The following is a 55101-nucleotide window of genomic DNA, read 5'->3' as shown; positions in this document are numbered from 1 at the left end:
AAACAGTAACTCAAAGAGGATCAGTCACATCAAAGGAGGGGAGGAGAGGGAGGGTGGAGAGAGGAGATCCATACTGCATCCCGATGACGCTGCAGTACAGAGCACAGGGGGGGGGGGGGGACAGGGGGGGGTCACAGGAGAAGAAGTAGAGTTGGACGCCCTGCGTTTGACGAGCGCTGAGCAACACCTGACACTGACAGACTGCTAATTACATCTAGTACTGATATAGAGGGAGGCTTTTAGGAACGGGAGAGGAAATGAAAAGAGAGAGGGAGGGAGGGAGTGGGAGAGAAGGAGAGAAAGGGAGGGAGGGAGAGAGAGAGAGAGAGAGAACGGGACATGCTTTTTATCTTTCAATGTGACACTAGCCTGTTTGCCAAGATTGGAGGCTGGGGGGGGAAGCTGAAGATGCTTTGGTCAGCTAAGTGGAGTAAAATGTGATGGTGTGTGTGTGTGTGTGTGTGTGTGTGTGTGTGTGTGTGTGTGTGTGTGTGTGTGTGTGTGTGTGTGTGTGTGTGTGTGTGTGTGTGTGTGTGTGTGTGTGTGTGTGTGTGTGTGTGTGTGTGTGTATCCGTGCCTGTGAGGTAAATCTAATTCAACCCCATCAGACTCAGGTGAAGCTGAGACAGCCTGTAGATAGAAGGAACTCTACTGCCCATAAGCCCTTTCATTGTTCTTCAAAATAGTTTTTAGGACATAATGTAATGTAAATGTAACTCAGAGTATTGTAGGGCAGAGCAGCCACAGCCTGGCTGGTCAACTAGTCTTCAAGCTCCATCACTAGAAAACAGCCCACCATTAACATGGGTACTTGTTTCCAGAACCAGGTTGTTCTGGTTGGCATCAGCTGTTCGTGTTTTATTGGGCTCATTAACATTCACCTACTGAACTGTGTCTCTCCTCTCTACACAAACAGAAAACAGGAAAGGACTTTTTTCCCCTCCCAAACTTCTAAAGTTGACATTTAGCAATTAGCTGCTTGGAATTAAGTGGAATGCACCTTTATGTAAAAAGCCATATTCATTTGGTCTTCATCGTGAGTCGTAGAAAAAGTCATCATAGCAATAAAAGAAAGGCCATCCTCTCTCAAACAGTGAGTTGCATGGAGAGGAAATAAGACTCACAGAAATGTTATTGTGCTGCCAGGGTCCCACTGCTTAACATGTGATGTGTTTACTCAATCTGATCTGTAGAGGAGGTTACACAACACTACTCAATCTGATCTGTAGAGGAGGTTACACAACACTACTCAATCTGATCTGTAGAGGAGGTAACACAACACTACTCAATCTGATCTGTAGAGGAGGTTACACAACACTACTCAATCTGATCTGTAGAGGAGGTTACACAACACTACTCAATCTGATCTGTAGAGGAGGTAACACAACACTACTCAATCTGATCTGTAGAGGAGGTAACACAACACTACTCAATCTGATCTGTAGAGGAGGTAACACAACACTACTCAATCTGATCTGTAGAGGAGGTAACACAACACTACTCAATCTGATCTGTAGAGGAGGTTACACAACACTACTCAATCTGATCTGTAGAGGAGGTAACACAGCACTACTCAATCTGATCTGTAGAGGAGGTTACACAACACTACTCAATCTGATCTGTAGAGGAGGTAACACAACACTACTCAATCTGATCTGTAGAGGAGGTTACACAACACTACTCAATCTGATCTGTAGAGGAGGTAACACAACACTACTCAATCTGATCTGTAGAGGAGGTAACACAACACTACTCAATCTGATCTGTAGAGGAGGTAACACAACACTACTCAATCTGATCTGTAGAGGAGGTAACACAACACTACTCAATCTGGTCTGTAGAGGAGGTAACACAACACTACTCAATCTGATCTGTAGAGGAGGTAACACAACACTACTCAATCTGATCTGTAGAGGAGGTAACACAACACTACTCAATCTGATCTGTAGAGGAGGTAACACAACACTACTCAATCTGATCTGTAGAGGAGGTTACACAACACTACTCAATCTGATCTGTAGAGGAGGTAACACAACACTACTCAATCTGATCTGTAGAGGAGGTTACACAACACTACTCAATCTGATCTGTAGAGACACTGAAACTAATTAAAGCAACAGAGCAGCTGTGTCCTCTAGACCAACTGGCAGCGATAGCAGGCGTCTGTCTGTGAGAGTGAGGAGCAAGACAAAGAGGGAGAAAGTGTGTGATTTAAACTTGGCCATGACATAGTTATCAATGTCAGTAATGCAGGAGAACAGACATCTGTGTTTAGAACACAGTATTACAGTATACTCAGGGGACAGTGTGTGTTTCCATCTGTGTGTCTTAACAACAGCGGTGCCACACTGAAAAGGGGATTCAGAGGTGGGTGTGGTTTCTTGTGTTTGTCAGTTGTAGTTTAGTTGTGGACACAGCCAATCACAATCTTCCTCTAATTTGCATGTTCTGAATAATAAACATCACTCTCTTTTCTTTGTCTGTCCCCTGAAGAGCCAAACACAACTACATGCATTCTGATGACTTCTCTGCTGTTTTCTTTGTCTGTCCGCAGATGACTGTGGTTTCCTGAGCACCCAGACAGTCAGAGAACCAATCAGAGAGCCATTTCGAGAGCCAGTCAGAGACGGCTATGAGAGGCTGTCGTTCTCGGGGCAGAAGCTTCCTCCAGGGTTCCCCGGACCCTTTATCTTCCCCGAGGGGCTGTCGTCAATAGAGACACTGCTCACTAACATCCAGGTGGGCCTCTCCTCACTGTTCTCTCCTGAATAATCCCAGAAGGTATAATGGTGACAATGTTTTGCTGAACCATGTGTTGATATTGGATGTGCGAAGGCTGCATCTTCTCTCTCTGCTCACAGTTATCACACATCTGGATGAGTAACTCCACCTCATCTCTCTATCTGTGTCTCTGGGCTCCACCTCATCTCTCTATCTGTGTCTCTGGGCTCCACCTCATCTCTCTATCTGTGTCTCTGGGCTCCACCTCATCTCTCTATCTGTGTCTCTGGGCTCCACCTCATCTCTCTATCTGTGTTTCTGGGCTCCACCTCATCTCATCTCTCTATCTGTGTCTCTGGGCTCCACCTCATCTCTCTATCTGTGTCTCTGGGCTCCACCTCATCTCATCTCTCTATCTGTGTCTCTGGGCTCCATCTCATCTCTCTATCTGTGTCTCTGGACTCCACCTCATCTCTCTATCTGTGTCTCTGGGCTCCATCTCATCTCTCTATCTGTGTCTCTGGGCTCCACCTCATCTCTCTATCTGTGTCTCTGGGCTCCATCTCATCTCTCTATCTGTGTGTCTGGACTCCACCTCATCTCTCTATCTGTGTCTCTGGGCTCCATCTCATCTCTCTATCTGTGTCTCTGGACTCCACCTCATCTCATCTCTCTATCTGTGTCTCTGGGCTCCACCTCATCTCTCTATCTGTGTCTCTGGGCTCCATCTCATCTCTCTATCTGTGTCTCTGGGCTCCACCTCATCTCTCTATCTGTGTCTCTGGGCTCCATCTCATCTCTCTATCTGTGTCTCTGGGCTCCACCTCATCTCTCTATCTGTGTCTTTGGGCTCCACCTCATCTCATCTCTCTATCTGTGTCTCTGGGCTCCATCTCATCTCTCTATCTGTGTCTCTGGGCTCCACCTCATCTCTCTATCTGTGTCTCTGGGCTCCACCTCATCTCTCTATCTGTGTCTCTGGGCTCCACCTCATCTCTCTATCTGTGTCTCTGGGCTCCATCTCATCTCTCTATCTGTGTCTCTGGACTCCACCTCATCTCTGTATCTGTGTCTCTGGGCTCCACCTCATCTCATCTCTCTATCTGTGTCTCTGGGCTCCACCTCATCTCATCTCTCTATCTGTGTCTCTGGGCTCCACCTCATCTCATCTCTCTATCTGTGTATCTGGACTCCACCTCATCTCATCTCTCTATCTGTGTCTCTGGGCTCCACCTCATCTCATCTCTCTATCTGTGTCTCTGGGCTCCATCTCATCTCTCTAACTGTGTCTCTTGTGGATCACCAGTCATTATTTAAACCGAAAAACACCCAACTCTACCTCCAGCATATTTGTTTTGATTTTTTTTTTTTTTTTCGAATCTGTTAACATTTTGACTGGAGATTAGAGATGTAGAGATTACACGCTACAGTGATGTATGGATTTAGATTAGAGATGTAGAGACTACACGCTACAGTGATGTATGGATTTAGATTAGAGATGTGGAGACTACACACTACAGTGATGTATGGATTTAGATTAGAGATGTAGAGATTACACACTACAGTGATGTATGGATTTAGAAGAGATGTAGAGACTACACGCTACAGTGATGTATGGATTTAGATTAGAGATGTAGAGACTACACGCTACAGTGATGTATGGATTTAGATTAGAAATGTAGAGACTACACGCTACAGTGATGTATGGATTTAGATTACAGATGTAGAGACTACACGCTACAGTGATGTATGGATTTAGATTAGAGATGTAGAGACTACACGCTACAGTGATGTATGGATTTAGATTAGAGATGTAGAGACTACACACTACAGTGATGTATGGATTTAGATTAGAGATGTAGAGACTACACGCTACAGTGATGTATGGATTTAGAAGAGATGTAGAGACTACACACTACAGTGATGTATGGATTTAGATTACAGATGTAGAGACTACACACTACAGTGATGTATGGATTTAGATTAGAGATGTAGAGACTACACACTACAGTGATGTATGGATTTAGATTAGAGATGTAGAGACTACACACTACAGTGATGTATGGATTTAGAAGAGATGTAGAGACTACACACTACAGTGATGTATGGATTTAGATTACAGATGTAGAGACTACACGCTACAGTGATGTATGGATTTAGATTAGAGATGTAGAGACTACATGCTACAGTGATGTATGGATTTAGATTAGAGATGTAGAGACTACACACTACAGTGATGTATGGATTTAGATTAGAGATGTAGAGACTACACACTACAGTGATGTATGGATTTAGAAGAGATGTAGAGACTACACACTACAGTGATGTATGGATTTAGTTTACAGATGTAGACTACACACTACAGTGATGTATGGATTTAGATTAGAGATGTAGACTACACACTACAGTGATGTATGGATTTAGAAGAGATGTAGAGACTACACACTACAGTGATGTATGGATTTAGAAGAGATGTAGAGACTACACACTACAGTGATGTATGGATTTAGAAGAGATGTAGAGACTACACACTACAGTGATGTATGGATTTAGAAGAGATGTAGAGACTACACACTACAGTGATGTATGGATTTAGATTAGAGATGTAGAGACTACACACTACAGTGATGTATGGATTTAGATTAGAGATGTAGAGACTACACACTACAGTGATGTATGGATTTAGATTACAGATGTAGACTACACACTACAGTGATGTATGGATTTAGATTACAGATGTAGACTACACACTACAGTGATGTATGGATTTAGATTACAGATGTAGACTACACACTACAGTGATGTATGGATTTAGATTAGAGATGTAGAGACTACACACTACAGTGATGTATGGATTTAGAAGAGATGTAGAGACTACACACTACAGTGATGTATGGATTTAGAAGAGATGTAGAGACTACACACTACAGTGATGTATGGATTTAGTTTACAGATGTAGACTACACACTACAGTGATGTATGGATTTAGATTAGAGATGTAGACTACACACTACAGTGATGTATGGATTTAGAAGAGATGTAGAGACTACACACTACAGTGATGTATGGATTTAGATTAGAGATGTAGACTACACACTACAGTGATGTATGGATTTAGATTAGAGATGTAGACTACACACTACAGTGATGTATGGATTTAGATTAGAGATGTAGACTACACACTACAGTGATGTATGGATTTAGATTAGAGATGTAGAGACTACACACTACAGTGATGTATGGATTTAGATTAGAGATGTAGAGACTACACACTACAGTGATGTATGGATTTAGATTAGAGATGTAGAGACTACACACTACAGTGATGTATGGATTTAGATTAGAGATGTAGAGACTACACACTACAGTGATGTATGGATTTAGATTAGAGATGTAGACTACACACTACAGTGATGTATGGATTTAGATTAGAGATGTAGAGACTACACACTACAGTTATGTATGGATTTAGATTACAGATGTAGAGACTACACACTACAGTGATGTATGGATTTAGATTAGAGATGTAGACTACACACTACAGTGATGTATGGATTTAGATTACAGATGTAGAGACTACACACTACAGTGATGTATGGATTTAGATTACAGATGTAGAGACTACACACTACAGTGATGTATGGATTTAGATTACAGATGTAGAGACTACACACTACAGTGATGTATGGATTTAGATTACAGATGTAGACTACACACTACAGTGATGTATGGATTTAGATTACAGATGTAGACTACACACTACAGTGATGTATGGATTTAGATTAGAGATGTAGAGACTACACACTACAGTGATGTATGGATTTAGATTACAGATGTAGAGACTACACACTACAGTGATGTATGGATTTAGATTAGAGATGTAGAGACTACACACTACAGTGATGTATGGATTTAGATTAGAGATGTAGAGACTACACACTACAGTGATGTATGGATTTAGATTAGAGATGTAGACTACACACTACAGTGATGTATGGATTTAGATTAGAGATGTAGAGACTACACACTACACTGATGTATGGATTTAGATTACAGATGTAGACTACACACTACAGTGATGTATGGATTTAGATTAGAGATGTAGACTACACACTACAGTGATGTATGGATTTAGATTAGAGATGTAGACTACACACTACAGTGATGTATGGATTTAGATTAGAGATGTAGACTACACACTACAGTGATGTATGGATTTAGATTAGAGATGTAGAGACTACACACTACAGTGATGTATGGATTTAGATTACAGATGTAGACTACACACTACAGTGATGTATGGATTTAGATTAGAGATGTAGAGACTACACGCTACAGTGATGTATGGATTTAGTGTAACAACCTCTTGATGTGTGTCGTACTCTGTGTCCTCCAAGCAGGGCTTGCTGAAGGTTGCCATCGACAACACGCGCGCTCAGGACAAGCAGGTGCAGACGGAGAAGTCAGAGCTGAAGATGGAACTGTTCAGAGAGAGGGAGCTGAGAGAGACACTGGAGAGACAGCTCACCATGGAGCAGAAAAACAGAGGTAGGTTAACACTACATTACCCACAACCCACTGCACACAATACTACACTACATTACCCACAGTGTACTGTTCAGAGAGAGGGAGCTGAGAGAGACACTGGAGAGACAGCTCACCATGGAGCAGAAAAACAGAGGTAGGTTAACACTACATTACCCACAACCCACTGCACACAATACTACACTACATTACCCACAGTGTACTGTTCAGAGAGAGGGAGCTGAGAGAGACACTGGAGAGACAGCTCACCATGGAGCAGAAAAACAGAGGTAGGTTAACACTACATTACCCACAACCCACTGCACACAATACTACACTACATTACCCACAGTGTAACTGTTCAGAGAGAGGGAGCTGAGAGAGACACTGGAGAGACAGCTCACCATGGAGCAGAAAAACAGAGGTAGGTTAACACTACATTACCCACAACCCACTGCACACAATACTACACTACATTACCCACAGTGTACTGTTCAGAGAGAGGGAGCTGAGAGAGACACTGGAGAGACAGCTCACCATGGAGCAGAAAAACAGAGGTAGGTTAACACTACATTACCCACAACCCACTGCACACAATACTACACTACATTACCCACAGTGTACTGTTCAGAGAGAGGGAGCTGAGAGAGACACTGGAGAGACAGCTCACCATGGAGCAGAAAAACAGAGGTAGGTTAACACTACATTACCCACAACCCACTGCACACCATACTCATCTCTGTTTCTAGTGAGCCCTGAAAACAAGCACTGCAATTCCTCACAATCCTCAAATGTTCTGTGTATTTCAGTGCCTCAACTGTTCTGTGTATTTCATTGCCTCAAATGTTCTGTGTATTTCAGTGCCTCAACTGTTCTGTGTATTTCAGTGCCTCAACTGTTCTGTGTATTTCAGTGCCTCAAATGTTCTGTGTATTTCAGTGCCTTAACTCTTCTGTGTATTTCATTGCCTCAACTGTTCTGTGTATTTCAGTGCCTCAAATGTTCTGTGTATTTCAGTGCCTCAACTGTTCTGTGTATTTCAGTGCCTCAAATGTTCTGTGTATTTCAGTGCCTCAACTGTTCTGTGTATTTCAGTGCTGATCCAGAAGCGTCTGAAGAAAGAGAAGAAGACGAAGAGGAAACTTCAGGAGGCTCTGCAGTTTGAGTGTAAACTGAGAGACCACGCTGAGCAGACACTGCAGCAGACTGGAGCGTCAGACAGAGCCCTCTGTGGTAAGTCTTCAGGCTACATTACCTTTTACATTTGGATTTCATTTACATTCACTTTTCTTTTACATTTACTTTACATTTGACTCTTTATTCACTCTTCATTTTGACTTAATGGTGCAGTTTTACGTTGTCATTTATGTTCCTTTATGAAAATGAATGTATTACCCTTTTACTTCTCATTTACTAGTAATTAGGTGTGATAATTAATGACTAAACTCCTGCCTCTCCGTCATCATTAACCTCCAATCAGACTCACTGACCCAGGAAGTAGACAACGGTAACCAAGGTAACGGCAGGACTGACGCAGAGGCAGCGATACAAGGTACGTCAGCTTCTGAATGGCTCATCCATCCTTATCCTAGTAGCCTAAATGTCCGGGTGTTTACGTTGAGTTAAACTAACGCCGTTGGTCTTTGAGGCAGCAGTCAAATTGATAAACAGTTTTTAATAGTTAAGTGAGTGTTGAGCGTATAATTCTATTCTTATCTGTTATGAAGGTGTTTGAGAGCATTTCAGATGCTCTCATTGCTCTGTGTATCAGAACGACAGTACACCCCATCTACCCCCTCTCTCTCCTGCTGCAGAGTCCCCCCACACACCCCATCTACACCCCCTCTCTCCTGCTGCAGAGTCCCCCCACAGACCCCATCTACCCCCTCTCTCTCCTGCTGCAGAGTCCCCCCACAGACCCCATCTACACCCCCTCTCTCCTGCTGCAGAGTCCCCCCACACACCCCATCTACACCCCCTCTCTCCTGCTGCAGAGTCCCCCCACACACCCCATCTACACCCCCTCTCTCCTGCTGCAGAGTCCCCCCACACACCCCATCTACCCCCTCTCTCTCCTGCTGCAGTCCCCCCACAGACCCATCTACCCCCCCTCTCTCTCCTGCTGCAGTCCCCCCACAGACCCCATCTACCCCCTCTCTCTCCTGCTGCAGTCCCACCACAGACCCCATCTACCCCCTCTCTCTCCTGCTGCAGAGTCCCCCCACAGACCCCATCTACCCCCTCTCTTTCCTGCTGCAGAGTCCCCCCACAGACCCCATCTACCCCCTCTCTCTCCTGCTGCAGAGTCCCCACACAGACCCCATCTACACCCTCTCTCACCTGCTGCAGAGTCCCCCCACAGACCCCATCTACCCCCTCTCTCTCCTGCTGCAGAGTCCCCACAGACCCCATCTACCCCCTCCCTCTCCTGCTGCAGAGTCCCCCCACAGACCCCATCTACCCCCTCTCTCTCCTGCTGCAGAGTCCCCCCACAGACCCCATCTACCCCCTCTCTCTCCTGCTGCAGAGTCCCCCCACAGACCCCATCTACCCCCTCTCTCTCCTGCTGCAGAGTCCCCACACAGACGACATCTACACCCTCTCTCTCCTGCTGCAGAGTCCCCCCACAGACCCCATCTACCCCCTCTCTCTCCTGCTGCAGAGTCCCCCCACAGACCCCATCTACCCCCTCTCTCAACTGCTGTAGTCCCCCCACAGACCCCATCTACACCCTCTCTCTCCTGCTGCAGAGTCCCCCCACAGACCCCATCTACCCCCTCTCTCTCCTGCTGCAGAGTCCCCACAGACCCTATCTACCCCCTCTCTCTCCTGCTGCAGTCCCCCCACAGACCCCATCTACCCCCTCTCTCTCCTGCTGCAGAGTCCCCACAGACCCCATCTACCCCCTCTCTCTCCTGCTGTAGTCCCCCCACAGACCCCATCTACCCCTCTCTCTCCTGCTGCAGTCCCCCCACAGACCCCATCTACCCCCTCTCTCTCCTGCTGCAGAGTCCCCACACAGACCCCATCTACCCCCTCTCTCTCCTGCTGCAGAGTCCCCACACAGACCCCATCTACACCCTCTCTCTCCTGCTGCAGAGTCCCAACACAGACCCCATCTACACCCTCTCTCTCCTGCTGCAGAGTCCCAACACAGACCCCATCTACCCCCTCTCTCTCCTGCTGCAGAGTCCCCCCACAGACCCCATCTACTCCCTCTCTCTCCTGCTGCAGAGTCCCCACACAGACCCCATCTAACCCTCTCTCTCCTGCTGCAGATTTCCCACACGCACCCCATCTAACCCTCTCTCTCCTGCTGCAGAGTCCCCACACACACCCCATCTACCCCCTCTCTCTCCTGCTGCAGAGTCCCCACACAGACCCCATCTAACCCTCTCTCTCCTGCTGCAGAGTCCCCACACAGACCCCATCTACACCCTCTCTCTCCTGCTGCAGAGTCCCCCCACAGACCCCATCTACCCCCTCTCTCTCCTGCTGCAGAGTCCCCACACAGACCCCATCTACACCCTCTCTCTCCTGCTGCAGTCCCCCCACAGACCCCATCTACACCCTCTCTCTCCTGCTGCAGAGTCCCCCCACAGACCCCATCTACCCCCTCTCTCTCCTGCTGCAGAGTCCCCCCACAGACCCCATCTACCCCCTCTCTCTCCTGCTGCAGAGTCCCCACACAGACCCCATCTACCCCTCTCTCTCTGCTGCTGCAGTCCCCCCACAGACCCCATCTACCCCCTCTCTCTCCTGCTGCAGAGTCCCCACACACACCCCATCTACCCCCTCTCTCTCCTGCTGCAGAGTCCCCACACAGACCCCATCTAACCCTCTCTCTCCTGCTGCAGAGTCCCCACACAGACCCCATCTACCCCCTCTCTCTCCTGCTGCAAAGTCCCCCCACAGACCCCATCTACCCCCTCTCTCTCCTGCTGCAGAGTCCCCACACAGACCCCATCTACCCCCTCTCTCTCCTGCTGCAGTCCCCCCACAGACCCCATCTACCCCTCTCTCTCCTGCTGCAGAGTCCCCACACACACCCCATCTACCCCTCTCTCTCCTGCTGCAGTCCCCCCACACACCCCATCTACCCCTCTCTCTCCTGCTGCAGAGTCCCCACACAGACCCCATCTACCCCCTCTCTCTCCTGCTGCAAAGTCCCCCCACAGACCCCATCTACCCCCTCTCTCTCCTGCTGCAGAGTCCCCACACAGACCCCATCTACCCCCTCTCTCTCCTGCTGCAAAGTCCCCACACAGACCCCATCTACCCCCTCTCTCTCCTGCTGCAGAGTCCCCCGACAGGGACTGGCTCCTCTTTGTTAGCAGATCAAACATCTAAACCGTTAAAAGGGAAATTTAATTTAATGTCAGTGAAGCAAAAAAAGAGCAAGGCCCCGTAATTAATGGCTGTCTTAATTGTCCTCCTGATGTATTTGCATAGGCATCATTTGCATAACTTACATGCAGTAATAAATCTTTCCAAAGAGCGTTTTTAACAGACAACAGGCCCTAGAAGACAAAACATACTTGTTGGATTTATATATACAGAACAATACTCTTATGTATCTTAGTTTACTATCTTTGTTGATCATCTTAGTTTACTACCTGTGCTTATCATCTTAGTTTGCTATCTGTGCTAATCATCTTAGTTTGCTACCTGTGCTTATCATCTTAGTTTACTATCTGTGCTAATCATCTTAGTTTGCTACCTGTGCTTATCATCTTAGTTTGCTACCTGTGCTTATCATCTTAGTTTGCTATCTGTGCTAATCATCTTAGTTTGCTACCTGTGCTTATCATCTTAGTTTACTATCTGTGCTAATCATCTTAGTTTGCTACCTGTGCTTATCATCTTAGTTTGCTACCTGTGCTTATCATCTTAGTTTGCTACCTGTGCTTATCATCTTAGTTTACTCTCTGTGCTTATCGTCTTAGTTTACTACCTGTGCTTATCATCTTAGTTTACTACCTGTGCTTATCATCTTAGTTTACTATCTTTGTTTATCATCTTAGTTTACTACCTGTGCTTATCATCTTAGTTTACTACCTGTGCTTATCATCTTAGTTTACTATCTTTGTTTATCATCTTAGTTTACCATCTTTGTTTATCATCTTAGTTTACTATTTGTGCTTATCATCTTAGTTTACTATCTGTGCTTATCATCTTAGTTTACTCTGTGCTTATCATCTTAGTTTACTATCTGTGCTTATCATCTTAGTTTACTATCTTTGTTTATCATCTTAGTTTACTACCTGTGCTTATCATCTTAGTTTACTATCTTTGTTTATCATCTTAGTTTACTACCTGTGCTTATCATCTTAGTTTACTATCTGTGCTTATCATCTTAGTTTACTCTCTGTGCTTATCATCTTAGTTTACTATCTGTGCTTATCATCTTAGTTTACTATCTGTGCTTATCATCTTAGTTTACGTTTACTATCTGTGCTTATCATCTTAGTTTACGTTTACTATCTGTGCTTATCATCTTAGTTTACTCTCTGTGCTTATCATCTTAGTTTACTACCTGTGCTTATCATCTTAGTTTACTATCTGTGCTTATCATCTTAGTTTATTATCTGTGCTTATCATCTTAGTTTACTATCTGTGCTTATCATCTTAGTTTACGTTTACTACCTGTGCTTATCATCTTAGTTTACGTTTACTATCTGTGCTTATCATCTTAGTTTACTACCTGTGCTTATCATCTTTGTTTTTCACCTGTTGTTTGTCAGATGGAAGACTCTTCCTGAAAACCACAGTGATGTATTGAAGTCGACATGAAGAGAAGATGGATTCGAGCACCATTGGAGAGATTCCAGGGACTTGCAGCAGCAACATCATGGACGTTTCAGTACTCCACACTGTCATTAAAGACGGACAATACACAACAAAGAACAAATAATCAAAGAATTGTCATAACGGTGTTACGTGCAAAACCACTGTATTTCACAGCAACACATTCACAGAAAAGTGGAACTGAAGGAGAGATTTTTCTACTTTATTTAAACCAGCCCGAATGCTCAGAGACAAATCCACTTCCGATTTTTGACTTGTATTCCTGTCTCAAGTTTTATAAGATTTCAATGTTTTAAAGCATAATGTCACGAAGGTAATCTAGAGGGTAATTTATTACGTTATTTCTGTACATAAATTCATACAATGTTTCATTACAATATTTGTTTTTGTTGTTTATTCTAGTAATGAAAAATGACAGTTAGTCCTTTGCCATTGTTGTCAGACGAAATCAGATCAGATGAAAGGTAAAGGATTCCTGACCCATGGTATGCTGTGTACATAAAGTAAAGAGATTGTATTGTAATGCAGTAGATCAGCTCGATGAAAAAATAATACAAACATTCTCATCTGTCTCAGTCTTCTGTCTTCTATTGGTCAATCCATCAGTCCTTCAATACCCATCAGTTCTTCAATACCCATCAGTCCTTCAATACCCATCAGTCCTTCAATACCCATCAGTCCTTCAATACCCATCAGTCCCTCAATACCCATCAATACCCATCAGTCCCTCAATACCCATCAGTCCCTCAATACCCATCAGTCCCTCAATACCCATCAGTCCCTCAATACCCATCAGTCCCTCAATACCCATCAGTCCCTCAATACCCATCAGTCCCTCAATACCCATCAGTCCCTCAATACCCATCAGTCTCCCAATACCCATCAGTCCTTCAATACCCATCAGTCCCCCAATACCCATCAGTCCTTCAATACCCATCAGTCCCTCAATACCCATCAGTCCCCCAATACCCATCAGTCCCTCAATACCCATCAGTCCCTCAATACCCATCAGTCCCTCAATACCCATCAGTCTCCCAATACCCATCAGTCCTTCAATACCCATCAGTCCCCCAATACCCATCAGTCCTTCAATACCCATCAGTCCCTCAATACCCATCAGTCCCTCAATACCCATCAGTCCTTCAATACCCATCAGTCCTTAAATACCCATCAGTCCTTCAATACCCATCAGTCCTTCAATACCCATCAGTCCTTCAATACCCATCAGTCCCTCAATACCCATCAGTCCTTCAATACATTTGAATGACAACAACCACATGTGTTAGTTTATTGCTCCTGAGAATGACAAGTCAAGGACAGGTTACCTATCACTGGCAGCATGAATGACAAGTCAAGGACAGGTTACCTATCACTGGCAGCGTGAATGACAAGTCAAGGACAGGTTACCTATCACTGGCAGCGTGAATGACAAGTCAAGGACAGGCTACCTATCACTGGCAGCATGAATGACAAGTCAAGGACAGGTTACCTATCACTGGCAGCGTGAATGACAAGTCAAGGACAGGTTACCTATCACTGGCAGCATGAATGACAAGTCAAGGACAGGTTGCCTATCACTGGCAGTGTGAATGACAAGTCAAGGACAGGCTACCTATCACTGGCAGCATGAATGACAAGTCAAGGACAGGTTACCTATCACTGGCAGCGTGAATGACAAGTCAAGGACAGGTTACCTATCACTGGCAGCGTGAATGACAAGTCAAGGACAGGCTACCTATCACTGGCAGCATGAATGACAAGTCAAGGACAGGTTACCTATCACTGGCAGCGTGAATGACAAGTCAAGGACAGGTTACCTATCACTGGCAGCATGAATGACAAGTCAAGGACAGGTTGCCTATCACTGGCAGTGTGAATGACAAGTCAAGGACAGGCTACCTATCACTGGCAGCGTGAATGACAAGTCAAGGACAGGTTACCTATCACTGGCAGCATGAATGACAAGTCAAGGACAGGCTACCTATCACTGGCAGCATGAATGACAAGTCAAGGACAGGTTACCTATCACTGGCAGCATGAATGACAAGTCAAGGACAGGCTACCTATCACTGGCAGCGTGAATGACAAGTCAAGGACAGGTTACCTATCACTGGCAGCGTGAATGACAAGTCAAGGACAGGTTACCTATCACTGGCAGCGTGAATGACAAGTCAAGGACAGGTTACCTATCACTGGCAGCATGAATGACAAGTCAAGGACAGGCTACCTATCACTGGCAGCGTGAATGACAAGTCAAGGACAGGCTACCTATCACTGGCAGCATGAATGACAAGTCAAGGACAGGTTACCTATCACTGGCAGCATGAATGACAAGTCAAGGACAGGCTACCTATCACTGGCAGCATGAATGACAAGTCAAGGACAGGCTACCTATCACTGGCAGCGTGAATAACAAGTCAAGGACAGGTTACCTATCACTGGCAGCATGAATGACAAGTCAAGGACAGGCTACCTATCACTGGCAGCATGAATGACAAGTCAAGGACAGGCTACCTATCACTGGCAGCGTGAATGCAACACTCAGATGAAAGCAGTATCATTGTTGTTCTTTTTAATGCCATTCTAACATCCCTCTGAAAGCACAGAGCTTTATTCTGCATGACGGGGGATTGGTGTGGAGATCATGCCATTGATTTGTGCCCAGTTTCTAAAAACACATAGACGATATCAACAGAGTGAGAGAGAAAGAAAGAGAGAACAAGAGAGAGCGATGTCACTGCTAAGCAATTAGTGAAACGTGTTGACACAGCATTATCACACCCTAGTAGTGAAACATGTTGACGCAGCATTATCACACCCTAGCAGTGAAACATGTTGACACAGCATTATCATACCCTAGTAGTGAAACATGTTGACGCAGCATTATCACACCCTAGTAGTGAAACATGTGACACAGCATTATCACACCCTTGTAGTGAAACATGGTGACACAGCATTATCATACCCTAGTAGTGAAACATGTTGCCGCAGCATTATCACACCCTAGTAGTGAAACATGGTGACACAGCATTATCACACCCTTGTAGTGAAACGTGTTGCCACCGCATTATCACACCCTAGTAGTGGAATATGTTGACACAACATTATCACACCCTAGCAGTGAAACATGTTGACACAGCATTATCGCACCCTGGTAGTGAAACATGTTGACACTGCATTATCAAACCCTAGTAGTGAAACATGTTGACGCAACATTATCACACCCTAGTAGTGAAACATGTTGATGCAGCATTATCGCACCGTAGTGGTGAAACATGTTGACACTGCATTATCAAACCCTAGTAGTGCAACATGTTGACAACATTATCACACCCTAGTAGTGAAACACGTTGACACCGCATTATCACACCCTAGTAGTGAAACATGTTGACACAGCATTATCATACCCAAGTAGTGCAACATGTTGACACCATTATCACACCCTAGTAGTGAACCATGGTAACACCGCATTATCCCACCCTAGTAGTGAAACATGTTGAAACAGCATTATCACACCCTAGTAATGAAACATGTTGACACAACATTATCACACCCAAGTAGTGAAACATGTTGACACAGCATTATCACACCCTAGCAGTGAAACATGTTGACACAGCATTATCGCACCCTGGTAGTGAAACATGTTGACACTGCATTATCAAACCCTAGTAGTGAAACATGTTGACGCAACATTATCACACCCTAGTAGTGAAACATGTTGATGCAGCATTATCGCACCGTAGTGGTGAAACATGTTGACACTGCATTATCAAACCCTAGTAGTGCAACATGTTGACAACATTATCACACCCTAGTAGTGAAACACGTTGACACCGCATTATCACACCCTAGTAGTGAAACATGTTGACACAGCATTATCATACCCAAGTAGTGCAACATGTTGACACCATTATCACACCCTAGTAGTGAACCATGGTAACACCGCATTATCCCACCCTAGTAGTGAAACATGTTGAAACAGCATTATCACACCCTAGTAATGAAACATGTTGACACAACATTATCACACCCAAGTAGTGAAACATGTTGACACAGCATTATCACACCCTAGTAGTGAAACATGTTGACACAGCATTATCGCACCCTGGTAGTGAAACATGTTGACACCGCATTATCAAACCCTAGTAGTGAAACATGTTGATGCAGCATTATCGCACCGTAGTGGTGAAACATGTTGACAAAACATTATCACACCCAAGTAGTGAAACATGTTGACACAGCATTATCACACCCTAGTAGTGAAACTTGTTGACACCGCATTATCGCACCCTGGTAGTGAAACATGTTGACACAGCATTATTATACCCTAGTAATGAAACATGTTGACACAGCATTATCACACCCTGATAGTGAAACATGTTGACACAGCATTATTACACCCAAGTAGTGAAACATGTTGACACATCATTATTATACCCTAGTAATGAAACATGTTGACACAGCATTATCACACCCTAGTAGTGAAACATGTTGACACAGCATTATCACACCCTAGTAGTGAAACATGTTGACACAGCATTATCACACCCAAGTAGCGAATCATGTTGACTCCGCATTATCACACCCTAGTAGTGAAACATGTTGACACCGCATTATCACACCCTAGTAGTGAAACATTTTGACACAGGATTATCACACCCTAGTAGTGAAACATGTTGACACAGCATTATCACACCCTAGTAGTGAAACATGTTGACACAGCATTATCACACCCTAGTAGTGAAACATGTTGACACAGCATTATCACACCCTAGTAGTGAAACATGTTGACACCATTATCACATCCAAGTAGTGAAACATGTTGACACAGCATTATCACACCCTTGTAGTGAAACGTGTTGACACCTTTATCACACCCTAGCAGTGAAACATGTTGACACAGCATTATCACACCCTAGCAGTGAAACATGTTGACACAGCATTATCACACCCTAGTAGTGAAACATGTTGACACAGCATTATCACACCCTAGCAGTGAAACATGTTGACACAGCATTATCATACCCTAGCAGTGAAACATGTTGACACAGCATTATCACACCCTAGCAGTGAAACATGTTGACACAGCATTATCACACCCTAGTTGTGAAACATGGTGACACAGCATTATCACACCCTAGTTGTGAAACATGGTGACACAGCATTATCATACCCTAGCAGTGAAACATGTTGACACAGCATTATCACACCCTAGCAGTGAAACATGTTGACACAGCATTATCACACCCTAGTAGTGAAACATGTTGACACCATTATCACACCCTAGCAGTGAAACATGTTGACACAGCATTATCGCACCCTGGTAGTGAAACATGTTGACACTGCATTATCAAACCCTAGTAGTGAAACATGTTGACACCGCATTATCACACCCTAGCAGTGAAACATGGTGACACAGCATTATCACACCCCTCATCATTTCCTTCTGGCAGGTGTCCTTTCTGGAGTAGAAATACTGGCCAATGTAACAGACCACGTCTATTGTGGGAAAAAAGTATCTAAGCTATAGCATTTTCCACGTTCAGAATGAGGTTAAAGTGTCAATCAAGCCAGGAGAAAGAGAATGTTGAATAGGAGAAAGAGAAATGTTGAATGGGAGAGAGAGAAATGTTGAATAGGAGAGAGAGAATGTTGAATAGGAGAGAGAGAATGAGAGGAGTGTTATTATGTTGGACTTGGGCTCAGTGAAATCCAACCCTTTCATAAAGGATTTCTATTGAAATATATCATTGTACTGTACTGCAGCTCATCCTATTCACTCAATGACACAGACGTCTTGGTAATAGACTGTCCACTTTCATACTGCCGTTTCTCAATTCAAGTTTCTCAGTGCAAAGCTCAGAATATATCTATTAAATCTAATTTATCCACACAGACAGCTCTCATTAAATTAAATTAATTTAAATTCAATATATCTTTATTGTCCCCGAAGGAGCATAGAAACAGCAAAACAACCCCAGGAACAAACACAAGTGTCAGACTTCAGTCAGACTTCCTGCTCCTGTTCAGCCAATCACCAATCAGCACCAGTACTTTATAGTTGTTTACCCTGTAGCTACCGTCATTACCTCGTTAACAAGGCCCAGGTGCAGGGGCCGCAGTGTGTGTGTGTGTGTATTTCGGGGAAAGGGGCTGACGTCTCTGTCCAGGCAGGCCCTCCTAACAGCTGGATACACACACACACACACACACACACACACACACACACACACACACACACACACACACACACACACACACACACACACACACACACACACACACACACACACACACACACACGCACAAGCACACACGCACAAGCACACACAGCCTGCCCGGTCACATTGTGCTGTAGAAGTGTAATGGAGGGAGAGAGAGAGATGGGGGATAGAGAGAGGGAGAGACAGGAATGAGAGAGAGGGAGGGAGAGACAGGAATGAGAGAGAGACAGGCAGACCGAGACATTAGCCACATTTATACCTGGTTCTAACATGCGCCCTTTGTCCTGATCTTGTCCTCATTCTGATTGTGCCCACTTTTTAGACAGGTGTAGATGATTAAAAGACACATTGTGAACTGATTTTGATCAGATTTTACAAGTGTAAACTGGCAAGATCAGGATAAGATCAGGATAAGATCAGGACAAATGACACATGTAAGCGGCAGTCATAAACGGGACTAGAGAGAGGCAGGAAAGAGGAGAAAGGAGAGGAGACAGACAGGGTAGAGAGAGGAGACAGACAGACAGGGTAGAGAGAGGAGACAGACAGACAGGGTAGAGAGAGGAGACAGACAGGGTAGAGAGAGGAGACAGACAAAGTAGAGAGAGGAGACAGACAGACAGACAGGGTAGAGAGAGGAGACAGACAGATGGGGTAGAGAGAGGAGACAGACAGACGGGGTAGAGAGAGGAGACAGACAGACAGGGTAGAGAGAGGAGACAGACAGGGTAGAGAGAGGAGACAGACAGAGTAGAGAGAGGAGACAGACAGGGTAGAGAGAGGAGACAGACAGAGTAGAGAGAGGAGACAGACAGGGTAGAGAGAGGAGACAGACAGGGTAGAGAGAGGAGACAGACAGGGTAGAGAGAGGAGACAGACAGGGTAGAGAGAGGAGACAGACAAGGTAGAGAGAGGAGACAGACAGGGTAGAGAGAGGAGACAGACAGGGTAGAGAGAGGAGACAGACAGGGTAGAGAGAGGGGACAGACAGGGTAGAGAGAGGAGACAGACAGGGTAGAGAGAGGAGGCAGACAGGGTAGAGAGAGGAGACAGACAGGGTAGAGAGAGGAGACAGACAGGGTAGAGAGAGGAGACAGACAGGGTAGAGAGAGGAGACAGACAGGGTAGAGAGAGGAGACAGACATGGTAGAGAGAGGAGACAGACAGGGTAGAGAGAGGAGACAGACAGGGTAGAGAGAGGAGACAGACAGGGTAGAGAGAGGAGACAGACAGGGTAGAGAGATGAGACAGACAGAGTAGAGAGAGGAGACAGACATGGTAGAGAGAGGAGACAGACAGGGTAGAGAGATGAGACAGACAGAGTAGAGAGAGGAGGCAGACAGGGTAGAGAGAGGAGACAGACAGGGTAGAGAGAGGAGACAGACAGAGTAGAGAGAGGAGACAGACAGGGTAGAGAGAGGAGACAGACAGGGTAGAGAGAGGAGACAGACAGGGTTGAGAGAGGAGACAGACAGAGTAGAGAGAGGAGACAGACAGGGTAGAGAGAGGAGACAGACAGGGTAGAGAGAGGAGACAGACAGAGTAGAGAGAGGAGACAGACAGGGTAGAGAGAGGAGACAGACAGGGTAGAGAGAGGAGACAGACAGGGTAGAGAGAGGAGACAGACAGAGTAGAGAGAGGAGACAGACAGGGTAGAGAGAGGAGACAGACAGGGTAGAGAGAGGAGACAGACAGGGTAGAGAGAGGAGACAGACAGAGTAGAGAGAGGAGACAGACATGGTAGAGAGAGGAGACAGACAGGGTAGAGAGAGGAGAGGCAGAGCGACCGTCAGACCAGCAGCCATCTGCTCATCTCCTGTTAATGAACAAAGCAAACAGCAGGAGTCGAGGCCAGCTCAGCTCCGCTCCAAATACGGGTTCTTTTTATTGACAGAAACACACACACACTTTAATTGTATTAGGCTTGATTAAAAACAGGGGCAAGGACACCTTTCAGACCTTACTGCTCTCTCCGCTTCAGTCAACTAATGGTAATGGAGTTGCTAGGCTGTGTTCCTGAGGAAGAGTCACTCATTGTTGATCTGACTATAGGCCCAGGATTGAAGTAACTGCTGTAACATTCACTATGCCTATGGAAGAAGGCTTCTAGGAAGTACACTGTATATTGAGTAACCTATACTAAGGTCACAATGTTTAAAGGGGCAATCAGCGGTTGCTACATCCATTTTTAGACTTAATTTGTATAAATGAATGATATGTACCCATTGATTCTTGAAGAATATAATGTATAAATGCCTCATGAACTCAGTTCAACTGTCGTACCCCATCAGAACCTAAAATATAAGCTTGTTTTACTCCAGTGTTTATAAACAAAGTAAATGTAAACAAACACGATATGGCCCCAAAACATGGTTAAATTGAACACTTTGATATCATGGATGGTCAGTCCTTGCATCAATAGCTCTAACTATAAACTGTAGATCGTGGAATTTCTCCAGCCTCATCCCTCAGCCTTTTACCCGAAACAGGGGCGGGGATGAGGCTTTGTTATTGTTTCTACTGCTGATTGCCGCTTTAAGCGCTACAAGCAGACGATTGCGCTATTTGGAAATGTGATGATAACAAAGACGGGCCTGATTTCCATCATTAACTGTAGGCCTACGATATATTTGTAATGTAATCATCATTGATTGTAATATGGTTAGTCTCAGCAGCCACAGCTGGCTGTATCCAAACATCCCCATTGGTCATCAACTATTATTGTAGCCTACAACATGATGATGATAAACTCTCATATTTACAGCCTCAACATGATGATGACGCTGTTCATCTCGCGCCGTATTCAATACGGTGGGTCCCGTGCGCAGCACATATCAAATACCAAGCAGATGGCTGGTAGACAAACAAGCTAATTTATCTCCGAGCCAGCGGCGGGGAACAAATGAAAATCTTTTCTCACCTACCGAAGCTAAATGTTGATTTTTCTTCTCTTCTTCATTCCTCCACATTTAGCAGCTGGCTGCCTGCGCGTTTCACATCAACTCAAATGAAAGACAATCTTGTTTTCATTAATTTCCAACACAGTGAGTCTCTTGTTATGGAGATTAAAACGAGTCTGTGATGCCCATCATTTGTCTTGATGATAGACTGGGGGCCCCAACCCAGAGATGCCAGTACACTACATACGGTTTGCCTGGGTAGATATATCTATTAAATGCCTGTCTGTATTTGATAGACCACATGTGTCTTACTGCTCCCACAACACACATTTGGGGGAAGCAAATGTTCAGCCACAGTGCAGGGCACCTTGCAGGGGCCATGCTGAAGGGAACAACTACCTGCAACCAGTAGCCTTGTTAACAGTTCATCTTGCACCCTTAAAAACAAGCAACACCCACCCAAGATTAAGGTAGTAGGGGTTAACTAGCCCCCTGGTGTAACTGCCCCCTCCCAACACATTCCCTGCTCTGTCACTGCTCTGTCACTGCTCTCGCTCAACAAAAAATGTCCTCATCACAACTTTTGGAGATATTTCAACAAAACCATTTTGTGATATGTTGATCAAATTTTTTGAAATTTTGAAAAAGTTGTAGATATATAGTTAGATCTATAATTGTTGTTTAAATATACAAGTACAAGCCTTAAGATAAATAATCAAGAGAGAAATATGTAGATTATTTGTGTGTGTTGGATGAGTGCAGCTTTCCCCCCCAAGGGGTAGTTATCCCTTTATGGTTGTGAATGTGTTTCTCATATTTTAGAAAATGACTAGCCCACTTAGCGCTAGTTTAAACGAACTTGCTTGCTAGCAACTTCACTAGCAGTAAATGCTAGTCAGCTAGCTAGTTAGCATAAGCTGCAAAGAGTGCTAGCTAGCAACCTCCTTACTACCAGATCGTCTGAGGTAAAATACATTAAAAAGATAACGTAGCTTAATCGCAGTTGTAAATGTTTCCACTAGTGACTGATAGCTTTACAGTTAATGTTACTTTATAGCCTTTTAGCTATTTTACACAGCATTTTATGTCATATATCTAGATAGCTAAGTGTTTGAGAGAGCTTTTAAATTGGCATCTCTCCCCCTGTTTTCAGTCACAGGTGGGGACTGGATTAGGTGTGAGCCGTGTAGGAGTTGAACTCATGAGTTGTGCTCCAATTTGACTGGGGATAGCTTTATTTGTGACCTACAGTACCAGTCAAAAGTTTGGACACACCTACTCATTCAAGGGTTTTTCTTTATTTTTTACTATTTTCTACATTGTTGAATAATAGTGAAGACATAAAAACTATGAAATAACACATATGGAATTATGTAGTAACCAAAAAAGTGTTAAACAAATCAAAATATATTTTATATTTGAGATTCTTCAAAGTAGCCACCCTTTGCCTTGTTATTCTACAATGCAGAAAATAGTAAAAATAAAGAAAAAACCCTTGAATGAGTAGACGTGTCCAAACTTTTGACAGGTACTGTATGTACAAATGCAATAGCAGAACATAAGAACGTTGCCACATCAATGTCACACTGAATTAATTAGTTAAGTTGTTATTAAATGTTATACCCTAATGTAATTTAATATTATTAGTTATATTCCATTCCAATATTACATTCCAATTAAAAACATTTTTAATTAATTAAAAACAACTATTGAAAACCTTTTGATCCTGAATGTAATTTTAAAGACTGTTGGGATTTAAAACCTTGCATTATTCAAATCATATTTAGTGCGATTGTACATCATGGATTGTATTGAAAAGGAACAACAACGCACAAAGGAAATGAATGTGCAGGTGAGTTAAAAAGAGGGACTTTACATCAAATCTCCTCATAGTGTGGATATAAATGGTGACACCATTTCCCCCCCACACATATTTTATTTAAATAATTAAAATAAAAACAACTAGACTTAGCTTTTAAATATTACTTACTAAAGAATTTCTAAATAAAACTGATTAAATTGATTTTAACACACTTGTGTGAAACCCTATGGCTCAATCTTCTACCGGGGTAACTGGCACCGCAGGCACTTTAAAACACCCGTTTCCTAAAAACATTTCATGAAATAACAGAGTGAACTATAGCCATTTATTTCCCTGTAAAGTTTATTCGCCAAAGCATGACCTTCATCCACATACAATTATTTTTCTCCAAATGTAGCTTTTTTGTGTCAGCAATTAGACATTGTTCTTAGTGGGGGCTAGTTACCCTCTAGTTACCTACCTCCTTCGTTCTTATTACTTGTGTTGAGACATTTTCCTGAGATTTCCAATTGAAAGATATTTCTTTTTTATTTAACTAGGCAAGTCAGTTAAGAACAAATTGTTATTTACAATGACAGCCTACCCCGGCCAAACCCTAACGACGCTGGGCCAATTGTGGATGCCGCCCTATGGGACTCCCAATAACAGCCGGCTGTGATACAGCCTGGAATCGAACCAGGGTCTGTAGTGACGCCTCTTGCACTGAGATGCAGTTCCTTAGACCGCTGGACCACTCAGGAGCCCAGGTGTCCTTTTCAGAGAATTCCTCAACAGAAGAACATTGCAGATTTTGTATCTACACTTATTTATGACTCGTTTTAATTTAACTAGGTAAACTTTTCTACTAGTAAACTGGATAGTACTTCTGAATCATCATGATCTAATGAGTAAGTAAAGAAACACTGCCACCTTGTGGATATAAAATGCAACTGGTTTTAATATTGAGTTCCATCCATCATTGACAATCCTGGACACTTCGAGAGAAAAACAATGCTAGACGTTGAAGAAAAAAAACGGACATTAAATTCATATAAAACTACACACAATTCGCAATAAATTAGACTTTTTTACACATCCAAAAAGCCATAAAGGAATTGAAAACAACCCATCATTGTAGCACTGTGTGATGATGGGAGTGTCAATCATTAGGTTTCCTTCAGTCAGAAGAAAGACGACTGAACTGACAACCTATATGATTGAGGGAGGGAGGGGTACTGAAACATTGGATATCAGGGCATTGCAGTCATTCATATCGCCAGACTGCACACCAAGCTGATGACAGGAACACAAAAGTCAAGGAGAATTGGCCACTGATGTTGCCAGACCAAATGTTACACACACACACCATTTTCCTTCAAATGAAGCCAGGGGTCAAATCCAGAGGCACGAGGAATAGGTCAGGGTAATAGACGCTCACTATTTGGCAATTTTGTGAAACTTGACAGCGTGAAAAGTCTTCCGCTCAGCAGAATTGTTCTGTTGGGATCGGTCTCGGATCTTCAGTTGTCAGAGGCCTGGAACAGAAGGCAGACAAATATTGGCATCTTTTTTACACATTAAGTTTGTGACTACAGGTGCAACATGCAACAGTGGTGAGGCAGAGATGGAGGTATCTAGATCCAGTCAGAAAGAATCTAGCCTATCAGATTGAAGCATAATGGACTCATTAAAACAATGGCAGTTATGTGAAGGATAACCACAGCAATTGACCTTGTCCTGTACAGAGCAGAGTCTAATACAGGGCTCTCCAACCCTGTTCCTAGAGAGCTACAGTCCTGTACAGAGCAGAGTCTAATACAGGGCTCTCCAACCCTGTTCCTAGAGAGCTACAGTCCTGTACAGAGCAGAGTCTAATACAGGGCTCTCCAACCCTGTTCCTAGAGAGCTACAGTCCTGTACAGAGCAGAGTCTAATACAGGGCTCTCCAACCCTGTTCCTAGAGAGCTACCGTCCTGTACAGAGCAGAGTCTAATACAGGGCTCTCCAACCCTGTTCCTAGAGAGCTACCGTCCTGTACAGAGCAGAGTCTAATACTGGGCTCTCCAACCCTGTTCCTAGAGAGCTACAGTCCTGTACAGAGCAGAGTCTAATGCAGGGCTCTCCAACCCTGTTCCTAGAGAGCTACAGTCCTATACAGAGCAGAGTCTAATACAGGGCTCTCCAACCCTGTTCCTGGAGAGCTACAGTCCTGTACAGAGCAGAGTCTAATGCAGGGCTCTCCAACCCTGTTCCTAGAGAGCTACAGTCCTGTACAGAGCAGAGTCTAATGCAGGGCTCTCCAACCCTGTTCCTAGAGAGCTACAGTCCTGTACAGAGCAGAGTCTAATGCAGGGCTCTCCAACCCTGTTCCTAGAGAGCTACAGTCCTGTACAGAGCAGAGTCTAATACAGGGCTCTCCAACCCTGTTCCTAGAGAGCTACAGTCCTGTACAGAGCAGAGTCTAATACAGGGCTCTCCAACCCTGTTCCTAGAGAGCTACCGTCCTGTACAGAGCAGAGTCTAATACAGGGCTCTCCAACCCTGTTCCTAGAGAGCTACCGTCCTGTACAGAGCAGAGTCTAATACTGGGCTCTCCAACCCTGTTCCTAGAGAGCTACAGTCCTGTACAGAGCAGAGTCTAATGCAGGGCTCTCCAACCCTGTTCCTAGAGAGCTACAGTCCTATACAGAGCAGAGTCTAATACAGGGCTCTCCAACCCTGTTCCTGGAGAGCTACAGTCCTGTACAGAGCAGAGTCTAATGCAGGGCTCTCCAACCCTGTTCCTAGAGAGCTACAGTCCTGTACAGAGCAGAGTCTAATACTGGGCTCTCCAACCCTGTTCCTAGAGAGCTACGGTCCTGTACAGAGCAGAGTCTAATACTGGGCTCTCCAACCCTGTTCCTAGAGAGCTACGGTCCTGTACAGAGCAGAGTCTAATACAGGGCTCTCCAACCCTGTTCCTAGAGAGCTACCGTCCTGTACAGAGCAGAGTCTAATACAGGGCTCTCCAACCCTGTTCCTAGAGAGCTACCGTCCTGTACAGAGCAGAGTCTAATACAGGGCTCTCCAACCCTGTTCCTGGAGAGCTACAGTCCTGTACAGAGCAGAGTCTAATACAGGGCTCTCCAACCCTGTTCCTAGAGAGCTACCGTCCTGTACAGAGCAGAGTCTAATACTGGGCTCTCCAACCCTGTTCCTAGAGAGCTACCGTCCTGTACAGAGCAGAGTCTAATGCAGGGCTCTCCAACCCTGTTCCTGGAGAGCTACAGTCCTGTACAGAGCAGAGTCTAATACAGGGCTCTCCAACCCTGTTCCTGGAGAGCTACAGTCCTGTACAGAGCAGAGTCTAATACTGGGCTCTCCAACCCTGTTCCTAGAGAGCTACAGTCCTGTACAGAGCAGTCTAATACTAGGCTCTCCAACCCTGTTCCTGGAGAGCTACAGTCCTGTACAGAGCAGTCTAATACAGGGCTCTCCAACCCTGTTCCTAGAGAGCTACGGTCCTGTACAGAGCAGAGTCTAATACAGGGCTCTCCAACCCTGTTCCTAGAGAGCTACAGTCCTGTACAGAGCAGAGTCTAATACTGGGCTCTCCAACCCTGTTCCTGGAGAGCTACAGTCCTGTACAGAGCAGAGTCTAATACAGGGCTCGCCAACCCTGTTCCTGGAGAGCTACAGTCCTGTACAGAGCAGAGTCTAATACTGGGCTCTCCAACCCTGTTCCTAGAGAGCTACCGTCCTGTACAGAGCAGAGTCCATTTAGTCCTATTGAGTCTCTATAGCAGGGGCCATGGGACAAACTTGGTCCAGACAACATTTGGTTCTCAAAAGTGTGGGCAACCTTGTTCTATTGTGTCTGTATAGACTCCGTTCTGTAAGTACCTATCCCTGTCCCCTGAACATGGCCTTACTTTTAGTGAATCGGAGGCTTTACGTAGCTCCTTGATGACAGAGGACAGGGCCTCTGGGTTGATGCCCTGCTCACACAGCCTGACACAGATAGACAGAGACTCCATGTCCAGTCCTGTGTTCAATAGCCTAGAGATCTCCAGCAGCACTTGTGGGGAAAAGTAGGAGAGAAAATAATAACATGAAATTGGCCCCCTAGCTACCCATTGTCTGGCATACAACGAGCTGTATCGTTTAAACCATGTCACCTTTCAAGATAAGTGTTCTTACTAATACTGCTGTGTGGTGGATTGTTGCCATGGGTACAGAACGAAATGTGATAAATAGCTAGCTAGCTAAAGTTACCTAGCTAACTACCTTACTGTCAAGCCAATCTTTAGGCATTGCAATCAATAGTGTGTCACATTTGTAAAACACATATCTAGGTTCTACAACAGACATTATCATAACCTAGCAAGCTGACGTTAGCTAACTCACCATCCATTGTTTCTCGGACAGCATTCATGTTGTTAGCATTAGCACTGCTAGCCATGATCAGTTCGTGTGGGACCTCCGAGATTAACTCAACAGCAACTTCAACAGTTCAAGCTGATTTACAAAAATACTTTTACTATCACAACCCCGTCATTTGGATAAATTAGAAATAGTATACTTGTTGATAAAGTCTAACATGAGTATATACTTTGCTAGTTAGCTTACTAACCACCACACAACCGAAAGGAAGTGACGTCAATGTAAATTTGGAGCGTTCTGAAATCTTCAATCTGATTGGTTATCAGGCACTTCCTATTAATTTCTATTGGTCAATGGGCGCTGTGGGAAAATTGAAATAAACGTTTGAAACAACTGACTCTGGAACCTTATTTTGGTTGTGTTGAAAACTTCTGCAGCTGCTGTAAGTATCAGGGCTCCAATATCAAATAACATATCGAATAAATCTATCAAATGAACCTCTCAGAATAGTTGCTAAAGCCTTAGCTAGCCAGGCATTTAACGAAACGTTTGGGATAGCTAGTATGTACTAGATTGTGGGACCAATAGCCAGCTAGTTTAGCTAACGTTAGCCACCTTGCTACTCTTTCACGTAAGTAAGGTTTGTTCTCTTGATAGTATTACAGTAATTGTTTGGCTTTCTCTAGTACTTAGTGATCTTTGATTAGCATACTATTTATACTGGATCAAAGCTGATTAATGTTCCTGCATCAATAGGTTCAGTTTTGTGGTCAGACTATGGGAGATATTCCAGATGTCCAGATCACTCCTGAGACTCCAGGGAGGGCAGCTATCCGTAACCCCTTCGAGAGCCCCAACGACTACCATCGCCTGCAAGAATCCGTGGTCCCCAGCCCCTCTGTCTTCAAGTCCTCCAAGACCTCCGGAGCTGTAAGTGTAAACCTACACTGAGTGTACAAAACATTGAGTTGCATTGCCTTTTGCCCTCAGAACAGCCTCTGTTCGTCGGGGGCATGGACTACAAGGTGTAGAAAGCGTTCCACGGGGAAGCTGGCCCATATTGACTACAATACTTCCCAAGGGTGTGTCAAGTTGGCTGGATGTCCTTTGGTTGGTGGACCATTCTTGATACACACGGGAAACTGTTGAGTGTGAAAAACCCAGCAGCGGTGCAGTTTTTGACACACTCAACCTGTGCCCCTTGCACCTAATAGCATACCCCGTTCAAAGGCACTTAAATCTTTTGTCTTGCCCATTCACCCTCTGAATTGCATATGTACACAATCCATGTCTCAATTGTCTCAAGGCTTACAATTCCTTATTTAACCCATCTCCTCCCCTTCATCTACACTGATTGAAGTGGATTTGAAAAGAGACGTCAATAAAAGATCATAGCTTTCACCTGGTCAGTCTGTCATCCTAATATTTTGTACACATTTATGGTCTGGTCTCATATCTTGTGTAGTTCACCCACTTCAATAGCCTGAAGGACAACTGACCTCCATGATCAGCAAGTCAGTTAACATGTTTGTCTCCTTCAGAAGTCCTGTCATTGTCCTCTTGTGAACGTAATCACCCGTTTTACAGAGCCACCTGGTGACGTTCCTTCAGTCACTACCTGAATCGTTATTCTCAATGTCTTCTTGATCATTGTTTTCAGACACCAGCCAAGTTTACATGGGACATAGATGAGATGTCTAGCCTGCTCCCTGTGGACATAGACGCTGAGGATATCCACCGCCAGTCCTTGTACCTCAGTCAGACCAGGTGAGGAACTAGTAACCAGTCCTTGTACCTCAGTCAGACCAGGTGAGGAACTAGTAACCAGTCCTTGTACCTCAGTCAGACCAGGTGAGGAACTAGTAACCAGTCATTGTACCTCAGTCAGACCAGGTGAGGAACTAGTAACCAGTCCATGTACCTCAGTCAGACCAGGTGAGGAACTAGTAACCAGTCCTTGTACCTCAGTCAGACCAGGTGAGGAACTAGTAACCAGTCATTGTACCTCAGTCAGACCAGGTGAGGAACTAGTAACCAGTCCTTGTATCTCAGTCAGACCAGGTGAGGAACTAGTAACCAGTCATTGTACCTCAGTCAGACCAGGTGAGGAACTAGTAACCAGTCCTTGTACCGCAGTCAGACCAGGTGAGGAACTCTGACCAGGTTAAGGTTTACAATGCACGCAAGACAAATGGAGAGCACTTTGAAATACAACCGCTGCTGAGAGGTTGGGGGTATTGGTTTATTGGTCTGGTAACAGCTTTGTTTTTTTGAAAACATCCAGGATGGATTCTGACATCGAGGAGAAACGTCAGAATGCTATCGAGCAGTTTTTCACGAAAGGCGCCATTGTGCCTTCACCATGGACCGAACCAACAAGCAAACAGAGATCAGCACAGATGCAGTTTGGGAAGAGTAAGTGAATCCAATGAGTTGGAGTTGAGTCGCTTTTCACTCACCAACACACACACATTATAGTGTTTTATTTTCTGTCATTTTCTATTTCCTGAATAACTGTTATGTTCAGCCATTTGTATGGATGTTAAATGAGTAAACGTTTCTATCTTCAGGTTCCATGTCCCCACTGATACTAGAAGAGCCACTACCAACTAAAACAACCACAGTAGGCTGCCAGACAGTCCTGTCCTTACCTGTGGACTTCCACCTGGACAAAATATTAGGTACACCTTTACATGTCAGTGAACCCTCCGTACACGTCATATTTCTCTCTGTGCAGATATTACCCGACTGGCAGGAAACCTTATCCGGTCTCACATAACCTGTCTGTCTGTCTGTCTGTCTGTGTCTGTCTGTGTGTCTCTCTCTCGGCTGTCCCTCCCCCACCCCAGGAGAATACTACAGATTGAAGGAGGTGTCTCAGCAGGATCAGGTTCAGGAGACCCTGAGCTCCTCGTCTCTGAGACGGAAGTTGTTTCTGGACGGCCAAGGGAGTGGCTCAGAGTCCTCCAGCCCCCCCAGCCCAGAAGGAGGAGGGGAGGGAGAGCCCCCTGGGGGAGGGGATAGAGATTTCCTCTCCCCCATGAGCGCCTCTCCTCTGCCCTGCCCGTTGTCTGGCATGTCTGCCCTGACCCCCTCCACTGTAAGTGTGCCACTATTCAATGTCCAGGTGTCTGACCAGTGTGTTCAGTTACAGGGAAACATAGTAGCAAGTGTGGTTTGTTGCTCTTATTATCACAGGGCTGCCCAATCCTTTTCCTGGAGAGCTGCCTTCTAAAAGGCTTTCACTGGGTCGGGTTAGTTACAACTGGGGTTGGAGTTAAAACCTACAGGAGGGTAGCTCTCTCCAGGAACAGGGTTGGAGTTAAAACCTACAGGAGGGTAGCTCTCTCCAGGAACAGGGTTGGAGTTAAAACCTACAGGAGGGTAGCTCTCCAGGAACAGGACAGCTCTGCTATAGCAGATGCTATATTGCTTCTAAAGTGGCCCTGTGTATAACATCTAGGAGGGAATCTGTTTGTGAGGAGGAATCACAAAGCTGGGATTTCAAATAGACGTAACCGCTTGTTTTCTCGCTTGCCATTTTAATGAGACGTTGTCTCTCTTTTTTTCAAAGGGTCTTTTCTCGTCCAGTCCTATCCAGGGTCGTTACCGAACTTACAGCCTGGGAAGTGTCACCAGCCCCCTGTGCCCTGAGCGGTCCTCTCCTGCTGGCTTCCAGTCCCCTGCCCTGTCCCCCATCGGACCACAGTTCACACAGACACCCATCGCAGGTATACGAGTCTTTTAAAGAGGTGTTTTATGTCCTTATTGGCATAGTGTGTCTTAAATGTTCTGTTATACCATAAACCTGATGTGGCTTTGGAGACATTATCTCTGGAAACTGATTGAATATGTCTGTGCAGATTTGCACAGTCATCTTTTACGGACCTCAACCTGTTGAGTCAAGTCATTAGGTGAACAGTATCCATGTTGTTGGTAAGTTGAGTGATGGCGTGATTGTTTTTCCTGTCCAGGAGAGAGGAGGAAGCTGAGCTTCGTGACCCCTGAAGGTGTTCCCCTAGACATGGACATCACCTCCTGTACAGAGAGCCCCTACGTAGACGGCTGTTCCCCCATCCGCTTCTGCTCCTCGCTCCAGCCCCCGGGCCGGACCCAGGTCAACCCGGAGCTCAGACTCGGAGCCCGCTGCTGGGCCTCACCCCCAACCATCTCCCCCAACCCTTCCCTCCTGGACCAGGACAATATATGTCCTTCTACTTCACTACCACCCATGGAGCTGGGCTCCTGCTCCCCCTCCCCGGTGCCGAGTGGACCCAGGACCAGTGGGGGTCCGCTGGGGCTGGGGAGGCTGTGTGAGGGGGGTTCGGGGATGTGCCAGCCTCTGTTGGACTCAGTGAAGATGGAGGAGGTGGAGAACGGCGAGGTGGAAGTGGACCTCCCTGTGGAAGAGGAGGAAGGAGGTGTGACTCCTGTTGGTGTCCGGTTGACCAGCTCCCGTGTGGGGGCAGCAGAGGCGTCTCATATGTTTGTGTCTCTGCTAGCTGAAGGAAGCAGCATCCCTTATGATAACAGCATGCAGGTCTGTATCCTGACAGCAGTCGACTGACTAAACAGACTAGACCTCTAACAAGCTGGACACCAGTTTTACATTTCAGAAAAGGCATTTATGTTTATAAAAAAAAATGATTTTAAGAGTTACACTGACATGTATGGTACAATGACTGTTTTGACTTTTTGGGGTTGAATGTACACAGATGTATCACGTACTTTGAATTATTCTTAGGTTTTTGATGACCATGTTAATCACTGTGGGAGGCACTGATTTGACAATCTGTTTTAATAGAATTTGAACTGACTGTTTGCTCTGTGTAGGTGGACAGTGGGTACAACACATACGCTGGCACTGCCACCGCCAGCCTGATAGATGCCATGAGTTCAGACAGCCAGAGTAAGGAGTCGTTTGACGCAGCACACATCCCAGACGAGGCCTTCCCTCACAGCAGACACACTAAGACCAAGGTAACGTAACCCACAGCAGACATCCCAGACGAGGCCTTCCCTCACAGCAGACACACTAAGACCAAGGTAACGTAACCCACAGCAGACACACTAAGACCAAGGTAACGTAACCCACAGCAGACACACTAAGACCAAGGTAACGTAACCCACAGCAGACACACTAAGACCAAGGTAACGTAACCCACACACTAAGACCGAGGTAACGTAACCCACAGACAGACTGAGGTAACGTAACCCACAGCAGACACACTAAGACCAAGGTAACGTAACCCACAGCAGACACACTAAGACCAAGGTAACGTAACCCACACACTAAGACCGAGGTAACGTAACCCACAGACAGACTGAGGTAACGTAACCCACAGCAGACACACTAAGACCAAGGTAACGTAACCCACAGCAGACACACTAAGACCAAGGTAACGTAACCCACAGCAGACACACTAAGACCAAGGTAACGTAACCCACAGCAGACACACTAAGACCAAGGTAACGTAACCCACAGCAGACACACTAAGACCAAGGTAACGTAACCCACAGACAGACAGACAGACTGAGGTAACGTAACCCACAGCAGACACACTAAGACCAAGGTAACGTAACCCACAGACAGACAGACAGACTGAGGTAACGTAACCCACACTAAGGTAACTGTGAAATGCTTCCTGATGAAACCCAAACCCAACGATGCAGAGTTAAAAAAACAGATCAGCAAAAAATAAAAAGGGACTATTACGTAACTTAAAAGCTGTTCAGCAGTATGATGGAGGTAGAAGCTGTTCAGCAGTCTGATGGAGGTAGAAGCTGTTCAGCAGTCTGATGGTCTGGAGGTAGAAGCTGTTCAGCAGTCTGATGGCCTGGAGGTAGAAGCTGTTCAGCAGTCTGATGGTCTGGAGGTAGAAGCTGTTCAGCAGTCTGATGGCCTGGAGGTAGAAGCTGTTCAGCAGTCTGATGGAGGTAGAAGCTGTTCAGCAGTCTGATGGAGGTAGAAGCTGTTCAGCAGTCTGATGGAGGTAGAAGCTGTTCAGCAGTCTAATGGCCTGGAGGTAGAAGCTGTTCAGCAGTCTGATGGTCTGGAGGTAGAAGCTGTTCAGCAGTCTGATGGAGGTAGAAGCTGTTCAGCAGTCTGATGGAGGTAGAAGCTGTTCAGCAGTCTGATGGAGGTAGAAGCTGTTCAGCAGTCTGATGGAGGTAGAAGCTGTTCAGCAGTCTGATGGAGGTAGAAGCTGTTCAGCAGTCTGATGGAGGTAGAAGCTGTTCAGCAGTCTGATGGAGGTAGAAGCTGTTCAGCAGTCTGATGGAGGTAGAAGCTGTTCAGCAGTCTGATGGAGGTAGAAGCTGTTCAGCAGTCTGATGGAGGTAGAAGCTGTTCAGCAGTCTGATGGAGGTAGAAGCTGTTCAGCAGTCTGATGGAGGTAGAAGCTGTTCAGCAGTCTGATGGAGGTAGAAGCTGTTCAGCAGTCTGATGGAGGTAGAAGCTGTTCAGCAGTCTGATGGAGGTAGAAGCTGTTCAGCAGTCTGATGGAGGTAGAAGCTGTTCAGCAGTCTGATGGAGGTAGAAGCTGTTCAGCAGTCTGATGGAGGTAGAAGCTGTTCAGCAGTCTGATGGAGGTAGAAGCTGTTCAGCAGTCTGATGGTCTGGAGGTAGAAGCTGTTCAGCAGTCTGATGGTCTGGAGGTAGAAGCTGTTCAGCAGTCTGATGGTCTGGAGGTAGAAGCTGTTCAGCTGTCTGATGGCCTGGAGGTAGAAGCTGTTCAGCAGTCTGATGGAGGTAGAAGCTGTTCAGCAGTCTGATGGAGGTAGAAGCTGTTCAGCAGTCTGATGGAGGTAGAAGCTGTTCAGCAGTCTGATGGAGGTAGAAGCTGTTCAGCAGTCTGATGGAGGTAGAAGCTGTTCAGCAGTCTGATGGAGGTAGAAGCTGTTCAGCAGTCTGATGGAGGTAGAAGCTGTTCAGCAGTCTGATGGAGGTAGAAGCTGTTCAGCAGTCTGATGGAGGTAGAAGCTGTTCAGCAGTCTGATGGTCTGGAGGTAGAAGCTGTTCAGCAGTCTGATGGAGGTAGAAGCTGTTCAGCAGTCTGATGGTCTGGAGGTAGAAGCTGTTCAGCAGTCTAATGGTCTGGAGGTAGAAGCTGTTCAGCAGTCTGATGGAGGTAGAAGCTGTTCAGCAGTCTGATGGAGGTAGAAGCTGTTCAGCAGTCTGATGGTCTGGAGGTAGAAGCTGTTCAGCAGTCTGATGGTCTGGAGGTAGAAGCTGTTCAGCAGTCTGATGGCCTGGAGGTAGAAGCTGTTCAGCAGTCTGATGGCCTGGAGGTAGAAGCTGTTCAGCAGTCTGATGGTCTGGAGGTAGAAGCTGTTCAGCAGTCTGATGGAGGTAGAAGCTGTTCAGCAGTCTGATGGAGGTAGAAGCTGTTCAGCAGTCTGATGGAGGTAGAAGCTGTTCAGCAGTCTAATGGCCTGGAGGTAGAAGCTGTTCAGCAGTCTGATGGTCTGGAGGTAGAAGCTGTTCAGCAGTCTGATGGAGGTAGAAGCTGTTCAGCTGTCTGATGGCCTGGAGGTAGAAGCTGTTCAGCAGTCTGATGGAGGTAGAAGCTGTTCAGCAGTCTGATGGAGGTAGAAGCTGTTCAGCAGTCTGATGGCCTGGAGGTAGAAGCAGTTCAGCAGTCTGATGGAGGTAGAAGCTGTTCAGCAGTCTGATGGAGGTAGAAGCTGTTCAGCAGTCTGATGGAGGTAGAAGCTGTTCAGCAGTCTGATGGCCTGGAGGTAGAAGCTGTTCAGCAGTCTGATGGAGGTAGAAGCTGTTCAGCAGTCTGATGGAGGTAGAAGCTGTTCAGCAGTCTGATGGCCTGGAGGTAGAAGCTGTTCAGCAGTCTGATGGAGGTAGAAGCTGTTCAGCAGTCTGATGGAGGTAGAAGCTGTTCAGGAGACTTTTGGGTCCCAGACTTGGTACTCCGGTACCTCTTGCGGTGTGGTAGCAGAGAGAATAACTTGGGTTGCTGGGGTCTTTGACAATGTTTAGTGCTTTCCTCTGACACCAGAATTGGATCGTATTTAATTTGTGAGTTTACACATTACAAAACCATGACTGACGTGGTTCAGCTTATGAAGACGCACATGTGAATGGAGAATATTGTTTTGTTTTCCAGACTGTTTTTCCTCAACACCATTGAGTGAGCCGATTGGAAGAGAACACAAGGAAGCCCCTCCCACCTTTAACCTCCCAGCTGAAGCCTATGATGATGTCTTGCCATGTCAGGGGTGTATTCATTAGTCGGATTCTGTTGCAAAACAATTTCAATGGAAACCGTTTACTCTAGAAATGGAACCTACCTGAATTTGTCCAATAGAAACAAATTGTTGCCAAACGCTTTGTTTAGAGTAAACCGTTTGTTGCAAAACATTTAGCAACAGAATCCGTGTACTGAATACACCCCGGCTGAGTGACCATGTTTAGATGCCGCCATTCGCACAAATGAACCTTGAAATGAATTCCTATTGGCGCTAGCTATCCCTCGTAATGGAGTTGAAATGTGCTCACTAAGGTGTCCGGAATGGCACCCTATATAGTGTACTACTTTTGAGCCCTGTGGGCGTTGGTCAATGGTGCACTAAATAGGGAATACAGTGCTATTTTGGATAACTTAGTGCTGACATGAACAAGGGACTGATGAAACTTGATATGTATTTATACATTTTATATTCTTATCGATTGTGAATTTAGCATTATATGAATCATTTTTATTTTTGATCAGTTAAACAATTACGGGAATGTGAATTGTGATTAAGGATTTTTATTGTACATTTTGTTATAAATATTTGTATAACTGCAGAGCTACCCTTTAAACAAAGCCACCATCTGAACAGCTGATTGTTTTAAGAAGGAAGTGTTATTGAATGGGTGTAAAGTTCTGACTAGAACACTGAGCCACATTAAATGTTGTACAACTGGGTTACCCTTTAGTTTCCTGGTTACCCTTTAGTTTCCTGGTTACTCTTTAGTTTCCTGGCTACTCTTTAGTTTCCTGGCTACCCTTTAGTTTCCTGGTTACCCTTTAGTTTCCTAGTTTCCTGGTTACCCTTTAGTTTCCTGGCTATCCTTTAGTTTCCTGGTTACCCTTTAGTTTCCTGGTTACTCTTTAGTTTCCTGGCTACTCTTTAGTTTCCTGGCTACTCTTTAGTTTCCTGGTTACCCTTTAGTTTCCTGGTTACTCTTTAGTTTCCTGGTTACTCTTTAGTTTCCTGGTTACCCTTTAGTTTCCTGGTTACCCTTTAGTTTCCTGGTTACCCTTTAGTTTCCTGGCTACTCTTTAGTTTCCTGGCTACTCTTTAGTTTCCTGGCTACTCTTTAGTTTCCTGGTTACCCTTTAGTTTCCTGGTTACTCTTTAGTTTCCTGGTTACTCTTTAGTTTCCTGGTTACTCTTTAGTTTCCTGGTTACCCTTTAGTTTCCTGGTTACCCTTTAGTTTCCTGGTTACCCTTTAGTTTCCTGGCTACTCTTTAGTTTCCTGGCTACTCTTTAGTTTCCTGGTTACCCTTTAGTTTCCTGGTTACCCTTTAGTTTCCTGGTTACCCTTTAGTTTCCTGGTTACCCTTTAGTTTCCTAGTTTCCTGGTTACCCTTTAGTTTCCTGGCTATCCTTTAGTTTCCCTGGCTACATGTTGCCTGGGCGTGGCTACATTTCAATTAAATGCATCTACTCCAATCACGAAACAGAGAGACAAGCCAAAGAGATGAGAAAAGGAACATTGGCTAAAACCAAGAGATTTATTGGGAGTTGTACAAGGAAACATTCCTTCTAGAATAGACCGTCTTGCCACAGTATATTACCCCATTCTACAGGTTACTGGCATCTCATTAACATTTACCTGGAAGGTTGACGTTCTATAAGTCAAGGAAAAAAGGTTCTGTTTCAAATCAGAACCATATTAACCACAGGATGTTCTCTGCTTGTCATGTAGAAAAAAAGCTAAACATTTAAAATAACTCAAAACTGAGCTAAGAGAGAGATCTCAGTGTGAGGATGGTGTTATTCAACGGTCCAGTTTAGTTCTCTTGGCCTCTGGTTCTGGTTCAGATGGCACCACACTCACTCCAGAGATCTACAACACAACATCAGTTACATGTCCAACCCTGAAATGACTGATCTACAACACATCAGTTACATGTCCAACCCTGACATAACAGAAGGCTATTTTACCTCAGACACAAACTGTTACCTGAACACCGTTTTAGTTCATAACTACATGGAAATGACCACCGTAGGATCTGATGTGACATTACAGAGAGAGTTTGAAACAAACGTACCACAGGTTCGACCAGGGACATTCTGATCTTCTGGTGCTGGACGTTGGACGCGTCCAGACTGATGGTCACTTTGACCTTGTCAAACATGTTGAAGGAGTGGCCCTCCACCGTCAGACTAGGAGCCTGCTCTCACACACACACACACACACACACAGAGTTACAGTCGAGCCATACACAAAAAAAATAGCTTGAATTTTCTCTGACACACAGCGAGGGTACCTCTTCGTTGAAGATCAGTTTGGGGCTGGGTTTGTCTTTGTTCTCAAAGAACACCGTTCCCTCCAGACCAAACTTAGGGATGAGGACGATGATGGCGTTCTTCCTCACAAACAGGATGAAGCCCTCCTCGTTCAGGATGCCTCTGCTCTTGAAGAACAGCTGGAGGAAACGATACATAAATCAGGAAATCTGCCATCTCGGCCATTGGCTTATTTAATCATCAAACAGATGGAAACAGGGAGAGAATAACCAGAAATGTCCAGTAAGAAATGCTATTTTTCAATTTCCGTTGCAAAGCATTTTGCTACAGTGCACTAATGAATATGACCCAGGTGTCCTTTTGTAAAATGGGTCCCTCGTCTTGAATGGGACTTCCTGGTTAAATAGTTTGTGTGAGTGAGTCCAGTACCTGTGTGTGGAAGGCTACAGAGGCTCTAACAGGTCAGTGTGTTGGGTGAGACCAGTACCTGTGTGTGGAAGGCTCTAACAGATCAGTGTGTTGGGTGAGACCAGTACCTGTGTGTGGAAGGCTCTAACAGGTCAGTGTGTTGGGTGAGACCAGTACCTGTGTGTGGAAGGCTCTAACAGGTCAGTGTGTTGGGTGAGTCCAGTACCTGTGTGTGGAAGGCTCTAACAGGTCAGTGTGTTGGGTGAGACCAGTACCTGTGTGTGGAAGGCTCTAACAGGTCAGTGTGTTGGGTGAGTCCAGTACCTGTGTGTGGAAGGCTCTAACAGGTCAATGTGTTGGGTGAGACCAGTACCTGTGTGTGGAAGTCTACAGAGGCTCTAACAGGTCAGTGTGTTGGGTGAGACCAGTACCTGTGTGTGGAAGGCTCTAACAGGTCAGTGTGTTGGGTGAGACCAGTACCTGTGTGTGGAAGGCTACAGAGGCTCTAACAGGTCAGTGTGTTGGGTGAGACCAGTACCTGTGTGTGGAAGGCTACAGAGGCTCTAACAGGTCAGTGTGTTGGGTGAGACCAGTACCTGTGTGTGGAAGGCTACAGAGGCTCTAACAGGTCAGTGTGTTGGGTGAGACCAGTACCTGTGTGTGGAAGGCTCTAACAGGTCAGTGTGTTGGGTGAGACCAGTACCTGTGTGTGGAAGGCTACAGAGGCTCTAACAGGTCAGTGTGTTGGGTGAGTCCAGTACCCGTGTGTGGAAGGCTACAGAGGCTCTAACAGGTCAGTGTGTTGGGTGAGACCAGTACCTGTGTGTGGAAGGCTCTAACAGGTCAGTGTGTTGGGTGAGTCCAGTACCTGTGTGTGGAAGGCTACAGAGGCTCTAACAGGTCAGTGTGTTGGGTGAGACCAGTACCTGTGTGTGGAAGGCTACAGAGGCTCTAACAGGTCAGTGTGTTGGGTGAGACCAGTACCTGTGTGTGGAAGGCTACAGAGGCTCTAACAGGTCAGTGTGTTGGGTGAGACCAGTACCTGTGTGTGGAAGGCTACAGAGGCTCTAACAGGTCAGTGTGTTGGGTGAGACCAGTACCTGTGTGTGGAAGGCTCTAACAGATCAGTGTGTTGGGTGAGACCAGTACCTGTGTGTGGAAGTCTACAGAGGCTCTAACAGGTCAGTGTGTTGGGTGAGACCAGTACCTGTGTGTGGAAGGCTCTAACAGATCAGTGTGTTGGGTGAGACCAGTACCTGTGTGTGGAAGTCTACAGAGGCTCTAACAGGTCAGTGTGTTGGGTGAGACCAGTACCTGTGTGTGGAAGGCTCTAACAGGTCAGTGTGTTGGGTGAGACCAGTACCTGTGTGTGGAAGGCTCTAACAGGTCAGTGTGTTGGGTGAGACCAGTACCTGTGTGTGGAAGGCTCTAACAGGTCAGTGTGTTGGGTGAGTCCAGTACCTGTGTGTGGAAGGCTCTAACAGGTCAGTGTGTTGGGTGAGACCAGTACCTGTGTGTGGAAGGCTCTAACAGGTCAGTGTGTTGGGTGAGTCCAGTACCTGTGTGTGGAAGGCTCTAACAGGTCAGTGTGTTGGGTGAGACCAGTACCTGTGTGTGGAAGTCTACAGAGGCTCTAACAGGTCAGTGTGTTGGGTGAGACCAGTACCTGTGTGTGGAAGGCTCTAACAGGTCAGTGTGTTGGGTGAGACCAGTACCTGTGTGTGGAAGGCTACAGAGGCTCTAACAGGTCAGTGTGTTGGGTGAGACCAGTACCTGTGTGTGGAAGGCTACAGAGGCTCTAACAGGTCAGTGTGTTGGGTGAGTCCAGTACCTGTGTGTGGAAGGCTCTAACAGATCAGTGTGTTGGGTGAGACCAGTACCTGTGTGTGGAAGTCTACAGAGGCTCTAACAGGTCAGTGTGTTGGGTGAGACCAGTACCTGTGTGTGGAAGGCTACAGAGGCTCTAACAGGTCAGTGTGTTGGGTGAGTCCAGTACCTGTGTGTGGAAGTCTACAGAGGCTCTAACAGGTCAGTGTGTTGGGTGAGTCCAGTACCTGTGTGTGGAAGGCTACAGAGGCTCTAACAGGTCAGTGTGTTGGGTGAGACCAGTACCTGTGTGTGGAAGGCTACAGAGGCTCTAACAGGTCAGTGTGTTGGGTGAGACCAGTACCTGTGTGTGGAAGTCTAGAGGCTCTAACAGGTCAGTGTGTTGGGTGAGACCAGTACCTGTGTGTGGAAGGCTACAGAGGCTCTAACAGGTCAGTGTGTTGGGTGAGTCCAGTACCTGTGTGTGGAAGTCTACAGAGGCTCTAACAGGTCAGTGTGTTGGGTGAGTCCAGTACCTGTGTGTGGAAGGCTACAGAGGCTCTAACAGGTCAGTGTGTTGGGTGAGACCAGTACCTGTGTGTGGAAGGCTCTAACAGGTCAGTGTGTTGGGTGAGTCCAGTACCTGTGTGTGGAAGTCTACAGAGGCTCTAACAGGTCAGTGTGTTGGGTGAGTCCAGTACCTGTGTGTGGAAGTCTAGAGGCTCTAACAGGTCAGTGTGTTGGGTGAGACCAGTACCTGTGTGTGGAAGTCTACAGAGGCTCTAACAGGTCAGTGTGTTGGGTAGTCCAGTACCTGTGTGTGGAAGTCTACAGAGGCTCTAACAGGTCAGTGTGTTGGGTGAGACCAGTACCTGTGTGTGGAAGTCTACAGAGGCTCTAACAGGTCAGTGTGTTGGGTGAGACCAGTACCTGTGTGTGGAAGTCTAGAGGCTCTAACAGGTCAGTGTGTTGGGTGAGACCAGTACCTGTGTGTGGAAGTCTAGAGGCTCTAACAGGTCAGTGTGTTGGGTAAGTCCAGTACCTGTGTGTGGAAGGCTACAGAGGCTCTAACAGGTCAATGTGTTGGGTGAGTCCAGTACCTGTGTGTGGAAGTCTAGAGGCTCTAACAGGTCAGTGTGTTGGGTAAGTCCAGTACCTGTGTGTGGAAGGCTACAGAGGCTCTAACAGGTCAGTGTGTTGGGTGAGTCCAGTACCTGTGTGTGGAAGTCTAGAGGCTCTAACAGATCAGTGTGTTGGGTGAGTCCAGTACCTGTGTGTGGAAGGCTACAGAGGCTCTAACAGATCAGTGTGTTGGGTGAGTCCAGTACCTGTGTGTGGAAGGCTACAGAGGCTCTAACAGGTCAGTGTGTTGGGTGAGTCCAGTACCTGTGTGTGGAAGGCTACAGAGGCTCTAACAGGTCAGTGTGTTGGGTGAGTCCAGTACCTGTGTGTGGAAGTCTAGAGGCTCTAACAGGTCAGTGTGTTGGGTGAGTCCAGTACCTGTGTGTGGAAGGCTACAGAGGCTCTAACAGGTCAGTGTGTTGGGTGAGACCAGTACCTGTGTGTGGAAGGCTCTAACAGATCAGTGTGTTGGGTGAGTCCAGTACCTGTGTGTGGAAGTCTAGAGGCTCTAACAGGTCAGTGTGTTGGGTAAGTCCAGTACCTGTGTGTGGAAGGCTACAGAGGCTCTAACAGATCAGTGTGTTGGGTGAGACCAGTACCTGTGTGTGGAAGTCTAGAGGCTCTAACAGGTCAGTGTGTTGGGTGAGACCAGTACCTGTGTGTGGAAGTCTAGAGGCTCTAACAGGTCAGTGTGTTGGGTGAGACCAGTACCTGTGTGTGGAAGGCTACAGAGGCTCTAACAGGTCAGTGTGTTGGGTGAGACCAGTACCTGTGTGTGGAAGGCTACAGAGGCTCGCTGTGCGTACTGGGCCATCTTGTGTCTGTAGTTGAGGTTGTTGCAGAGGGCAGACTGTTTGTGTTTGTCCATCAGGTCTGGGTAGGTGCTGTCTGCTTCAATGGCTACAGCCAGCAGCCGATGCACGATGATGTCAGAGTATCTGTAGAGGTTACAATCACATCAGAACCAGAGTGTGGACCAGTCAGAGGTAGAGAGAGAGTGTGGACCAGTCAGGGGTAGAGAGAGAGTGTGGACCAGTCAGGGGTAGAGAGAGAGAGAGGACCAGTCAGGGGTAGAGAGAGAGTGTGGACCAGTCAGGGGTAGAGAGAGAGTGTGGACCAGTCAGGGGTAGAGAGAGAGTGTGGACCAGTCAGGGGTAGAGAGAGAGTGTGGACCAGTCAGAGGTAGAGAGAGAGTGTGGACCAGTCAGAGGTAGAGAGAGAGTGTGGACCAGTCAGAGGTAGAGAGAGAGTGTGGACCAGTCAGATGTAGAGAGAGAGTGGACCAGTCAGATGTAGAGAGAGAGAGTGGACCAGTCAGATGTAGAGAGAGAGAGTGGACCAGTCAGATGTAGAGAGAGAGAGTGGACCAGTCAGAGGTAGAGAGAGAGAGTGGACCAGTCAGAGGTAGAGAGAGAGAGTGGACCAGTCAGAGGTAGAGAGAGAGTGTGGACCAGTCAGAGGTAGAGAGAGAGTGTGGACCAGTCAGAGGTAGAGAGAGAGTGTGGACCAGTCAGAGGTAGAGAGAGAGTGTGGACCAGTCAGAGGTAGAGAGAGAGTGTGGACCAGTCAGAGGTAGAGAGAGAGTGTGGACCAGTCAGAGGTAGAGAGAGAGTGTGGACCAGTCAGAGGTAGAGAGAGAGTGTGGACCAGTCAGAGGTAGAGAGAGAGTGTGGACCAGTCAGAGGTAGAGAGAGAGTGTGGACCAGTCAGGGGTAGAGAGAGAGTGTGGACCAGTCAGGGGTAGAGAGTGGACCGTCTGATAGGTGAAGTGTGTGTTCTCACCGTCTGATAGGTGAAGTGTGTGTTCTCACCGTCTGATAGGTGAGGTGTGTGTTCTCACCGTCTGATAGGTGAAGTGTGTGTTCTCACCGTCTGATAGGTGAAGTGTGTGTTCTCACCGTCTGATAGGTGAAGTGTGTGTTCTCACCGTCTGATAGGTGAAGTGTGTGTTCTCTCCGTCTGAAAGGTGAAGTGTGTGTTCTCACCGTCTGATAGGTGAAGTGTGTGTTCTCTCCGTCTGATAGGTGAGCTGTGTGTTCTCACCGTCTGATAGGTGAGGTGAAGTGTGTGTTCTCTCCGTCTGATAGGTGAAGTGTGTGTTCTCACCGTCTGATATGTGAAGTGTGTGTTCTCACCGTCTGATAGGTGAAGTGTGTGTTCTCACCGTCTGATAGGTGAAGTGTGTGTTCTCACCGTCTGATAGGCGAGGTGAAGTGTGTGTAGATGGGCGAGGCCAGTCCATAGTGGTGGAAGTCACTGTCCATCCCGGAGCAGAAGTACACAGCCTGCATCATGCAGCGTGTTGCTAGGATACGCAGCAAGGTGTTGAAGTAAGGGAAGCCGTCCACCTGGGCCGCGTCCAGAGAGTCAGCTAGAGCCTTGGCCGAGTCCGTGTGGATCACCAAGTCCTGAGGGGACAACAACGTTACGACTACAACGTTACGACTACATTACACTGATGTCAGAAACAACAATGTTAGGACTACATTACACTGATGTCAGAACCAACAACGTTAGGACTACATTACACTGATGTCAGAAACAACAACGTTAGGACTACATTACACTGATGTCAGAAACAACAATGTTAGGACTACATTACACTGATGTCAGAAACAACAATGTTAGGACTACATTAGACTGATGTCAGAAACAACAACGTTAGGACTACATTACACTGATGTCAGAAACAACAACGTTAGGACTACATTAGACTGATGTCAGAAACAACAATGTTAGGACTACATTACACTGATGTCAGAAACAACAACGTTAGGACTACATTAGACTGATGTCAGAAACAACAACGTTAGGACTACATTACACCGATGTCAGAAACAACAACGTTAGGACTACATTACACTGATGTCAGAAACAACAATGTTAGGACTACATTAGACTGATGTCAGAAACAACAACGTTAGGACTACATTAGACTGATGTCAGAAACAACAACGTTAGGACTACATTACACCGATGTCAGAAACAACAACGTTAGGACTACATTACACTGATGTCAGAAACAACAACGTTAGGACTACATTACACTGATGTCAGAAACAACAATGTTAGGACTACATTAGACTGATGTCAGAAACAACAATGTTAGGACTACATTAGACTGATGTCAGAAACAACAACGTTAGGACTACATTAGACTGATGTCAGAAACAACAACGTTAGGACTACATTACACTGATGTCAGAAACAACAACGTTAGGACTACATTAGACTGATGTCAGAAACAACAACGTTAGGACTACATTACACTGATGTCAGAAACAACAACGTTAGGACTACATTAGACTGATGTCAGAAACAACAATGTTAGGACTACATTACACTGATGTCAGAAACAACAACGTTAGGACTACATTAGACTGATGTCAGAAACAACAACGTTAGGACTACATTACACTGATGTCAGAAACAACGACGTTAGGACTACATTACACTGATGTCAGAAACAACAACGTTAGGACTACATTACACTGATGTCAGAAACAACAATGTTAGGACTACATTAGACTGATGTCAGAAACAACAACGTTAGGACTACATTAGACTGATGTCAGAAACAACAACGTTAGGACTACATTACACCGATGTCAGAAACAACAACGTTAGGACTACATTACACTGATGTCAGAAACAACAACGTTAGGACTACATTACACTGATGTCAGAACCAACAACGTTAGGACTACATTACACTGATGTCAGAAACAACAACGTTAGGACTACATTACACTGATGTCAGAAACAACAATGTTAGGACTACATTAGACTGATGTCAGAAACAACAACGTTAGGACTACATTAGACTGATGTCAGAAACAACAATGTTAGGACTACATTACACCGATGTCAAAGTGTAATACAAGGGAAATGGGGGGTTGATTTGTTGTAATTATTTACATCTATCCAAGGTTCTACGTCAGTCCCTATTTTGTTGTCCTTTGACCCGGATAGGAACAACTGTCCCCAAAAAACATCAAGTCTTATTACAACTGTGTTTTACCTAGAAGTAGAGTCTATAGATGTCATTAGACTTGTTTTAGATGTCTAGTCAGTCTGAATATGTAGATGTCATTAGACTTGTTTTAGATGTCTAGTCAGTCTGAATATGTAGATGTACCTTAGACTTGGCAGCCTTGTTGAGGATGTCGTAGTTAGATGGAGGAGGGGCGGGGTGCTTCCTGAGAAGAGCACACTCTGAGAACTCATCATAAATCTTCTGAGCTACTGAGATGTTGGCCAGCAGCATGAACTCTTCCACCATGGAGTTGGTCTCCCTGGGGAACAATAAAGTTATTTGAATTTGAACCCACCGATACAGCGTGAAGATCAAGTCTCTGAGCAGAGATCTACTGCTGGATGTTATAACTCAGTGACGAGGTCAACCTGGAAACAGCAGGATGCTTTGACAGGCCACAAAACGCTTGTCAATATTCATGTGAATTCAGCTGAACTTGTTGAAGTTTAAACCATGTTAGTCAGGGTCAAAACGACAGCAGTTTCAAGCACCATGAATAGAACCTTAAATTCTATATTCTAAAAGTCTTATTTTAAATTCTATATTCTAAAAGCCGTATTTTAAATTCTATATTCTAAAAGCCGTATTTTAAATTCTATATTCTAAAAGCCGTATTTTAAATTCTATATTCTAAAAGCCGTATTTTAAATTCTATATTCTAAAAGCCGTATTTTAAATTCTATATTCTAAAAGCCTTATTTTAAATTCTATATTCTAAAAGCCGTATTTTAAATTCTATATTCTAAAAGCCGTATTTTAAATTCTATATTCTAAAAGCCGTATTTTAAATTCTATATTCTAAAAGCCTTATTTTAAATTCTATATTCTAAAAGCCTTATTTTAAATTCTATATTCTAAAAGCCTTATTTTAAATTCTATATTCTAAAAGCCGTATTTTAAATTCTATATTCTAAAAGCCGTATTTTAAATTCTATATTCTAAAAGCCGTATTTTAAATTCTATATTCTAAAAGCCTTATTTTAAATTCTATATTCTAAAAGCCTTATTTTAAATTCTATATTCTAAAAGCCTTATTTTAAATTCTATATTCTAAAAGCCTTATTTTAAATTCTAAAAGCCTAACAACGTACTTGAGTTCCTTGGTCTGTAGGTCTATGGGGTCGTGAGTCTCACTGTCGATGTGGAAGCGAACCTCGGGCGAGGAGAGAGTCAACGCACTGAAACACACAACGGAAAACCACCATGTTAGATCACCAACAAAGACATGTATTTATACATTCCACACAGAATAAACATATAGATTAATGAGACCAGCAACCAGATCAATAAACACAATCCATCCATCAACCAACTAATCACTTTTGGGAATACATCAATCTGCCACAGTTCTAACGATCCGTCTCTTTCAACAGTTAGGGAAAAGCTTATCAACTACTGACATCACATAGTCACAAACCCTTTCTCTATCCTGTCTCTTCAGGATCCTGGCTAGTCCGTTCAGGTCTCGTAACCTCTTACCCTGTCTCTTCAGGATCCTGGCTAGTCTGTTCAGGCCTCGTAACCTCTTACCCTTTCTCTATCCTGTCTCTTCAGGATCCTGGCTAGTCTGTTCAGGCCTCGTAACCTCTTACCCTTTCTCTATCCTGTCTCTTCAGGATCCTGGCTAGTCTGTTCAGGCCTCGTAACCTCTTACCCTTTCTCTATCCTGTCTCTTCAGGATCCTGGCTAGTCTGTTCAGGCCTCGTAACCTCTTACCCTTTCTCTATCCTCCGTTTCTTCAGGATCTTTGCTAGTCTGTTCAGGCCTCGTAAGCTCTTGGTGGTGTCATCATTCATGTTGGCGTCATCAATCCTCATCTGGGCCTCGGCGTAGGTCAGGGAGGCCTGGAGGAAGAATTATCATTCAATTCAATAAACTTTATTGATCCCCGAGGGGCAATTCTAAGTCTTACATTGTCTCAATCACAACTGTTACATTGTCAAATGTGTGAGTTTAGTCTCCCCCTACCTTGGAGTTGATGACACTTTTAGTGAATCTGGTCTTGACTATCTCAGCCTTGTCGTTGATCTCCCATATGCAAGAGAAGGCCAGCCTACAGAGAGGAGACACCAGTAACACCACTGATGGTAAATGACAACAACAACAAAATATATGTCTTAAGGAGGTATTAAAGTCACCTCTCCACACTGGATCGTAGAGAACACAGGTTGGAGCTCAGCAGTTCAGGAACCATGTCGATCCTCTGTGGGAGACAATCAGCTGTGTTAACAATACAACACTTAAATGGAACCCTATTCCCTATATTTTGACCTACTTTTGACCCGGGCTCTGGTAAAAAGTAGTGCACTATATAGGGAATAGGGTGTAAGACGTACTAAAGAGCTAGCTAGGGTTCATCAAGGTTACTATGTGATGATAGAGAGGGACTCTACCCTTCCAGTCAGGTAGACTGTAGTGCCTCTGTTAGCAGCCTCCAGATCCATGGCGTTGCCTGGACGGATGAAGTGGCTCACATCAGCAATGTGGACACCAACCTTCAACCCACAAAGAGACACGCACGATGACTTGTCAACTTTCAATTCTGTTCCATCACATTACCGCCCTTCAATAGATTCTGTTACCTCATCCAAACATTCATGCGTCCAATAAAATGCTGTAAACTGTGTTAGTTCATCGTACCTCTCAAACATCCGTCCAATAAAATGCTGTAAACTGTGTTAGTTCATCCTACCTCTCAAACATTCATGCGTCCAATAAAATGCTGTAAACTGTGTTAGTTCATCGTACCTCTCAAACATCCGTCCAATAAAATGCTGTAAACTGTGTTAGTTCATCCTACCTCTCAAACATCCATCTGTCCAATAAAATGCTGTAAACTGTGTTAGTTCATCCTACCTCTCAAACATCCATCTGTCCAATAAAATGCTGTAAACTGTGTTAGTTCATCCTACCTCTCAAACATCCATCCGTCCAATAAAATGCTGTAAACTGTGTTAGTTCATCAGTGTCCTACCTCTTGGTTTCCATTGGCCAGGTCTCTACAGTGCAGAGCATCATCTATGTCCGTACAGCCAGGAGGATCCACACTGCACACGGTCAGGTTCCTCAGGTCCTCTCTCACAGCCATGTCCTGATACAAGAGCAAATAAGGTTTACTGATGCATTATTACCTGTTATAAGCATGTTATGAGCCTTTATAAAGTATTATAACCACACCATAATGCAATTATACCAACAGGCTTTAAGTAGTGTTAGCAAATTGTTGATTGGTATAGCTACAACAACGTAGCCACCAGCTGACAATATATGTCTTGACACAAAATGGCTGCCATAACAGGACCCCAGTTACCTCCTCTGTGATGTTCCAGGGCATCTTGGGGAGGAAACTGAGGACGGCCTGTGAGAAGTCCTGGTGAGGGACATCATGCTCCAACAGTAGCACCTCCGTCTCTGTCTCCTTGTCCCCTGCACTGCCCAGGCTACGAACAAAGTGGCCCTGAGAGGAGAGAGGGAGAGAAGGAGAGAGGGAGAGAAGGAGAGGGGGAGAGAGGGATGGGTGAGTAGAGAATGGTGTCTAGTCTCTGCTAGTTCCTCAAAGACAGAAAGAGGAGAGATAAGCAGTTGATTGATTGAGGTGCGTTCCAGGTCCTCTTCATTGCAGTCGCGCTGCACATCTCATGTACATCACACACTTCTCCAGGCATTGATATCCGATAATGATACGTGATCATCTGAGCAGCCCGACTGTAATGAAGAGGACCTGAGAGACACGTACATTAGGGTATCTGGAGTGCTTGGGCCAGCCGTCGATGGCCACCATGATCCTCTGTCCCGCCAACGTGGCCGCCTGGCGCGTCTCGATACGGATCCTGGGGATACAACGGTCAGCTGGGGTGAAGAGGTGACGGGTCGCCTGGGAAGGGAGGGATATAAGAGACCAGGAACAATGAGATATCTTTGGTCTTGTCCACATTCGTCAGCACAAAACAAGTACAACAGACAACAAATAATCACAAGAGAAACCAAAGCATGGTGGTATATGCATCCATATTGATAAATACTCATGTAGGATTTCTGAAGGGTTTGATTTGATTGATGTATTGATTGACAGAGCAGAGTGAGGTGACGCTAGTTACCTCTTTGATTTGGGACAGGAAGAGCATGCCACAGAAGGGTCTCCAGTTCCTCTTGATGATGCCCACCACCCTGCCTGTGGGCTTCCGTGACCCCGCCCCAGACGGACCACTCTTCAACTCTGCCTCCTCCTCCTCCTCTGTGACATCATCCTCCTTGGGCCCCTCGTCCTGCAGCACCACAGAGGACGGAGCCACCCATTGGTTCAGAGGCAGGATCTCCACAGCAACCAGGTCCTGATGGACAGCCCTGTTCAGGTTCTGTAGGCCTTGGATCAGAACCTGAGGGGCGGGACAGGAAGAGGAAGTGTTACCATGGTAACCAACGCTGCTTTGTTTACATTTCCCATCCAATCACTCGCTCATCCCCATCTCGCCAGCTGGCACTTAGAACAGCATGAAAGATTCTCCGCTCCCATCCAATGGTAAAGGACAAATAATACTGTTCATAACTCACTTTTCCAAACCAGGTACATGAACAGAGGAGTTAACTAACAATGAAGAAATATTCAGCAACTGTTGGAGGACTTAAAGAATGTTCCATACTTCTCTGTCAGGTTACACGGGCAGAATCCACAACTGAACATGAGCTATGCTTCAGCAGCATTCACCTCTGTACTGTCATCTCCTTCTCCGTGGACAAACACAGTAGCCTCCAGGTAGTTGTCTCTGCTAGCCCGGAACGTTCCCTGTTGGAAGGTCCCACTCTTAATCCCAGACTGGATCCTAGACAGGGGCAGGTGCTCCGGGAACAACACCTTACTGCTGGTGATCTCATTCTGGGAGGGAGAGAAATTAAAGGGTTAAATTATACGAATAACCATGAATATACAGATCTAACTTTCTCTATGAATATGCAGATCTAACTTTCTTTATGAATATGCAGATCTAACTTTCTCTATGAATCTAAAATAGCTGCTGTAGAAAGTACATATGTGTGAATGTGATATTGTGAAGATATTAGTTACCTTGTCATCGTTGGTCAAAGCCAGTCGATCCACCAGCTCAGGGTTGGCTATCAGACTCTTGACGTACTCCTCACCTGTGTGGAACAGAGGACGGATGAAGACGGCATCTTCTAAAGTAAACATGTAGCCGACATGTTGAACACACCTAGTATTGTGACCTTGTGATTAAGGTTAAAGACATGAACAGCGGTCTCATCTTGGAGTATTGAGGTAACAGATATTGTGATATTAAAGACATGAACAGCGGTCTCATCTTGGAGTATTGAGGTAACAGATATTGTGATATTAAAGACATGAACAGCGGTCTCATCTTGGAGTATTGAGGTAACAGATATTGTGATATTAAAGACAAGAACAGCCGTCTCATCTTGGAGTATTGAGGTAACAGATATTGTGATATTAAAGACATGAACAGCCGTCTCATCTTGGAGTATTGAGGTAACAGATATTGTGATATTAAAGACATGAACAGCCGTCTCATCTTGGGGTATTGAGGTAACAGATATTGTGATATTAAAGACATGAACAGCGGTCTCATCTTGGGGTATTGAGGTAACAGATATTGTGATATTAAAGACATGAACAGCCGTCTCATCTTGGAGTATTGATGTAACAGATATTGTGATATTAAAGACATGAACAGCCGTCTCATCTTGGAGTATTGAGGTAACAGATATTGTGATATTAAAGACATGAACAGCCGTCTCATCTTGGGGTATTGAGGTAACAGATATTGTGATATTAAAGACAAGAACAGCGGTCTCATCTTGGGGTATTGAGGTAACAGATATTGTGATATTAAAGACAAGAACAGCGGTCTCATCTTGGGGTATTGAGGTAACAGATATTGTGATATTAAAGACAAGAACAGCGGTCTCATCTTGGGGTATAAGGTAGTTGCTGTGAAATTGTTAGATTACTTGTTAGATATTACTGCACGGTCGGAACTAGAAGCACAAGCATTTCACTACACTCGCATTAACATCTGCTAATCATGTTTATGTGACCAATAAAATGTGATTTGAGGTAACAGAGGTGTGTTGTTTCTTACATCTGTATGTGAGCAGGCCGGACTCCTCTGCTTTCTCCTTGTTGCCCCGGTCATTGGTCAGCAAAACAACCTTTAACCCCATGTCCGTGGGGATGTTGTTCAGGTGATCACTGTACCACTTTGTAGATATGCGGATGGCTCTATCATTACGATCGTTGGCGCTTTCCCCCTGCTCTCTCTCTATATACGTTTCTCTGCAACAGAAGAATACAACCATACATTGCTTTGAAAAGCATTGATCGGTCACAAATGGCTGGACAGTTAAGGCGTCAGCATGCTTCAGTTCGGCTGGCGACCAGCCTGAGCTCGTTCAGTTCGGCTGGCGACTAGCCTGAGCTCGTTCAGTTCGGCTGGCGACTAGCCTGAGCTCGTTCAGTTCGGCTGGCGACTAGCCTGAGCTCGTTCAGTTCGGCTGGCGACTAGCCTGAGCTCGTTCAGTTCGGCTGGCGACTAGCCTGATTGGTTAGCTGAACAAGTGTGCTCTCATACTTAAAAAGACCTTGGCTTGAAAAACATGAAAAAAAAACGGCAATAGTACTGTTTGTCCACATTGAGACGCCGTAGCCAGTATACACTTCCCCAAAATAGTCAGAATTAAGATAACTCCATAAATCTGTTATAAATTTGGTGCAGTATTTCTCAAGAGAAAACGTGAATGAGGACGAGTCGTTTCTCGCTGAACGACAGCAGGCACTTCATTGAAGAATCCTTACTGTTGACCAATCAGTGATGAAGGCATAGACTTCGGCTTGCCTCAAGAATAAAAAAAAGTGTGCACAAACAGCTTAAGTAAGCGTTTCACTGTAAGGTCTAAACCTGTTGTATTCGGCGCACGTGACACATAAACTTTGATAAAACCCTTGCCAAAGTCCAAAAAACGAACAAAAACGTCACAAAATGTCGTCGTAATATACCCCAAAAAACTTCCACACTGTTTTGGCTGGGAAACATGCAGACTTCAGTCTTGCTCCAACTTATTTCAGTCAATTGCTACATCGGCGTCAGTGGTGGGATAACCCCAAGGGTCACTGACTTAAAACCAAGTCAGGCTGCACCCCCTTAAATCACTACAAAACAGTCAGTTATCTAAGGCAAACAGCATATCTATTTTCTACCTGTGATGCTCGTTAGTGAAAGTGTAAAAGTGTTTCTCCTTGTCGTGAAGGATGTCTTTCAACCGCTTGTAGATGGGAGCGCTCCTGTGGCGGACCTCTTGGAGTACAGTCTGCAGAATGATCACGTTCTTGATCAAGGGATCCTCCAGGATATCAATCTACAGACATTAAAAGGGATATTGATTCAGCACGGTAGAATGTCACAGCTGAAAGTTAGTCAAATTAGTTAGCTAGATCAGGATTTCCCAAACTTGATCCTGCACGTTTTGGTTTTTGCCCTAGTACTACATAGCTGACTCAAATATCCAACTCATCATCAAGCTTTGATTATTTTTAATCAGCTGTGTAGGGCAAAAACCAAAACGTGCACCCGGGGGACGGGGCAGGGCCGAGTTTGGGAAACACTGAGCTTGATAAGTGGGGTTCACACTTTCACTAGAGGCGTGTCAGACATCTAAACTGTAGTGATGCGGTGGCAAAATCTAGCGTTTACTTTAGACATGTACTTTTTGTATTGATTTGTTGTTAATAATACAGTTTACGTTAGACATTATTCCACAGTAACTTACCTGGCTCAACACAACATTTGTGTCTGGGAGCAAATAGTGTGGGAAAGAACACAAGTTGCTTTCAATGCAAGCGTCTTTCTGCAACACGGACTCTTCTTGCTTGCATTCTGTACAAACTTCACTCCCGCACCAAATATCGTCTCGCAGGTAGTGCTCACGGACTATTTTCATGATCCCGCCTGATCGGGTCTTCTTTACGAAAGTTTTTGATTTCAACATTACTCCGATAAATATATATTACAACAGTAATTTTGATACGTTTCTACTCATAGGTGTACATCAACAAACATTCCACCCGAGACCGATGTACACACGTGGGGGGAGGGAAGATAAAAACATTCCCGGGGTTTCTTGTGACGGATCATATCAGATTCAGATTCTATTGTGAAAGTTACCAGATACTTTGTGTACTTTTTATACAAGTATCAATTAAATGTGTGTATTTCAGAAACAATTTAGGGGGAATTTTATGATAGATAATTAAATATGTTATAATGTAATATTTTCTAACTCTGTGTAAAACCTTTTAAGGCCATCTTCTTTTTCTTCTTCATTTTAATCGTGGTTTTGCAAGCCAACCTTAAGAAGCATCACAGCTCCGTTGCGGGCTGGGGTGTGATAGAGACAATGCGAGTGCTCGTCAACAACACTTGCGTGCATAATCAGGGTGGAATACGTCATCTTGTTTCCTTGAAAACTACAAGGAGGTCTGTAGCGACTGATAATGTAATAACTGCCAATAATGTAATATCTGCTAATAATGTCATAACTTTCACATTTAACATTTTATAAATGCCGATAATGTAATAAATTGCCAATAATGTGTAATAAATATGCTGAACGCATAACGTAATACAATTTTTGAGTATAATGTAATAGTTACTACAGTTAGTTATTACATTATGCGTTGATTATGACATTATAAAGTGTGTAACTTTTTTTTCATCAATAGTGTAATGACTTCAACCAATGATGTATTAACAACCTAAAATCACTCTCTTTGTTTAATGTCATGCATATTAAGTGTCACACACTTGAGGAATACTTTTCATTTGCATCCATTGCCACAACAGACTTGCAGGAGGAGGGGTTCACTAACAGACTGACTGACT

At 45.1% G+C, this 55101-nt stretch overlaps 4 protein-coding genes across 4 annotated transcripts; 2 read left to right on the top strand and 2 right to left on the bottom strand.

Annotated features, from left to right (window-relative positions):
• Nucleotides 1–2554: 2554 nt before the first annotated feature.
• Nucleotides 2555–13613, top strand: dachc (dachshund c; the record flags this gene model as incomplete). The annotated part of the gene is made up of 5 exons (XM_038986234.1): nt 2555–2739; nt 7122–7269; nt 8341–8478; nt 8726–8797; nt 12990–13613. Coding segments are annotated over 5 exons (581 nt in total), but the record flags the coding sequence as incomplete, so codon positions are not given.
• An 11285-nt stretch (nt 13614–24898) lies between these two features.
• On the bottom strand, nt 24899–28607 carry mzt1 (mitotic spindle organizing protein 1). Its single transcript, XM_038986235.1, has 3 exons — nt 28365–28607; nt 27890–28035; nt 24899–25513 (listed from the first exon to the last, which is right to left on the bottom strand). Exons 1-3 carry the CDS (start codon nt 28417–28419, stop codon nt 25499–25501), a joined length of 216 nt encoding a protein of 71 aa, XP_038842163.1. The 5' UTR covers nt 28420–28607; the 3' UTR covers nt 24899–25498.
• An 81-nt stretch (nt 28608–28688) lies between these two features.
• bora (bora aurora kinase A activator) lies at nt 28689–37270 on the top strand. The gene is made up of 10 exons (XM_038986233.1): nt 28689–28782; nt 29097–29270; nt 30001–30107; nt 30625–30755; nt 30911–31021; nt 31190–31440; nt 31915–32071; nt 32315–32880; nt 33174–33320; nt 36464–37270. Exons 2-10 carry the CDS (start codon nt 29118–29120, stop codon nt 36485–36487), a joined length of 1647 nt encoding a protein of 548 aa, XP_038842161.1. The 5' UTR covers nt 28689–28782; nt 29097–29117; the 3' UTR covers nt 36488–37270.
• A 774-nt stretch (nt 37271–38044) lies between these two features.
• Nucleotides 38045–54300, bottom strand: dis3 (DIS3 exosome endoribonuclease and 3'-5' exoribonuclease). Its single transcript, XM_038986232.1, has 20 exons — nt 53990–54300; nt 53421–53578; nt 52306–52499; nt 51255–51328; nt 50898–51065; nt 50290–50568; nt 49929–50066; nt 49503–49649; nt 49167–49283; nt 48586–48687; nt 48331–48395; nt 48161–48245; nt 47909–48036; nt 47284–47370; nt 46295–46451; nt 44350–44564; nt 42926–43094; nt 38841–38999; nt 38622–38744; nt 38045–38416 (listed from the first exon to the last, which is right to left on the bottom strand). Exons 1-20 carry the CDS (start codon nt 54206–54208, stop codon nt 38348–38350), a joined length of 2853 nt encoding a protein of 950 aa, XP_038842160.1. The 5' UTR covers nt 54209–54300; the 3' UTR covers nt 38045–38347.
• Between the last annotated feature and the right edge of the window lie 801 nt (nt 54301–55101).

Source organism: Salvelinus namaycush, unplaced genomic scaffold, assembly GCF_016432855.1.
Source record: "Salvelinus namaycush isolate Seneca unplaced genomic scaffold, SaNama_1.0 Scaffold431, whole genome shotgun sequence".
Taxonomy (NCBI): Eukaryota; Metazoa; Chordata; class Actinopteri; order Salmoniformes; family Salmonidae; genus Salvelinus; species Salvelinus namaycush.
The sequence above is the reverse complement of the archived record's forward strand: the minus strand, read 5'-3'. Positions and strand labels throughout refer to the sequence as shown.

Bases quoted from the DNA above. Each gene is read 5' to 3' on its own strand.
- mzt1 (XM_038986235.1), bottom strand. From the start codon at position 28,419: ATGGCTAGCAGTGCTAATGCTAACAACATGAATGCTGTCCGAGAAACA. The intron at 28,036-28,364 runs GTGAGTTAGCTA...TTTCCCCACAAG, and splicing joins TGTCCGAGAAACAATGGATG to TGCTGCTGGAGATCTCTAGG.
- bora (XM_038986233.1), top strand. From the start codon at position 29,118: ATGGGAGATATTCCAGATGTCCAGATCACTCCTGAGACTCCAGGGAGG. The intron at 32,072-32,314 runs GTATACGAGTCT...TTTCCTGTCCAG, and splicing joins CACACAGACACCCATCGCAG to GAGAGAGGAGGAAGCTGAGC. The intron at 32,881-33,173 runs GTCTGTATCCTG...TGCTCTGTGTAG, and splicing joins CTTATGATAACAGCATGCAG to GTGGACAGTGGGTACAACAC.
- dis3 (XM_038986232.1), bottom strand. From the start codon at position 54,208: ATGTTGAAATCAAAAACTTTCGTAAAGAAGACCCGATCAGGCGGGATC. The intron at 51,329-52,305 runs GTAAGAAACAAC...TGTTCCACACAG, and splicing joins CGGCCTGCTCACATACAGAT to GTGAGGAGTACGTCAAGAGT. The intron at 38,417-38,621 runs GTACGTTTGTTT...GTTGTGTTGTAG, and splicing joins TGTCCCTGGTCGAACCTGTG to ATCTCTGGAGTGAGTGTGGT.